Here is a 72089-nt window from a genome sequence, read left to right as displayed (position 1 = left end):
TGTCTTTTGGGGATTAGTAGTAAATTCCGGCTCTGATACCAACACTTGTCACACCCCAAACCACGACCTAGGTGTATGACACATATGTTGGTACCACATTTGTAAGTAAATCAGAGTTACATTTTAATAGCGGAAGTCTTTAAAACTTGTGGATTTAAAATGTAATATTTACATATACAAAAGACGGGAAAAGTTTCTTGTTGATGTTTAAGGATTACTTGTTTTACTTTACAAAACCACCATTTACATTATATTAAGTTTAAACAAAACGATCCGAGCCATCAGATATCTTGCACTTCGTCATTCTAAGTGCTAACCTTGATCACCTGCAAAATGTAAGAAAATAGGTCAGCAACGATTGCCGGTGAATATGCAGACGCAAAAAAATATTTTCTTTACTTAATCACCCCTAGAGACTACGTAGGTCTCGGCCCAACGTGGCTTATGAATAATCAAGTTAAAACAACACAATTCATAAACTCAAGTCTCTATAGTCGGTTCCCCCAGCAAACACCGCAGCGTTCGACTACTTGAGTGCCTATACGTATACACAAGGTCATACTCCCCGCAGGCGAGCGTAATTGTGACCAGGTGTGATGTGCTCACCACATATGTAAGGATCCAAACAAACGTACACGATAGCCTGAGGCCAGTATTTATACTTTTGTTTATAAATGTTTTAGAGACACTTAGTCTCATTTAAAGTTTTTCATGTAACACATTGACTCGTTTTCAAAACAAGTTTGTAAAAGTTGGGGCGTATTTACCTTTTGATTTGGATCGGCTTCAAACACCGTACGAGGGTCTTTCCCGTGCTATCTCGCACCTATAGTACGAGTATAACCAATTGTTAGTCGGATATACAATCCGGCTTAAGACCTTTAGTCTTACTTTATAAACTTTACCTCGATGAACCTTTAGTTCAAAATCTCTTTTACTTTAAAACCTTTAGTTTTAAAAGTAATTTATAAACCTTTAGTTTATTTATAAAACCCTATGTTTCTTCAACTCTAAGAAATGTGTTCTTTATTATTTAAGAATAGTTATTTATTCCTTAAATAAGATTTATAACAAATAATATATATATACTTACACACATATATACATATTTCTAAATGTTCATAATCCATCATTTATTCTTTCTTTGTTATATTTTCTTTTCTTTTATCGAGGTATCGAGTATAACCTCGACATATGGTTTAAGCCTTTTATAATATTTTATTATTATTTTCATCGGCGTTACGCCTACCTTTGTTGGCTTATGGAAACCCTAATTACTCAAGCAACACTCCAACGCTGCTTCACTTTCTTTTCCTTCTTGATCAACCCTTCCTTTCGTTGTTCTTTCCTTGGCACACCAAACGACAAACACCAATCCTTCACCACTTGTCGGCACGCCTTACGAGACTAACCATCATGATGTAGAGGAATAACAAACACCTTCTTGGTTGATACGACGGTGGGTAGTGGCACGAACTTCGAGGAAACGAACACGGAAAACAAGGAATCGGGGCACGCTTTTCGAGATGGATCGAGTATATGATAATAGGATTCTAGTGAGATGTTAGAGAGAGAGGGATGTACTGAATTTTGGTGTGAAAAATGAAGATCCCGGAATTGGTATTTATAGACAAAACCTGGAAGCCCATCGCCATACGCGATGGCCTCCTAGGCACCCGTCGCGTATCGCGACGTAGCGTTGAACCGTAACCATATAGGTCTGCCACGTGGCAGACGGAGTGCCACGTGTCGACACGTGGCGGACGACGTGCCACGTGTGGCCACGTGGCGAAAGATGTGCCACGTGGCAGGCCACGTGCCTCATTGTCAAACAACCCATCGCGATACGCGATGGGTCTATCTTCTGATCCATCGCGTATCGCGATGGGTCAGGAAAGCAGAATTTTCAATTTTAACCCTCAGGTTTGAATTTTGGCAAATTTGGTCCCTTTACTTTGGAATTTGATATTTTTAACTCGAAATTTTCATAATTTTGCAATTTATAAAAGTTAAACGATTATCAAGGTAAAGAATATGCGAATATACAAAAGGTCTAAAGCTATATCATTGATCTAGTATTTATAGAAGGTTATTCTCGTACTATAGGTCCGAGGTAACAAGAAGATTAAATCAGTGGGTTACGCAGATAACAAAGGTGAATATTTCCAACTCTTTACAACTTAATAAACGATTCATTAAAATGATTACATGGGATTACGCATCCCTAAAATGTTATAAACAAAGGTAATTGCCGGCTCTTAGGCTATTGTATACGGTTTTCTGGATCCTTTCATATGTAGTTAGACGGTAGGCACACCACAACACGCTTAACTATGCCTCCGCCACGTTGGGCCAGACCTACGATGCTCGAGTGAGGATAATTTTGTGCATATAGGTAGTGGCTACGATCTCGAACGCTGCGGTGTTCGCGGAGAGGTTTCGAGTTGAGCTGGAGTTTGTAATAGTTATTCAGACTTTTAGAACTTGATTGTTTCCTAAGACACGTTGGACCAAGGCCTACGATGTCTCGAGGGGATAATTAAGTATTAAAATATTTTGTGTCAACATATTCATCAGCATGCATTTCTGATGTATTTTATAACTGTTTTTCAGGTAACCGAGATTAGATGTTTGGAGATGATGATAGCCGTTAGACAATCTGATGGCTCAGTCGCAGTTTATTATTAAAATAATGTAAATTATGGTTTTTCATGTTCAAACACTTTGTAACAAACTAACGGGTGTTTAAATTCCTGTTTTTTTTTTTTGGAATATATTAAAAATATAAATTATAATTTCCGCTTTACAACCTATTTATAAAACAGGTAAACTATTGCTCACACGCATAGACCCTAAGTTGGGGTGTGACAATAACGTCTCATTTATTTATGAAACGCTTTCATCATCAAATCTTTATTATTAATTGCATTACAATATAATATTAAAATTCAAAAAAAATTATATAAATATAATAAACGAATAATGTAAAACAACCCCCATAACACGGGGGATAAAAACTAGAAATAATACTACATATAAATGACACATTTAAAAGTTTTATGGCTGCTTCAAACTTTTTTTCTCTTAAGCCACCATATTACTCTATTCGTAAATGAAGACTTCTCATGTATTTTGTCACACCCCGACCAAAGACGGCGGAACATGCCGAGGTGCAACGTGATTGGACAAATACACAAAGCACTATTTAAAGTGACAATATTTAAACAATTCATTTTATTTCATAAATTAATAAACAACACATCTCGTTCATACAAACAAATTGAATACAAGTAAACAAATATATTGTTCGTTTTACTAATATCCTAATAGTCTTGGAAACGTTTTACGTCAAGTCCTCGAGTCAACAAAAGTCAAATCTGTAACATTTCATAAAATAAAGTTTGTCAACACAAAGGTTGGTGAGCAATTCATAAGTTTGAGCATCTAAGTACATAGTGATAAAAAGCCACAAAACTTGTATACGAAACAATAAATAAAAGCAATAACTTGGATAAATAGATATCGCTAATAGAATTACGTTAGCGACACCTAGCTATAAGGGGATGCCAAATAGTGTAGGATTTTATAGTTATCGTTAATTGCATTACGTTAACGACACCTTGCTATAAGGGGATGCCAAATAGTCGAGGATTTTATAGTTTCACCAACCAAAAGCGATAAACACATAGGCATATAATCATAGAACACCATATCGAGCAATTATTTAAGTAAAGTATACAATAACGTTTGTGGGTTAAGATTCAAGTATAAATAATTTAGTTGAATAAGCATGAAATGTCACCCCAAAACGAAAGACGAAAAATGGGGTATGAAAGTACTCGCATTCAAGAAGTAAACTTTAAAGGTTGGTAATTTGAAGATTTGCCGGAACGACGGGTTTAACGTATGAAGCCTAAATAAAAGAAAGTCTTGGATTTAGAAAGGTTGTCTTGAAGATCTTAAAATAAAACATTTGTTGCGAAAAGTAAACAATTAAAGTTCAAGGTTTAAAATGTAACTATTTAAGAATTTATAATAATAATAATCCCTTTAAAATGTAAGTTTGCTCAAAACCAGGTTAAAGCATCTAACCTTAATATTTACTTAACCTATGTTAAGTAATAAGGTGGGAAAATGCAAAGGTGTAAGTTCCTTTGGGATAAATATACTACAACGGGTCTTTAACGAGTGTTTCGGGTTGTTGGTTCAGGTCTTGATAATTGGTCAAACTCAAAGTCAACTTTCCAAAATAATGAATGTTATAAGATAACTCAATAAAACTTTATAAGACTTAACCAAGTATGTAGATCGATTGTTTTAGAACTTACAACTTACGTTAATTGAGTGGTTTTGTCGGTCCAAACTATGTTATGAGATCAAGTTGGATCCAACATTTTCAAGTACTTAAGAAGATAATTAAAATCAGTTTGTAAACTATCTTTAAAGAAATATACAATTCTTGATAGCTAAAATCAAACTTGTATGTCTTAAGCGAGTGAAAATCAGATCGGTTCGGTTTCCATCTCGCAATACGTTCCTTGATGGTCTTCACATGCCCAAATAACCAAGAACTTGTATAAATGAATTTTAGAAACTTAAATCTAACATAAAGCATGTTTAAAACAATTATTTAACAAAACTAGTAACAAGTTCGGTTCACGGTTTGGACTATTTACGGTTTAACCGAGGTTATTCTCTACAAACCCCCATCATGGAACTTCATAAATATGACAAACAAACTAAAAAGAGCATAAGTTAAACAAGATTAATATGTGCAACAAGTTATGTGTGTGTATATATATCAAGAACTCGAAGTCTTCCATGAAGCATTGCCTTACGAGGTCTGAAACTTAACCAACCGGAGTCGGAGAAGTAACTACCAAAGGTAACAAGGGGTGTGTATTAATATAGTTGTACCACCGTAAACAAGTATTAATAAGGTTATATAAACAAATTAAAATAAAAGATTAAACTCAGTTTGAATTTTAGAAGTCAAACACTCAAGAACAACTAATGAACAACCTTTGAATATTTGATGTTTTGAGAGAGAAATGAGAGATGTAGCAGGGAATTATGGATGAGAATAGTGGTGTATATATAGGGGAATGAGTTGGGTCAAAGATGGGTGTTTATATCAAGTATATGCATGAAAAATGGATCAAAACAAGGCATAAACAAACAAAAATACGCAGCTGTGCAGACCTCTCTTAGCGCGGCGCTAAGGTCTCTTCCCTTGGACTTTAGCGCGGCGCTAAGGTCACCTGGTGGAAATACTGATCTTTCAAAATTGACAGTTTGCCCCCCGAAGTTGTTTTTAAGCGTTTTAAGGCCATTTTATGGACCGAAAAGGGTGTTTTCAAAACTCAACAAATGTAAAACAATATTGTAACATAAAATCCATCATTTTGATTATATCGAAGGTTTCGATTTACAAAACAGGTCAGTTTACATAATAAACAAATACAAATAGAACCCGAAATTGACGAATGTCACAGTATCCCCAACTATTTAGAAATTTCGTCCCGAAATTAAAATAAACTCAAAGAAAGATAATTACTAACGAATGTTGCTTTTAGTAAAAACAGTTGCATGAAAAAAAAATTTAGTAAAAGAATAACGTCAAATCTTTGCATGATTTGAAAAACGCTATAAATGAGTAACATAAAAAAAGCACTTATAAATAGGATGTACCAGCGGTATATCCACCGTGCCCTTATCATGATTCGCACTTTTATCGTTTTTCTGTCACCATTCTCGGGTCTGAGTTATCGCACACAACCACACTTACTATGGCTTCCATACGGGGATTTTGATAATTAAGTGTGCACCCAAAAGTATTTAGATCGTCGTATGGTCCACATGGTTCGTCCCATTGTGTGGTTTAAAAGACATATTTATTTTGAAATCTTAAACAGTAGAACCGTACATAAATCTGTTGAATTTTACACATATTGCTAAAACAATACCAGCGGTTGGGAATTTTTTTTTTTGGGGTTGACTATTTAAATAAGTAGGAAAATGGAATAAATAATTGAAAAAATTAAATCTTAAAATATAACCAAGGTGAAAATAACAATTTTGGTTTAAATAAATAAAGACGATCGAATAATATAAAATTTAGGGCAAACAATTACGAAAACGAGATTTGAAGTCAAATGTCACCATAAATAAATAATTTGAATCCATGGTTGAAAGTCGGGTCACTAAATTAGTATAAATCCGATGAGTAAAATTTTAATAATGAGACTCCGATAAAAGGAAGTGAGAAATCTAATAAATGAAAACAAGAATCTAAAGAGTGAAAATGAAAAAAATTTGATAGGTGTAGATGAGAAAACCCAATAAGTGAGTACATGAGGTCGGGGTAAACGACGTTACAATTAATAATAGCGTACGATGAGTTTCATACTTGAACAAACTTGAGGTTATAAGTAATTGAGAATACGATTGCGTAGAATGTAATAACATGAGAATGATGTGAGTTTCTTGGGATGACGCATACGTGTATCAACATAAACAAAATAACATTTGATTAACAACCAAAACAATGATGAAATGTGATAAAACGTGAATACGGCCACTATTGTGAAACTATTTATATAATCGTCATCATAATAACGGTTTCTAATAGTGCAAAAACATGCAGACAACCACACATAGGCCGCTTAATAGATTAGACGAAATGGTGTAGAATAATGCGTAAAATTGTGTCTTGCGTGAAAAACATAGATGCTCAATATGAATAACAAATTCATGAAAATATCGTTTAAAAGATAAACAAAATTTGTAGCGAAATTGTGGCTTTGAAAGTACTACACAAACTGATATTGAATAACTTGAATTCGATCATGAATAATCGAAACACAAAATGAAATCTCATGTACATAATATTACCGTCGAAACGTCTCATCAATTGAAAAGATATAAAAATAACAGTGAGACTAGTATAACGATGAAATATGTAAGTCACTAATTATATACTCTTTTGAAAATAATAGAATGAAATTGAAAATTAAGTCTTAAATAAAGCCGTTCAATAGTTTTCAAGAAAATGTATATAATAACAAGCATCGCGGTAACGCGTAGCTAGAGAAACATTTTGATTATTACCAAATGTGAATTTTGTAAGCCAAATTGTTAAAGGAATTTGTATACATAAAGCGGTTGTGATGAAAAATATTTATGAAATGATGTTTGCGATAATAAGAGGTAATAGTTCGCGCAAATCGTTTTTGAACAAAATTCATGACACAAAGTCTAGTATATAGGGTATTTATAAATGCGTCCCAAAAAGATTTATGAAGTCATGATCATTGCGTTTATGCAAAATAAGAAAAGTTGTAAATTATTACTAAATAAATCCCGCATTCAACATTCAAAATGAAACCTCGTATTTATAAAGTTATTAAGAGATTTATCACCTTAGGTGACAATATTCAAAATCTTGAAATCATACATCTAATCGTTTAATAACCCTTGAAAATAAAACCCCATAATAGAATTTCGTTGCCATGACAATATTTTATTTTTCAAAAATGATTTATAAATTGTGAGCATAATACGTAAATCATTATTCTAGAAAATGTTTATAATTTAAAAGTGATATTTGAACACATGAGGTTGTTATAAATACACTAGTTGTATATACATAAAAAAATTAAGGAAAAATGAAGCTTGTGTGTGTATGGAGGGGTTTTAGGCTTCGAATGGTGAATGGTTTGGAAATTTGGTGAAGAGTGAGTGTGTTTCGGTTGGCTTGCGTAGTTGGGTTTTCTTGAGTTGGATTGATAAGGTTTGTTGAGTTTAGGGCGTTTGAGTGGGTTAGGCTTAGATGATTTGTGTGGGTAGTGGTTGGGCTAATAGGTGAGGTTTTGCTTATTTGAGCTCGGGTTAAGTTGATGAGTTGAATAATTTGATCTTGACTAGTTTGGGTTGAGATTCGGTTTATACATGTATTTTGTAAGGAGTGTTTGGGTTGCTATTTTGATATCAAACTCTATGATTGGATCGGAACGGTGTGGCGACATGGTTTGTGATTTGACGTAGCATAGGTCGAAGGGTTTTGAGTCATAGTTGGGTAAACTTTGGTTTGTATATGTTCAAAGTATTCGTGAGTGTGTTTGTCGGTGTCTTTGAAGTATTAGGATTGTGAGTTTGATAGGTTTTCGTGGCGTAGGTGTGTCGGTAGTTAGGGTCTTTTGTTGGATTGAATTTTTTTGTATATCTTGGAATTACATGGGGTTTGGGTAGGTGAGGATATAACGTTGATGTGTTAGGTTTCATTCATATTGGGGAAAGATTTGAGTGCGCGGGAAACTTTTGAAGTGTAAGGATGGTTGGTTTAAGATAGTAGGTTGAGTTGGAATACGAGTGTTTGAAAACTTGGGGTTGTGCTTAAGGGAGTTTTGACTAATAATAAGTTTTAAATTGAAAATTCATAAATTATAAATAATGTTTGAAACATTCACGAAAATTTTAATGATAAAATCACAAACTAATATTTTTAGCGCGAAAACGGAACTTTCGTGAACCATCATGGATTGTTCGCGTTTAGCAAAATCATGTTTGCGAAAAGGTTGTTATAATAGTTAGAGAAAATCATTTAGGAGATTCCCACGATTGTTTGGAATGTAAAGTTTTATAAAAAAAATTAAGATTCAAGTTTATATAATAGAAAAAATATTGAAAAATTACTTAAATTTTCTTACACTAAAATGAGAGTTGTTACGATAAGTCGGGTCGGCCTAAGTTGTAAGATAATTTTTGAGAAAATATGAAATAAACCAATCCGCATAACGTAATTCGTTCTCGAAATGCTTAAAATCAAGTTGTGGGAGATATCATGAGAAACTATAATCATAAGGTTTGCTAAATATGAAGTTTATTGTAAAATAAAAGTAGATTGTCATGAGGAAGCAAAATAAATTTTTATAAAAATTAAAATAAAGTTTGCTTATGAGGAAATTTAAAATAAGTAAATTGAATGTCAAAAAATGTTATGAGGTATCAACAATGAATGATGAGTGTCGTTTTGGGAATATAAAGTTGCGAAATGAAAATATTACCAAGTTCGTTATTTAATATCGTGTAATGAAGAATACCATGGTAAGTCAAAATTATCATCATTGTAAATCGAGAAATCACAAGTAAACGATTTTTGTCTTTAAAATAGAATTTCTATGAAGTTTTGCATGAAAATTTCAAGAAAATTTCAAGCTATAAGTTTGTGAAGTTCTTGAAAAATCATGGCAAAACTATAATTAAAATTTTAAAACGTGGAAAATCGTATGATGCAATTTTTTTTATTTGTGAAAATTTATAATGAACCAAAGATTGCATAATGAGAGTTGTTACGAAAATAAATTTGGGTAACGAAAATTCTACCATGTGTAATATATAATATAGTGAAATTTAAAACGTCATGAAAATTTAAATAATCGATATTGTGAAATGATAGTTTCAAAATGAACGGGATCGTTATAAAAATAAAATGTTTATGAAATCTTGTATGAAAACTTTAAAGACAATTTAAGATTTATATAATGGGAATTTACTTGAAAATTTAAGGTAAGATTTATTATAAAACCTTTTTAATATGATGAAATTCATATGATAGAAATTGTGTTTATAAATATTCTTAATGAACAATGATTGACATAATAAAAATCATTATGAATAGTTCAAAATATATATAAATTTTTGACTTATATTGAATAGATGATAATAAACGAAATTTGTAATAAAATCGTGGTGTGAGATCAATATGAGAAAATTCGTGCAAAAACTTTACCATGTAAAATCAAAACATATTAGGATGAATCATAACGGTCAAGTAGAATTTTATAAATGAGAATTTTGTGATGAGAATTTATATGACAAAGTAAAAAGGAAAAATTGTTTAAATTTTTGAAATTTGTAAATAATGTCTTAATATTTAAAGGCGGAAAAATCGTGCATGAACCACCATGACTTCATATTTCGACACTAAAACCTTATTACAAAAATACCTTGTTGGAGTCTAAATATGTGCACGTACCATCGCGTCTTTTTATGTTTTCGACTCAAATAACGATTGTAACAAATATAATAAATTGGAATACAACGTCTGTCAAAACACTAGTCCACGAACCACCGTGGTTCTATTGTTTTAACACCGAAAATTAGGATGGCGACCGGAACGCTCGCATTCGACTACTTAAAGCGGTCATCTCATATAAGACCATCTTTAAGGAGATTTGAAACACCGGGGCCCAAGTTAAGCTCGTGATCCATAAAACAAAATAAAAACTAATGTTTTCACGGTAAGATAAGGATACCTTACATTATTATGAAAATGCATGTATGTGTATATATAAAATTAAGCAAAAGTAAGGTAAGGATACCTTATATTATTATGAAAATATATTTATGTGTATATATAAAATTTATCAAAGGAATGTAAGGATACCTTAGTATGTTTCGAGTATTTGTGTATATATACAATTTGATGAAATAAATAAGTATATTAATAAACAAGTGTTTTGAACAATCAAGTAGGGTAAACACGTATAAGCAACACGTATAAGGACCCTAAAGTAAAAACTATACTAGGTCGTTACGTCTAACCACCTATCTTATAGTCTTGTGGCTCTGATACCAATCCGTCACACCCCGACCAAAGGCGGCGAAACATGCCGGGGTGCAACGTGATTGGACAAATACACAAGGCACTATTTAAAGTGACAATATTTAAACAATTCATTTTATTTCATAAATCAATAAACAACACATCTCGTTCATACAAACAAATTGAATACAAGTAAACAAATATATTGTTCGTTTTACTAATATCCTAATAGTCTTGGTAACGTTTTACGTCAAGTCCTCGAGTCAACAAAAGTCAAACCTGTAACATTTCATAAAATAAAGTTTGTCAACACAAAGGTTGGTGAGCAATTCATAAGTTTGAGCATATAAGTACATAGTGATAAAAAGCCACAAAACTTATATACGAAACAATAAATAAAAGCAATAACTTGGATAAATAGATATCGTTAATAGAATTACGTTAGCGACACCTAGCTATAAAGGGATGCCAAATAGTCTAGGATTTTATAGTTATCGTTAATTGCATTACGTTAACGACACCTTGCTATAAGGGGATGCCAAATAGTCTAGGATTTTATAGTTTCATCAACCAAAAGCGATAAACACATAGGCATATAATCATAGAACACCATATCGAGCAATTATTTAAGTAAAGTATACAATAACGTTTGTGGGTTAAGATTCAAGTATAAAGCATTTAGTTGAATAAGTATGAAATGTCACCCCAAAACAAAAGATAGAAAACGGGGTATGAAAGTACTCACATTTTAGTAGTAAACTTTAAAGGTTGGTAATTTGAAGATTTGCCGGAACGACGGGTTTAACGTATGAAGCCTAAATAAAAGAAAGTCTTGGATTTAGAAAGGTTGTCTTGAAAATCTTAAAATAAAACAATTGTTGCGAAAAGTAAACAATTAAAGTTCAAGGTTTAAAATGTAACTATTTAAGAATTTATAATAATAATAATCCCTTTAAAATGTAAGTTTGCTCGAAACCAGGTTAAAGTATCTAACCTTAATATTTACTTAACCTATGTTAAGTAATAAGGTGGGAAAAATGCAAAGATGTAAGTTCCTTTGGGATAAAGATACTACAACGGGTCTTTAACGAGTGTTTCGGGTTGTTGGTTCGGGTCTTGATAATTGGTCAAACTCAAAGTCAACTTTTCAAAATAATGAATGTTATGAGATAACTCAATAAAACTTTATAAGACTTAACCAAGTATGTAGATCTATTGTTTTAGAACTAACAACGTACGTTAAGCGAGTGTTCGGTTTTGTCGGTCCAAACTATGTTATGAGATCAAGTTGGATCCAACATTTTCAAGTACTTTAGAAGATAATTAAAATCAGTTTATAAACTATTTTTAAAGAAATATACAATTCTTGATAGCTAAAATCACACGTGTATGTCTTAAGCGAGTGAAAATCAGATCGGTTCGGTTTCAATCTCGCAATACGTTCCTTGATGGTCTCCACATGCCCAAATAAACAAGAACTTGTATAAATGAATTTTAGAAGCTTAAATCTAACATAAAGCATGTTTAATACAATTATTAACAAAACTAGTAACAAGTTCGGTTCACGGTTTGGACTATTTACGGTTAAACCGAGGTTATTCTCTACAAACCCCCATCATGGAACTTCATAAATATGACAAACAAACTAAAAAGAGCATAAGTTAAACAAGATTAATATGTGCAACAAGTTATGTGTGTGTGTGTGTGTATATCAAGAACACGAAGTCCTCCATTAAGCATTGCCTTACGAGGTCCGAAACTTAACCAACCAGAGTCGGAGAAGTAACTACCAAAGGTAATAATGGGTATGTATTATATATATATTGTACCACCATAAACAAGTATTAATAAGGTTAGATAAACAAATTAAATAAAAGATTAAACTCAGTTTGACTTTTAGAAGTCAAACACTCAAGAACAACTAATGAACAACCTTTGAATCTTTGATGTTTTGAGAGAGAAATGAGAGATGTAGCAGGGAATTATGGATGAGAATAGTGGTGTATATATAGGGGAATAAGTTGGGTCAAAGATGGGTGTTTATATCAAGTATTTGCAAGAAAAATGGATCAAAACAAGGCACAAACAAACAAAAATACGCAGCTGTGCAGACCTCACTTAGCGCGGCGCTAAGGTCTCTGCCCCTGGACTTTAGCGCGGCGCTAAGGTCACCTGGTGGAAATTCTGAACTTTCAAATTTGGCAGTTTTAGCCCCCGGAGTTGTTTGTAAGCGTTTTAAGGCCATTTTATGGACCGAAAAAGGTGTTTTCAAGACCCAACAAATGTAAAACAATATTGTAACATAAAGTCCATCATTTTGATTATATCGAAGGTTTCGGTTTACAAAACGGGTTGGTTTACATAATAAACGAATACAAATAGAACCCAAAATTGACGAATGTCACATATTTGACCTAAACACGGGATGTGTCTCACCAAACCCTGATAGCCTTTAACGAGTTATAACATCTCATTAAATTAAAAACTAATCTCACCAAATATTTGATATGAAATTTCGATTAAATAGGGATATATTAAAAATATATATCCTATTTTTTTAAAAAAAAGTTATTTATAATTAATAACCAATTTTATAGTAAAAAAAATAAGCGAGCCATGGGTTTCACCAAACCTAGATAGTTGTTAAAACGAGTTATAACATCTTATTAATTTGTGAAACTCTTTCATCTTCAAATCCTAATTACATTATTAACTTTGTTACTATATATAAAATTAAAAGATCCAAAAAAATTTATAAATCCCGTAATATATATAAAAGATATCGAATTAAAATTACCGAATGAACAAAATCAATATGATAAATAAAAAAAAAAAACAAATTAGATTTTACTCGAATAAATCATATGTGTAACTAACTTTAAAACCCGTGTAATATGACCCAAAATAATAAAAATAAAGATTAATTTAAGCAATAGGTACATATTGTATTTGAAAAAAACACTTACGCTAAAATACAAAGTTAACAAAAAACGAGAAGTGTGAGAAGTAATCTAGTCCATTGATATTTGATTTGAATGGTTGTGATTATTTGAGAATAAAAAAATGATAGAAAGGGCATATATGGAATAGTCCATATTTGTTGATTTTTTCTCTCCACATGCTAGTTACATGTTAATTCTTCAATCATTTTAAAATGTCTAAAACTTTTTCATACGATAATTTTTTTTTATATTTACAATAATAACAAACTTTTTTTATCTTTAATATGTTAAGGGCATTATGTATTACCAATGTGTTTTATGTTTCAGATCATTATGTAATAAAATGTATTCATCATTGTGTTTTACATTTTATGTTATTGTGTAATATGCATTAATCAATGTGTTTTCTGTATTAAATATGTTTTTTTATTTAATCATTATATTTACATATTAAAATTACACAACGATGTTATTTCATTATTACAATTTTCAGATTTGATCACTTTTGAAAAATACACACAATGATAAGCATAAAGACACAATGATAAGCATAAATACACAATGATAAATAGAGAGACACAATGATGAACGTAAGACACAATGACATTTTTTATTTTTATAAAACAAAGTCATACTCATATTAAAGATTAAAAAATGTTTGCTATTATGACCTTTTTTTAACAAAATGTTAAACGAAAAAGTTATAAACGTTTTAGAATAATTGGGTAATTGATATTTGCCTTCCACGTGACCAGGCCCGGCTATAAGGGAGGGCCGAGTGGTCGACGGACCTCGGCCCGACATCCCGATAGGCCCGGATTTTTTTTTATAAAATAAATATTTATATATTTTTATGAAAAACAATATGTATATATAATATTTAAACTTAATTACACAACCACTAGATTGGTTTAGTGGCAAATACGTGTGACTTTTAACCAAGAGGTTGTGAGTTCTAACCTCACTTGAGACATTTTAATCTACTTTTATAAAAAAAAAGTTTTTGACACAACCAAATCATAAGGTTGAAAAAATTAAAGATTATTTAAAAAATAAATTGTTTAAACCCAACAATATACCTCTTTTTATTAAGGCCTAAAATTTTTTTTTGCCTTCGGCCCAAAAGTTTTTAGCCGTTCTCGGAGCTGGGCCTGCACGTGACTAAAGAAAATATGTATTTTTTCATTTATGTTCTTCCTCTTTTGGTTCACACTTGACATATGATATAATAAATTTTGGCTTCTTATCATTCTTATTTTCTGATATCATTTAAGGAATAACTCAACCTTTGAAAAAATGTATTATATTTATATTATCTAATAAAAAACTGCATTTACATCTCCTTTAGCGAATCACCATTTCGATTGGTATAAAATGTGAAGGGTAGAAATATATAAAAACCCTCAGTGCAGCCAAGCTCATGCAAGAAACCATCATTTCCATTAGGCTGAGGGGTGTGGGGCTTCAGCGGGGGCGCGAGAGCCCCTCCGCTCGCGCCCCCAGGCGCGAGCACCACACCACCGAGGCGCGAGAGGGGCGCGAGCGCGGAAAACTAGGCGGGCGCAAGGTGGGTCGCGGGAGAAAGGTGGCGTAAAAGAGCATTGGGAGACGTGACATAGCCGTTGGATCATTTAATTGAGCCGTTGGGCTCATAATTTAATAAAAAAAAAAAGTTTTTTCTTCCTATATATAACCAATTTCATATAAATCAATTACCACAACTTCAAAAAAAAAACCCAAAATCAACCCATCTTCCCAATTTTTTTTTTAAAAATAATGTCGTCGTACTCGTCTGATTCCGACTCCTCCGAAGAGGATGATTTGCTTCTTCATGTAGGAGGAGTTTTGACCGCAACCGTGGTCAATCTCTTGCAAAATTTGATCAACGACCTTATCGACGGGGTTGAACCACCTCAATCTTTTGTTGCAAATGGAGAACTCTTCAAGTACGGGTACTATCTGGTCGATGGTATTTACAACGAATGGGCTTTGTTAGTTCAAGCTTTTACAGATCCAATCGCCGACAAAAGGAAGTATTTTACGAAGAAGCAAGAGTCTGCTAGAAAAGATATTGAAAGAGCTTTTGGAGCTATAAAAAAACAATATTATGTTCTGGCGAACCCGATACGTTATTGGACTCGGGAGAGGATAACGGACGTCGTCTACACGTGTCTGATCCTACACAACATGACGTTAGAAGACGAGGGCAAAGCTATCTGCCAAAACTACCAAGGTGACATTCCGCCACAACCGTCCACAATCAGTGATCAACAAAAACTTCACAACATAGCAAATATCAAGAGCCGTGAGATACACGGGGAGCTTCGACATGAGTTGGTTGAACATTTGTGGGAGAGGCGACCCGATGATCTTGTATTAGATTAGTGTTATTATTAAGTATTATTGTTTGTTTAATTTTTAGTATGTTTTTTTTGTAATTTGAATTTAAAAAAAAATGTGTGTTTTTTTTAATAATTTATGAGTTTTTTTAATAATACGTTTTTTGAATATATTTATAAAAAAATAAAAAAAAAATCCACTGGAGCCCCTGCTCGCGCCCCTCCACACCAGGGCCAGGGGCTCCAGCGGGGGCTCCAACACCCATCTTATCCTGTTTCTCTCTCTGCCACACGTCACAATATTATTGGCTGGAGCCCCCACTCGCGCCCCCGTTAGAGCCCCCCACACCCCTCAGCCTTAGGCTGAGGGGTGTGGGGCTTCAGCGGGGGCGCGAGAGCCCCTCTGCTCGCGCCCCCAGGCGCGAGCACCACACCACCGAGGCGCGAGAGGGGCGCGAGCACGGGAACCAAGGCGGGCGCAAGGCCGGTCGCGGGAAGGCTGAGGCGTAAAGGGATGTGGGAATGCGTGAAAGAGCCGTTGGGATGAGAAATGAGCCGTTGGGCTTGGATATTTTTATTCACATAAAATCTGTTTTTCCTATATATAAACCTAAACATCGTCGATCTGGTTGAATCTGGTTGAATCCCTCAATAAATTGAGGGGGGAGCCGTAAACATCGTCGATCTGGTTGAATCCCTCAATAAATTCAACAAAACCATGGAGGTGGTCTCTAATGACAAAAAGGAAAAAAGTCGAATGAGAGATTTGGACTTCCTTACAAGAGACTTCAGTAACCTAAATCCGGTCGATCAAATGCTGATGGAAAAGCAAAAGGAACTTATCCGAAAGAGGTTGATCGAAGAAGACCAAGCCGAAGAATAAGAATAATGTTTTTTTAGTACTTTAATTTTTTTTTTAATTTTTAGATATTAATGTGTTTTTTTTAATGTGTGTTTTTTTAATAATTTATGAGTTTTTTTAATAATACGTTTTTTGAATATATTTATAAAAAAATAAAAAAAAATCCGCTGGAGCCCCTGCTGGAGCCCCTCCACACCAGGGCTAGGGGCTCCAGCGGGGGCTCCAACACCCATCTTATCCAGTTTCTCTCTCTGCCACACGTCACAATATTATTGGCTGGAGCCCCCACTCGCGCCCCCGTTAGAGCCCCCCACACCCCTCAGCCTTAGTATAAACAACTGCCAAAGGATCAGTCTATAAACAAAACACAGATGTGAGAAATTATCTACTTACCATTAAAAAAAAGTATTTATTGTCTAAATCCATTTGTTTCCAATTTCTTTTCATCACTAATTCTCAAAAATCAGAAACCTTTTATAATTCAGTTTTAGTTTAAACGTCTAATTGTACTATAATGATTATATACGAACCCAAAAATAAACAATTTTTGTGTGACGTCTTAGGTTGCTTATCAAAATTTATGATGAACACAGTTTCTTGAAGAACTACAAATAGCACATTACTTAAACCACATCAGGATGTTAGAGCCGTTTAAAAATGACAAAATATCAAAAGACGTTATTTATGTTTAAATGTTTTTTCTATTGACGTCATTTAGCAAAAGAAATGGCAAGAAACATACATCATGCTTCGAATCTTTTTCACGTTACGTCCTTTAACACTAATCTAATATTTTTTTTCGTTAAATATGGTCATGTGCAAGACACACGAGGGTAAATTCGTCTTTCTACTCCTTAAGTGACTATTTGTGTAGATTATTTTTCAAAAAAACAATAACTATTAATTTAATAAATCCCAGCCTCTCTTTAATCTCTTTCTCTCTCTAAAAAACCACCTTGTGACAACCACCACAAACTAGAGGTGCACAAATCGGTTTTTTTTAAAAAAACCGGTTCGGTTATTAACCGGACCGGTTTTTTTTGGCCCGGAAAAAAAACCGGTTCGGTTAATAACCGGACCGGTTATTAACCGGTTTTTGTATCTGAAAACCCTAACCGGTCTAACCGGTTAGGACCGGTTTAGAAACCGGTTAGAACCGGTTACTAAACCGGTTTTTTTATTAACCGGTTTTCTAATAACCGGTCTAACCGGTTAACCGGTTTTTTTTTTTTTTTTTTTTTTTTTTTTTGGTTTAGGGTTTAGGGTTTAGTTTGGAAGACCGAAGCCATTCTTTGCTTTCGTTGTTAGGGTTCTTTGCTTGGAAGATTAAAAACACATAACTTTCATTTATAGCTTTTACATAAAAAATACAAACATTAAATCGTTATCGCATATTCGTAACTCAAAAATACAAACATTAAATAATGTTTAGACACGATTACATTAACAACTTGCTGTTTCTTACTCATTATTTGCCTCCATGTTAGCTGTTTCTTTAACTAATTTTCTTCGCTACCCGATCCCGAGCTATTCCTTAGGTAATCGTCGTACGCGGCTTCTTCATCGGTCATTGGTTGAGTGTGTCCTTGATTGACCTCGTCTTCATACAAGGCCGCCTCATAGTCCATTTCCCCCTCGAGTGAGCGTTGATGTTGTGCCCTATCTAAAGAGTCCAAGTAATCCTTGTAGCAAATCGACATCTCTACAGCTGGTGGAGTGAGTCGAGTCCTCCTAATCGATATAACCCTGCCAGAAACAGAAAAAGCAGACTCCGAAGCTACCGTGGAAGCTTGGACCGTTAGTAAATCTTTGGCCATGGCGGCGAGGATCGGAAACTCATCCTCCTTACCTCTCCACCAAGCCAGCAAATCAAGACTTCTAAATTCATCCGGAGTCATGTGTTTCACAAAGTTGGTACCACCATACCTTCCAAGTTCACTGCTTGGGGTGTTTACCTTTTGACGTTTACCGGCGTCTTCCCAAATCATGTAGTACATCCCCATTTCAAGGTCGGTTTGGGATTGGGATTGGGCAACAGCTCTTAACGAGTCATGAATTTGGGAAGACGACCCGTATTTTGTAAGGTAAACATCATACATGTTTGACAAGGTGGTGTTGAAAGCATTCTTTAAAGTTTGGTTATAATAGGGGTTTTGATCGTCGTTTAACTCTAGCTCATCACAAATTTTTTCTATTAAAGCTTCAACACCACCAACATTGATGCAAGGGTTTAACGCAGCAGCACATGTCAAAACAGCAGGTAGTTGTTGAAAATATTTTCTAAATTTTTCTTTCATTTTTACACCCATATCAAAATAAGGTGCACCCCTACAATGAAGTTCACTCAACTTTGTGCACATGACAGCAATTTTTGGTAAAGCAATGGGGCTTGTTGGATAGTAAACCCCGGATAAACTAGTTGTGCAAGATTTAAAAATTTGAAGGACCTCCGTAACGATCTCAATCAATAACCAGTTTCTAGGATCGTACGGTGCACATTTACCCCTATTTGACAAAATTTGATGAAACGCAATTAATGATTCTTTTTGTTGGATGGCTTTCTCAAACATATCACAAGTCGAGTTCCATCTTGTTGGACAATCCCAATTTGGCCCCAACCGTTGACAATTAGCTTCTACACAAAATTTTTTGTATCTTGAAAATGTTGTATTGTTGCTAAAAACATCTCGTAACATTCTTTTAAAATTGTTTCTTTGCGTTTCGATCACGTTTAACCCATCTTGCACGGCCAAGTTGATAATATGTGCAATGCATCGGCTATGAAAAAACGCTCCATCACAAATAGGTTTATACTTTAATTTTAAATGGCCAACCGCGGCCGTATTGTTGGACGCGTTATCAAACGAAATTGAAAAGATTTTATGTTCAATCTTGTATTGTCGAATGACTTTATCCAAGAGTTTAAAAATATTTCTACCCGTGTGAGGGTAATCAAACAATTGAAACGCAACGGTTCGTTTCATCATTTGCCACGACTCGGGGTCAACCCAAATGAGCCGTCACACAAATGTATGAGTCGGGTGAACCATTAGGTACCGACCACACATCCGTTGTTAAGTTTACACCAGTTTGTAAGTTTGAAAAGTATGAAATTAGTTCGGTTTTAGCGTTTTTCCATGATTTAAGACAATCTCTTCTAAGGGTCGAACGACTTACGTGTTGGTAGCGTGGTTGAACATACTTTTGCATCATCTCCGTGAATTGAGGGTTGTCGAAGTGGTTGAAAGGAAGTGTTTGTTGAATCACAAAGTTTGAAAACTGTTGACGTACCGCTTCAAGGTCGTACGTAAACACCGTTCCTTGATTCGTCATCTCCGGCTGCGAACTACTTCCCGATTCGTCCTTCAAGGCCTTGCAAAAGGGCCTTTGTACATGCGCTTTTAAAGTGGAGTTTGCATCTTTGCCATAAAACTTCAAACAATGTTTGCATCGAGCTTTTTGGCTACCGTTAGACATTTCGCATAAGTCGAAATGTTGCCAAACATCTTGGTTTCGTTTCGTGGGGATGACCCGAACGACCGTTTCTCCCGTGTTCGAGGCACCCATGTTGACGGATGAAGCAGCACTTTGGGAGGCCATGATAATCGACTACGAAATAAGAGCGTATGGAGTGGTAATGTGGTATAATTGAGCGTGAGATAACAAAATAATCGCGTATGTAATAAACGTTTAGAGCGTTTGGAGTTGTATAATCGAGTGTGATCTAACCAATACCCAACCTAAGCTATATATAGATGTTTGTGGGGGTAAAATGGGAAAAAAAAAACGGTCAAAAATTAAAAAAAACGGCTATATATCCGTTACTCAACGGGAAAAAACCGGTTTTTAACCAGTTAACCGGTTTTTTTTATAACGGTCAAAAACCGGTTTATAAAAAAACCGGTTAACCGGTTTTTTTAATAACCGGTTATTAAAAAAAACCGGTTTTTTAATAACCGGTTATTAAAAAAAACCGGTTTTTTTTTATAACCGGTTATAAAACCGGTTTTGGCTCCAAATTGTGTAACCGATATACAAACCGCCGGTTTGTAAACCGGTCAAACCGGTTTACAAAAAACCGGTTTTCTTAAAAACCGGTTTCCGGTTTAAACCGGCAAACCGGTTCGAGGACCGGTTTTTTTGACCACCTCTACCACAAACTACCAATATGCAACTTCTAATCATCTTCTTCGATAGATGCCAACAAACGCAAACCGACGATGTTCCCTTTCTACATGAACCACCACAATCACATGTTGGAAAGGATCAACACCCGAGTTTGTCTGTTACGATCCAACTCCCGACCCAAACCGAATCTGGATCCGGATTTAGAAATAGTGCTGCAGGCAATACAACGATACGCTTCAGTAGCTTCTTTACGAAGCTTGGTTGAAACATTTTTTTGCCGCCACCTTTACCTATGGCAGCAGCCGTCACTAAACCCCCATTTTCGTCGTCTCCGCTGTCGTCCAAACCCTCAGTCGCAGGAATCTTTCACCGTTTCGAATATGCGTACCAAATAAAACCCTAATCACCCAAATTCGTACACGATTTTGCATTGATTGCTACTATCGACACGTCGCTCTTATATACAATGCTGATGATTTAACATCTCACTTACTTTATTTAATGCTCAAACCTGTCGAGCAAGTAGAATCCAACAGATCTGGGTTATAGGGTTTCTGAAAATTGCTAGTTTTGGAGGAAAACACGAAACATAGAAAATAAAAAGTGTTGGAGATGGATCCCAAAACCCTTACCTGCACAGACCTGGTGGTGGTATCCGACGGTGGTTTCTTGATGGTATAAAGACAAAGAGTAGAGAGAAAGAATTAGTTGATTTTGCGTTTTAAGGTTTTGATTTGGGGGGAATTTGAATTACTAGATGAATTGTGTCTTAGGGTTTTGATTTGGGGGATTTGCGTTTTTTGAAGATGATAATTTGTAGGTTATATATATATATATATATATATATATATATATAGAGAGGATGAGTGTCATTACTGAAGGGAACAATTGAAACCTAATGTTTTTTATAAAAATTTTTGTATGGTAATGTTATATGAGTGTAGTTCATCATTTTGTATATTTATATTTATAATTATAATTTTGAAAATTAGTTTTTATACATATCTATGTTTTGTTTTACACCTATGTAAATTTGGTAGTACATAAATTTTACACATATGTAAACTTGTAATTAATATATGTAATCAAAATTTTTTATATAAAATATGATAAAACTACTCTTAAACAATATTAGTATATATAAAAAATTAAAAAAATGTTTGATTGTTTAGGGTTCTTAAAAGTTCTTAACTTTTTTAGGGTTCTTAAATGATATCAGCCCTATATATGTATATATATATACTAGTTTTTAGCCCACGTGTTACGCGGGTTTATTTAAATTTTTTATATCATATTGAATATATAAATTTTGGTTATGATGTGTTTAGGTTTCAACTTACTATTGCTTTTTCTATTTCCACAATTTTCAATGTGAATAAACTACCATTTTCGACTAAACTCATTCTGATTATAAATCTTTTGACAAACCCTTTTATCCGAATATTAGTACTAAATTAATAAACGAAACAAACTATAAATGGTTCAAGTTTATGGCTTTATGCATCCTTTTAAGGTACAATTAACATCCTTGACATAGATTAAAGTTTGGAAGGTATACGTTTTAGCATTCTTGAAATTATATTAACATTATCATTATAATGGGGATGCAAGTTTGGATACACACAAGGTAGGCTCCATTTTAGGGGCATTTTCCTTGATTTCTTCACTTTGAACCAAAAATCGGCACTATAGGATCATTTGAAATTACCATTAACCAAATAAATACCAAAACTGAATAAAAATATGATCAGACTCGTTTAAAATGTGAATCTTTAACTACAATTTATATGTATAATTTTGAATAAAAAAAGTTGTTATTTTACTATAATTCGTTAACTTTATTTGCTTTTATTCTCAAGAATGTTTAGTAAGACCGAACCATTTTTTTAGTAAACTCAATCATACAAATGTTTTTTTTTGGGTAGTAAAACAAAACAAAGTACAAAGCATAAACCAACTAATATACCGAACCAAATTGATACTTATATAAAGTGATCCATTTTGACCCGAACTGCCAAACCAATTTATACCCTTATAAAGTGACCCATTTTGACAATAACCAAGTTAATATCTTTTAAAATGGCCCAAACTAAATTGATACTTTTTTTAAGATGATCCATTTTAGCCCGAACCAATTTTGATACCGATACTCTTTTAAATAAACCACTTGCGATCCAAAAGTGCAGATATGTTCAAAACAAAATGAATTTTCATTCAAATTTATAAATTTACCCATGTTTATGATGAAGTTCTATAATATATAAAGCGAAATGCCAAATTAAAATATAGAATCCCTCTTTTCCACACAAAAACACTACTATAATCTAGCAAACTAATCAAAAGACCTACGATTAAACATGAGCATATAAACTAACCAACCTTTTTAAATATGTATCATATTATGCTAAATAAACCAGGAAACTTTATGCTTCTAAAAGTTAATTAACTATGCTAAATAAACCATGCACCTTTATGCTTCTAAAACTTAACTAAACTTTATAGAACATTAGATAAAAGTGTGTAACCAATCTTCGATAATGTTGCATCGGTTTCGTGCTATTCATTTTCTGCAAATGTTTCATCTACCATTTCAGCTAGAGACCGCTGTGATTTCCACATGTAAAATAGAGTGGATCACCTGTCAAAGAAAGGTAAAAACCATTAATGTAAAAAAGCGGATCACCTGTTAAAGAAAGGTAAAAACCATTATTAATTCCATAAAGTACTTCTAAGTGGCTCTCTTGATAATTTTAATCATTTGATAACAAATTTATGAGCTAGGTAACATGTCTAAACTGCTTGAGTCTTATTGGAAGCTTAGCTAGGTAACATGTCAAACTTCTTCAAATTTTACATATATTTTATCTGGCCATTTAAAAGGGGTCATTTTAACGGTTTGTTTTAAAAAAATGGTGAATTAAAAAAGATTTAAGAGATTATAAACAAAAAAGTTAGGTGACTTTTGAACAACTTGTATATTGTTCTTCTTTTTAAACAACCAGTTTGTACCCAAATTCATTTTACTTGGATCCACAACCATACGAACATGTTCTGACCTGAGCCAACTTGAAATTTTTTAATCCCTCGTGTTGTACCAATCTCATTTTACTCAAAACACATATTGACCCGTTAATTTCGACAAACACATTAAAAATCTATCATACATTCAAAAATGTAACATATTTTCTAACCTAGGTATGCATTATTTTTCCATTTCCATTTTCTCAACAATTTAGTAAAAAAAAGGTTTCTCTTTAACGGGTTTAACCATTGATTGAGAAACAATATGCTTAACAACAGGAACAAAAGTACAAACATCTTTTCTAGTGTGTTGTGCATCAGATGCAAGTAGTAGCATATAGCTAACCTGAGCACAACTTGTTTGTAGCAACACAATATTACACAAAATCAAATTCATTACTTGATAAATTTTAGTATCAAGATTCAAGTTTTTACTTTTATAACAATGACATAAAAGAGTTAACAGAAAGAAAACAGACCTTTATTGAGACCAGGGCAAACATCTTCACCTTTAAACACAATTGACACATCAACCTTCATTTTTGTTCCTTCGTCAGCCCAAACAACCACCGAATTCAAAAGTAGTCCAGTCTCTAGGTCCCTATGCACCTGCACTCAAATTCCCATCCAATTTCAGTTGAAACTTATAATACATTTAGGCTATTTGATTATGATTTACTTGATCTCATCTCTCACACATGAAAAAATATATATTTCTTGACAATTTGAGTGATTGGCAATTTATCAAACACATAAAAGATGAAGAACCGGAGAACCATGTGTTTTACTTAATATAAACCAACATGAAGAAGAAATTATGAAATTAGGGATGAAACCCAATTTCCATGTAACCTGCCACAATCTTCTTTCTTTGGTCATCTAAAACCCTGGGGGATGAAACTAAAATTTCATTGAATCCAAATAACAAAGGCCAACTTACCATCATATTTCTTCTATCGCCTGATACCATCTCCTCGTTGATCGCCATTGATGCGACCACAACTAAAACCTGTCATAGATGTGGAAATCTTCTACTTAATTAATATATCGGTGGCTAAAATTGTTCATGTACACAATCACACACGTTACACACAAACTTTGACTCTAAATCAATATTCAATGTTGAACATGGAGAAACTTTCATATTCTGTTTTATGAATTTGGATTTTAGAGTTTTTTAATTTGGGGAAATTTTGTTGTACAATATTGAAGTAATCTTGTGAAACGTAGATTCAAAATTTCTACACCCTATTCATTATTAGTCATAAGTTACCAAATAACATACAAAAATCATATTCAACAAAAGCAAAAACTGACATGACGATTCTATCACACTATTTTCTATGAAGAATTAGGGCTCAATAAATTGTGCAAGTAATCACAGCTTTCACGTTCCAATTCGACGAACAAATAGCAATTTAGACTACAAATTTAAGCAAGATTAGGGTTACCTGATTGCGAAAACCTCTTGAAAAACCCGTCTCATGATTTCTGCCAATTGGAAATCCTTGTGCTAAAGCCAGTCGATTAATACCCATATGCAAAAAAAGATTTTCGGGTGAAATTGAAGAACGCCTTCATATGTCTGGAAAATATAATCGAAACCTTAAAAGAACGGCGATTAAGGAAAATTGGGTAGAGAGGAATTGGAACCTGCAGAGGAAGACATGAAGGTTTGTGAAGATGAGTAGAGACGTGGCTAGGGTTTTGGGACATGATTCAACAAATACCTGTAAAGAGGCTATAACCCGTTTATAGAAAACGGGTTGAGACGAAAACGGGCTAAATCAATGAGAGTCCTTTATTCCGAAATAAAGCAATATTGTGGCTTTAAAGAATGGGGGGAGCAATGTGAGAGCGACACGTAAGATTTTATGATAGACAATTATATAGATAGTTAGATATATATATATATATATAGAGAGAGAGAGAGGAGAATTTTATATATTTTTATTATTTTAGTTTTAATTATTAAATAAATTATAAAATTACAAAACTACCATCATGTGTTTTGAAATTATCAGATTTAACGAGAAAAATTTACAAGGTTAGTGTTAACGGAAGTAACGTGAAAAGAATTTGAAACAAGAAGTATGATTTATGCTACTTCTTTTGCTAAAGGACGTCAATTGAAAAAAACGTTCAAACATAAAAAACGTCTTCTGCTGTTATGTCTTTAAAAACAATAATATTTGTTTTATACTTAAGTTTGTATCTTGAAGTATTTCAAGCATCCCTCCAACCCAAATGCAAACTTGTTACATTAATATCTTAATCTTAAATATATATAAACGAAACATACATATATATTCTTTCAGGCCTTCAGATTGCTTTATTTGTAAATGGAGACTTTTCATAGATTTGACCCTGATTCACGGGTATGGGTCTCACCAAACCCAGATAGTCCTTAAATGGGTTATAACATCTAATTATATTAAAAATTAATCTCATCAAATATTAGATATGAAAATTCTATAAAAAATAGAGATATACTAATAATTATTATCCATTTAAAAAAATATTATTTATAATTAAGAAACAATTTTATAGTAAAAAAAAGCGGGTCATTTGTCCCACCGAACCCATATAGCTTTTAAACCGGGCTATAATATCTTATTTATTTTTGAAACACTTTTATAATCAAAACCTAAGTATATTATTAACTTCCTTACAATACATAAAATTAAAATCCTAAAAAAATATATAAATAATAGAAACGAACAATGTAAAACAACCTCGTAATACGAGGGATAAAAACTAGTTACTTATATTGTTTAATTATCTAAAGAAACTAACTATCTAATATATATAAATAACAAGTTTGGTGCCGCTAAGCCGCCATTGGGCCACTTGGCGACACCTTACTTGTCCATAGCATTTTTTTTCGATTCGGTATCGTAACGAACATAACGGAAGCTGACCGAATGACTATTTTTTATGGTTTTTAATCCTGACAAGTGACAACGTAACGGACGTGACAGAAACCAACCGAATTCACATAAACTTATTGTCTCAATGCCCAGCACTGACAACGCTTGTGTTTTACCAACGCCACCCCTTTGGTCCACTCAATTTTTATATTTATCCCTTTTGTAGTTCAATTATCGTAACGAACGTAACCAAACGAACTTGTGTCTAGTTGCTGTCTCAATGCTCGAAAATGACAATGCTTGAATTTTACCACCGCCGGAGTTACCGACCAAACAAACGTCGTTTTAAGTAATTTATTGTTTTATATGCTAATTTGACAAATATATTTTTTGAGTTTAACGCTAAGGTTTTACCAATGATGTCTATACCATAACAAACATAAACGACATTGACTGAATTTGCGTTGACTCACCGATATAACGTTCGGAGCTTTACCGACGCTCAAGTTTTACCAACACCCGGCTTGAACATCCACTATCCTAGTAATAATAAAGAAAGTAGAAATTGAGTGGATTATTTATTATATTATCCATGAAAAATATGTACTCAATCCTTGTGAAGAGGGTTCTACATTCTAAATTTAAAAATTAACAAACAGGCTGTTGGCTGAGGGAGGGGTTTAGTTTAGGGTTCTAAATTCTTTCTTTGTGTCTGTGTGACAAATCATGAGGCGTATGCTGGTAAGATCGTATATAGTTTTCTTTCATTTGCTTTCATATTTAGACTTACACATTTGATTTGGTTGCAGAGATATCGTTCCGACGATTCCTTGATCCGATTCGTAGCCTTGGCATCAGGAGTCGCCTATGGACTCACTAATCATTCTTCTTCTGGTCTATTGTTTTGATTCTTATACTGATTGATTTATTATTATTATTACACTGAATGTTTTGTCATGAACTTACGAGTTGTTCTTTTAACTGTTTTTTTTTTGTAGATTGGTCCTCAAGAATTTCCATTCGAGCACCGCCTCATTACGCATTTTCTCCCATAATTCCTCCTTCAGAATACGGTCCGTAATTTCATTTCATTTTCTCAACTAGTAATAATATGTTTTGATGGATTTCTTTCTTGCAGGAAACCCTCCTTTATCTTTCTCCTCATCATTTGCAGCTGCAGCTGATGTAACCCCAAAACCCTGCTGTGGATGCTTGGGCCGGGATACGATTGCCATTGCAGCTGCTAAAGTTGGTCCTGCTGTTGTCAATCTTTCTGTTCCCAAAGGTTTCTTTTTCTAAACTGCATTCATTCATCTTTCATTATTTGGTGAATTAAATGAATGATAGATACTTCTTTCAAGGTTATCAAGGAAGGGCCGTGGGAAGGAGAATCGGCTCTGGAACCATAATAGACGGTGATGGTACCATATTGACTTGTGCCCATGTCGTAGTTGACTTTCACGGCTTCACCTCTTTATCCAAAGGAAAGGTTGCTCAAAAACATGCTTGACTCCAAACATTTTTTTTTTTTTACCAAAGTTTGACTTTTACTGAATGACGTGCTGCAGGTTTATGTGACATTACAAGATGGCCGGAGTTTTGAGGGTACAGTGGTAAATGCAGATTTGCATTCTGATATAGCTATTGTTAAAATCAATTCTAAAACTCCTCTCCCCACTGCAAAGCTCGGGTCTTCGGCCTCACTGCGTCCTGGTGATTGGGTTGTAGCCGTTGGATGTCCTCTTTCTCTTCAAAACACGGTTACAGCTGGTATTGTAAGGTAAGCAAGCATATAGGTAATAGTCTATATGACTTTATGCTTACAACTAGAGTTGTAAACAGATTGAACCGAACTGCATCGAACGAGTCTTGTTCGTGTTCGCTTGTTATGCTTTTATCGGACAAGAGGATGGTTCACAAACACATAACCGAATGAAATTTCGTCTTCATGTTCGTTTGTTTAGGAAATGAGTTGTTCGTGTTTGCGTGTGTACTTTCTAAACGAACTTTAATGAATGTGCATATACAAACATGTTACCAAACATTCACGGACATAAATGAACGAACACGATGTTCATGTTCGTTGCTCTAATTAATCGAAATGGAATTTCTTGTTCATGTCCGTTCGCTTGTCAAACGAACAAGCGTAAACGAATGGTTCAGTGATCATTTGGTTCGTTTACAGCCCTACTTACAACTTCTTTTGTCGTTTTGTTCTAACATTAGATTGTTATTGTAATGATTTCTTTTGTAATCACATTTAACGCTATTTATAGAGAACGTTCATATTGAGCAAAATGTATACACAGGTGCATATGATATATAACTAAACTGACACTTTTGTGCAAAATTTTTTTTAAGTTGCGTTGATCGCAAGAGTAGTGATTTGGGTCTTGGAGGAATGAGGAGAGAGTATTTGCAGACTGATTGTGCTATCAATGCGGTACTTAAAGTTCTGATTATTATATAATCTGTGTGCATTTGTATTGTTTTCTATATGGTGATTAACATTTAACAGTTTAGTAATTTTCTTTTTTTGTGTTGTTGGTATAGGGTAATTCTGGTGGACCGCTTGTTAACATTGATGGAGAAGTTATAGGTGTTAATACCATGAAAATGTTAGCGGCTCAAGGATTGAGTTTTTCTGTACCAATCGACTCAGTTTCTAAAATTATTGAGCATTTTAAAACAAAGGGGTAAACATTGTTACTGAAAGTAGATAACTTTCTTTGCTCAGCTGATTTTAATTTTAATTTGTTTGGTGGATATATAATTATTTATGCAGGAGAGTTGTGAGACCTTGGCTCGGTTTGAAAATGCTTGATTTGAATGATATGATTATTGCCCAGTTAAAGGAAAAAGATGTTATGTTCCCGGATGTTACCAAAGGTGTTCTTGTGCCTATGGTATGCTTTCTTTTTATCAATAATAATATTATTATGCTTTCTTGGTTTAACTGCTACTTATATTTTCTGAACTTAGGTAAGCCCGGGATCGCCTGCTGAACGAGCAGGGTTTCATCCAGGAGACGTGGTTGTTGAATTTGAGGGGAAGCCTGTTGGAAGCATAAAGGAGGTATGCTTCTAACTTGATGCATTAAATATCATTAAAAAACTGTATAATTTTAATAGTATAACATCTTTCAGTTCAAATGCTTTTAAGACCACACACATTAGCTGTTTTAACCGTTTGACTAGTTTCGTTTTAGCTAGCATTTCTAATAACATATATTCGTTAAAAACCTTATGTCAATAAAATATAATTGGTTCCCATTTAAATGAGTTGAAATGACCACTTCTAGTATTTATTGCTAACTGAACTTTGGTTAATAATGACAGGTGATTGAGATTATGGGGGATAAGATTGGAAAACCGATAGTTGTTGTAGTGAAAAGAGCCAAAAATGCTTGTGTGACATTGACCGTGATACCAGAGGAAGCAAATCCAGATATGTAATTCAAAATTTTAGTTAAAAAATTAGGAATTAATGGCCCTAAGTTTGCAGTTTTAGAGCCACATTGATTCATATAAAGTAACCTTTTCTTGTCTTGTTATGTATATGATGAACCTCATATAACTCTTCAAAGGTCTGCTTGCCAAATCTATAACCTATAAGCTTAATTACAAGTTTTTTTTTTTTTTTTTTTAACTTTAATGCTTGTGTTGCTTGGCTTTCATAATTAGTTGTCTTATAAGTTTTCAGAATTTAATTAGAAAATAATATTACAATCATTCGGTATTAAATTTCAAGAATAACAAGGTATTTAACTTTTTACTTTTTTTTTCTTTATAAAAGTTTAACGACTATCGATTTTCTGGTGGGATGTGATCGCAAGTTCACAACTGCGTAACACCTGCTCGTGGGTTATCCAAAGGATGCGCATAGCTGCATCCCCTCCCTCTCCCCCTCTAGATAGACTTCATCCGTGAGTACTAATTTCTTTCTTCTTTCATTTCACTCTCTTCAACGCTGCCGTCTCAGTGCAACATCTCTCACGGATGGCAAAAACACGTCACCGTTGGGAATGCAACGTCTCTTACTTGACATAACAAACAGAGCATTTGGATTTGGATAGTTTGTTCACACACTTAGTTCTATAAAACACCCCTATTATTGGTCATTTCCATGAGTTTTTGGTTCAAAAACATAAACTAGAAAACAGATATATATATATATATATATATTTCTTTTGACTAAACACAACTTGAAAGTTTATGAGGAATAATCTATAGTCAGGAACATCGCTGATGCACGGACTGTGTAGTGTCTTTCAAAAATTTGAAAATATTCACTTAGGTTTAAATTAAGTAACCAAATCTCTAGGAGCACTAAACTATTGCATAATGGAACTCTAAACTTCTAAGCCGTATTTGATTGATCTCTTGGTATTTAAACACTTTTCCCCTAGGAGATAGATGATGAATTAATTAAAAGAATAAGACGATAAGAGGTGATCGCTCCATAGTTGTTGAAACATTGATCTATACCGACATTTTCAAAGAAGACAAAATCTAGGTTCAAGACGTAGAATTTGATGCCAAATGCATTTTTAGCATCCACCATAACACGGTTGTCATACTTGGAATGGATGGGAGGTAACATACGTAACACATGCTAGGTTATAAACTCATATATTACATAAGTTAAATAAATCCAACTTCTTGTAAATCAACCGTATTTATGAAGATTTGTATGTTGAATGTCATCAGCCATTGCATAATAAGAAATAATGAAGATTTAAGAATTGCTTGTATAAAAGTATATTTTAAGATAAGATATAATTGAAATTTTCTTATGATTTAGCAAGTTATTATAAACTATTACAATAGATTATCAATATTCAATTATTTGAAGTCATTATTATCTAACATGAAAGATATACAGGAAACAAAAACTAGACTTCATCAAAAGTCGACATGTGACAACCCAAGTTACTTATTTGTTATAATAAGATTATCTAGCCGTATGCAATTTTAAACGTGAATTACGTCTTTGACAATCTTGGAACTGTGTTTTGTAGCTTCAACTAGTCAGTTTGACCCGGTAGCTGGTGGTGAGAAGATGACTGTGATGGAGTGTCACAATTTCCCGAAAACATTTTCGTGACGAAAGATGAGGCAGTCACCAAACTTTTAGGCCGTTACGTTTCTAGTACAAGTGAGGTTAGTTTTTGTGTGAATTTTGTAAATATGTATATTTTACTAATAATGGTGATTTCCATAGTATATTTTCTTCAAACACAACCATGGTTATTGGTTAAGGTTACCAAGGATACCTGACCTGGGACTGTACCGATTAGACATATTTGGTTACCTTAATTTTGAGGTGAATGCGGGTTCAATTGATTTGGGTAATAACCGAAGTATAAATATCTTAACATAAAAGATCCATATTTGGTCTAGGCCTAAACTAAGACCAACCCAACTTCTAAAAGACCGAGACTGGTCCACCCTCCGTCTTCGGTTTTGATTATCCGACACTTCGGGTTGGGTTTCAACCCGAAACACCCGGGGTGATCATTACTTCCATAATCAATGGATGATATGGGATTCACAGAAGGTCCAATTTTGTGTTTATAATTGGGATAGTCGTTTATGCTGTTCTTGGCTGAAATTATTTTTTAAATCTTTGTTTGTTTTAACATTTTTTTATCAATTAATCATGCGGTGGTTGAAAATTTATTATTGGTATACCTTTTCTTTTGGACAATAAATATATTATTTACAAACCATTCCTCCCTAGTGGCCTAGTGAGTAGGGGTGTCCAAAATACCCGAACCCGAATAAGCTAATTAGGGTCGGGTTAAATAGGGTCAAAAAGTATTAATCAGGTTATTCGGGTTGACCCGAATAACCCGAATTGCTAATATGGTCGGGTTTCGGGTTTATTTTTAGAAAATAATCGGGTTTCAGGTTAACCCGAATAACCCGATTGGTGATGATATTTTACTTCAAATACATCAATAAAAGTGTAAAATAAGCACTAAAAAGTCAATAATGAAAGTTTATAGATGAGCTAATTATTCTTCTACTTGTTCATGAACCGTTAGACTGGAAGTTCTTTTAAAATAAACGAACGAACATGAACAAATGTTTCACTCGTTCATCTATGTTCTGACACTCGTTTATGATCATTCATTTACGTTTGTTTACATTCTTTCATGTTCGTCCACATATCAATAGAAAACTATTAAATATTATTTGCATTTAGAAATTATATCACCATAATATGTTTATATTTTTGTTCATTTAAATGCGTTCATTTATGTTCGTTTATGTATGTTTGCGTTCGTTAATGTATGCACATGTTCCTTCAAGTTCGTTTATCTTTGTTTAATTGTGTTCATTTATGTTCGTGAACTGTTCGTTTAGATTTTAAATGAACGATCATAAAAAAACACGAACATGTTCATTTTTTAACGAACGAACATGAACACAAATATTTGTTTGATTAAGTGTTCGTGATCGTATTCGTTTAAAGTTAAACGAACAAACACGGGCATGCCATTGTCATATCCGTTCGGTTCGTTTACAAGCCTATATGTGATTATAAGATAATTACTTGTGAAATAAATTGAAAATTGAGTGGAATGAGAAATTTTGCAACCCACGAGTTACAAACATAAAAATCAATTTCAAATTATAAAGTAACATGGTCAACCCGACTAACCCGAAACCCGACTAACCCGAACCCGACTAACCCGAACCTAATAGGGTCGGGTTTCGGGTTAGATATTTTTTAAGAAAAACCCGACTAACCCGACCCGATGAACACCCCTACTAGTGAGGATTTGAAAGTAAACCACATTTGCTACCACATCAAATTGTGTGTGTGTGTGTGGTGAGTGGGGGGTTATAGGTTACATAAATAACAAAAATTAAATTTGTAAAAAAAACCTTTGTACCTAGAAATAGGTATATATTTCATAGAAACAAAAGTGTATAAATAAACAGCTTCTATCTATTTATATTACAGTTTTTTCAGTACCTAGGTGCTAAAAACAAACAAGGGCAAATCAACATTTGTTAAAAGAGTGCCTGTGGAAGTATATGCTAAAAACTTAAAACGCACAATTTCCACATTTGATAATATATATATTTATTAGTTTTTTCAGAACCTTTTGTTTTGTAATATTTGTAACTTTGAGAGGGAGGGAGTAAAAGGAGGATCTTTGTAACCATTGTATGTTCCACCTTATCTGTCTCATATTCACAACCTTGTCCTATTTATCTCAACAAATTAGTCCAACTAAAAAATCTAAATGGTTGTCTTAGAGGTAGACACCATGGCTCATGAACCCCCTAATAATGATAAAGTGGCTCAGCCACCCCCACAAAACGCTTACCCGCCATCCGGACCATATCCGAACCAACCGCCACCACCCGGCTCGTACCCTGTGAACCAACCATATCCACAAGGGCAGCCGCCTTACGGCAATGAGTACCAAGTGCCACATGATGGAAAGGAGAAAAAGAAGGATAAGGAACATAAGGACAAGGAACATAAAGATAAAGACAAGGACAAAGAAAAGAAGAAGAAGAAAAAGAAAAAGAAAAAGGAAAAGGAAAAACGCGAAGGAATAGTTGGAGCTTTGCTTGACATTGGAGCTGGAGTCGGGGCCGCTTTACTTGGAGTAGCACTAGGAGAAGAAGTTGGTGGAGGTAGCTCGAATTCGGACTAGGGTAGGGTGGTGTCAAAAATGCATTGTGACTAACTAATACCCGCTACTAACACTATAGTTTTATACTTTGTACATGTACACAACGAGATTGAAAAGAGTTGCAATATGTCTCTGTCCATATTATTTGTACAAAACCTACGAATTCATAGTGCTTTCTTAAATTGATTTAAAGTACAATCACTATATATATTGATTACGTTTCCAAAAATATCGTAACATTTAAAAATAAGAAAAAAAAGTTGTATTAGGTATCATATTTGAGGAAACAAAAGACATGTCTGTCTAATGATTCGGGTTAAAAGTTGTTATAAAATAACTATTTAGACATTGTTTTTGAGAAAAAAAAAGTCACATGTATAAACTGTTAAACTTTTAGCAGGTGAATCAAAAACACGAACATGAGATTTGATCAACACACGATCGACTCTTTTATTAAGAAAACGACTAATGAGAAAAACTTAATAATTTAACTAACATAATGAACCTAGGGTATATATAAGCCCACGGTTCCAATCCTACACTAACTCAAATACATAATTTGAATCCAAAACAAATAGGAATAATAAAATAAAACTAACTTATCTAATAATAATAAACTAATTATTATATTAAACATTCTTCGAGATTCTAGGAGCCTCCAATCTTATTTGGAGTTGGACATGTTTAACACTCCCTCTCAACACCAACCTTCATCTAACCGTGACACACACGAAGCACTTCGACTCTAAACAACCCGCGACTCAACACAACAGGTCACGTCTTCCGACATCAGCTCAAATGTTGAGTTTCAACACTCCCTCTAGATTCATACTTGTTCCTTTCAGGTCTTTCACAGCCCGCACGCTCGTATCTTTTTGGACTTGATTCTTGGACTCATCACACGCCTTCACATGAAGTTGCGTCTCGTTCGGTTACTCCTTAATCCACACAAGATCTAGGACATATTCAACTTAACTCCAAACAGCCTTATTGCATGTCGTGACCATCTTCGGTGGTCTCCTACGAACCCACTGTTTGTACAAACTGAAACCGAAACCGAAACCATCGAACTCGCTGTCTTCTATTTTGACGGCCCCAAAACCATAATTATGTGGCCATTTTTTAGCCACCGGTTCTAGCTCCGTAACTCATCCCTCGTTAACTGTTGTTGCCATGCACGTTACAATTTGGTTCCGAAACCGGACCTCGAACATCTGATGTTGTTGTCTCGTTTAGACAGCCCGAAAACGCTACCACTCGGACTGTTGGGTCATCGATCCAACCCATTAAACTATCCCGACAAACGGAGATTTTATCATCCCGACACACAGAGATTTTATCATCCCGACACACGGAGATATAACCATACCGACACACGATCATGGCACAACATCATTGCTCGACACACGGAGATTTAACCATCCCGACACACGGTGACAACACGTCATGACTGGAACCCTTTTAACTCGACGAGCACCAAAACAAAGTTGACACACAACCTCGTTGCACTCCGTTATACCGGTGGACCCGAAGCACCTTGTAACCTATATGACAGCCCGTTTCCGTTGTTGCTCGAAACCTTTTTTTTATTGTTAAGGCAGCCCCGTAACAACCTCTGATCCGCTGTCAACTACTACTGGAACCTGGATACGTTTCGAAACCTAGACACACCCTCGATTGGATTCTCTATTTTAAATGAACTAAAACAGTCAGTCATCACTTCCTTCGACTTTGAGCGGTTCAATCACTAAACCCGACAAACAGGTCGCTGCTCATTCATGATCGGAACCCCGAACACACCTTAAATCAGAAACTTACTCACCTCGATCAGAACCGGGGGAACACCTTTGTTCGATCGGGAACTTGCCGCATTCAAAACTCGGACACACCTTAAAAAAAACTATCGCGATCGAAACACGATCGGAAACTCACGACAATCGGAACCTGAAGAGCTTGACCAGGATCTTTTCTTGTGGTCTGGTTCGATAGGATCACAACAAAAATTTAACTTTGCGGGGTTGACTTTTTGATAACCAATAAAGTATATGAATGATGGATAATATGTGGTTGCAATTATCCCACGAAACACAGAATTGGAAAACATGTGGAGTTTTGAATTTTGTTCACACTTAATACATGGAGGTGGCAACAACACAATTCAGTATGTATGCAATATGCATGCATGTATGTTTGTTCGCTTGGGTGCTTGCTTTTGTATTCTTCTCCGGCACCTTCAATTGGTTTCTTCGTGCAACCATAAACTGGATACCTCTTGTTCTTGATCACTGCCCCAACGAACTGGTGCAGCAGCCTAGAGGCTGCTGCCTTCTTTACTCCACGTTACGACTCTCAAAACGGCTCTCTTTCACCAAGCTTTGATACCACTTGCTAAACTTTTAGCGGGTGAATAAAAAACACGAACACGAGATTTGATCAACACACGATCGACTCTTTTATTAAGAAAACGACTAACGAGAAAAACTTGATAATAACATAATGAACCTAGGGTATATATAAGCCCACGGTTCCAATTCTACACTAACTCAAATACATAATTTGAATCCAAAACAAATAGGAATAATAAAATAAGACTAACTTATCTAATAATAATAAACTAATTATTATATTAAATATTATCCGAGATTCTAGGAGCCTCCAATCTTATTTGGTGTTGGACATGTTTAACATAAACCACATTTAAAAAGAGGTATCACATCTAAAGTAACACATGTATTACCTTTGTTCATATAACCTAATTGCTAATTTCTTGTACATAATAATTGTCAATATTAACAAAATCTTCTATAGGTCCTTCAGATGAACGCCCAAAATATCTTGTAAAGTTACCACCGTGATGTGATATAATATAGATGAGCTAAACCAACTACATTTGAAAACAAATTAATAAAAATTGCATCGGAACTTAAAATGTTCAAAATTACTTCAAAATCGATATACGAAAATGGCAACTTATTGGTAGAACACTTCAATCTCTTCTTGATAAAATAGGGGAAAATTACCTTCATGGCCTCACGCTCAAAGCGTTTGTGACGACTTAACGGACAAAGTGAAAGAGCGTTAGACTAAAGGACAAGAATAAATTTTTCAAATAAAAGACAATGAGTGTGAAAATTAAAATAAATAATCCATTTTCCAATTTTATAAAATAAAATAAAACGATTAAATGTTATGGTTATTGTTTTTCGTTCATGTCTTAATTTTTTTTAGAAAAATGAACAATTTAATTTATCATTGTTCATTTATGTATATACCCTACACATGTGTATGAAACTAAACATGGATGTACAATTTAGATGATATTTTTATTTACATAACTTATGGATCCCCATGAAGAAGCACAAATTTAAAAGAAAAAAATAATGGACCACTGATAACAAATATTTAAAGGGATTAGTTTTCTTTGTTGTATTCTCGCGATTATTTTAAAAGGATCAAAATGCAAAAAAGCAAGAGATGCAACCATGAAGAGTCATGAATACCAACGGTTGAACGTTAAAGGAATCCATAAATGTTTTAACGTAAAAATATAGGCTACAAATTAAAAAAAAAATATATTAACTCGCTATATAGATAAGTGCATTATATTTCGGGTGGTTGCGAAAGTTGGAGCCTTGGAGGCATCATTGCAAGGCACTCAGTTCAGCATTTATTAATTTTTCTAAAAAAATTATAGCAATAATATGCACGAATGGAGATTTAAAAAAAAACTTGATTATGTAGTATAACATTTTGAAAAAATATTAAAATAATAACGTATATAAAAGTTCTTTGCATTTTATAAATGATAAAAGTACAAAATTTTATCAGCGATGATTTTTACTCATTTTGTCTCCCTCAGCCACACAAATCATTCACCTAGCGACTGGACGTATTGTATGCGCCAATTGCCATTTAGCTAATAAACCGGTGAATATTGAGGTTTCGCAAGCGGTACTTCCCGATATTTTATTTGAAGCAGTTGTTCGAATTCCTTATGATACGCAACTGAAACAAGTTCTTGCTAATGGTAAAAAGGGGCTTTGAATGCATGGGATGTTCTTATTTTACCAGAGGGTTTTGAATTATCCCCTCCCGATCGTATTTCCCCCGAGTTAAAAGAAAAGATTTCAGAGCAATCGCCCTAATCAAAAAAATATTTTTGTCATAGGCTCTGTTCTTGGTCAGAAATATAGTGAATTACCTTTCCTATTCTTTCCCCAGACCCCGCTACTAAGAAAGAGGTTCACTTATTAAAATATCCTATCTACGTAGGTGGAAACGGGGAAGGAGCCAAATTTATCCTGACGGGAGCAAAAGTAACAATACAGCTTCTAATGATACATCATCAGGTATAGTAAGCAAAATCCTACGAAAAGAAAAGGGAAGGGGGGGATACGAAATAACCATAGCGGATGCATCAGATGGAGTCAAGTGGTTGATATTATCCCACCGAGGCCATAACTTCTTGTTTCAGAAGGGGAATCTATCAAATTGGATCAACCATTGACAAGTAATCCTAACGTGGGCGGATCTGGTCTGGAAGATGCAGAAATAGTACTGCAAGATCCATTACATGTACAAAGCCTTTTGTTCTTCTTCGCATATGTATTTTAGCACAAATATTTTTGGCTCTTAAAAAGAAGCAGTTCGAGAAGGTTCAGTTGTTCGAAATGAATTTCTAAACTCGCGCATTTATCGACATCAAGTTTTTAAAAAGAACCAAATTCTTTTTAGTAATTATGATATAAAAAAGAAATTAGAAAAGCTTTTTCTTATACTATTTTTCTACGAGATGCCGGTAATTCCTTGTACCATATTCCTAGCCATAGTATCTAGATTGTAGAGTTCACACACACTAACCCACAACTTAAGAAAATTTAATTGTTTTTGTTTTTGTTTTTAAAAAATAGAGATTGTTTGGATCTTTACATCTTAAATGACTCAAAAACAGTTTTGTTTATTCGAACCTAACAAGTTTGAAATGTGGTCCGTCTTTAATACATATAATGGAGTCCTCTTGGCACCAAACCATGAGTCAAAAGTTCCTAATCTATATTACATTATAATACATATAGACAACCTTTCACCTCTTACTTTCTCTCTCATGAGACGCTTGTATATTTAATGTTGGACTGAATGCTACCTTCAATTCCATTAATTGCTTTGTCATTACCAGTTGCTTGAGTCATTGAATCTTTCATTCTAATACATTAAATCTATATTATAATTCATTTTCTTTCATTTGAATGCAACACATGAATACTTTACCCTTTCTATCTACCCGCTATTGAATCCCAGATCCATTTCAATTGAAGCCTACTTTAAGACCTCATCTTCAATTCCCAAATCACATCTACGGATTCTAGGGTTTGCTTCCATTAGTTCACTTTCTTATATAAAAGGTTTTCCTTTGATGTATAAACGCATCGACCGAATTTCTATTGTATCACGCCGCAACGCGCGGGCTCTCCCACTATTATCTATATTACATTATAATGCATATAGGCAACCTTTCACCTCTCACTTTCTCTCTCATGAGACGCTTGTATATTTAATGTTGGATTGAATGCTACGTTTAATTCCATTCATTGCTTTATCATTACCACAAACATTAAGGAGATGTGCATGATTTGCTACATCTTGACTTAAATAAAGCAATTAAAGTCATACGATAAACTTGACGGGTACTATAACACAATAAATTCCTATAAGTAACAGTATTATGGTCATATTTCACAACCGCAGCAAAGCGCGGGCTCTCCCATTACTGATATTTAATACATATAATGGAGTCTTCTGGCTGCCCTTCCCAAGTTGACAAGTCTAGTGTTAAAATTTTGTTCAATTATTTCGGACTTCCCAAGTCTTTCTTTGTTTTATATTTTTGAACAAGCTCGATTTGAATTTGAAGCAACTCGATCATCCCTCAAGGTCGGGTTGAAACCACCATCGTCTCAGACAAGTTACAAATGGTTAGGTTTTCAAAATTGATGTTAATAACTCAAAACTAGCTAACCAAACCAAAGTTATAACGTTCACCATTCACAATTTGCACGTAATAAACTAAAAAGAAAGAGAGAAGGAAACACAGAGTCATAGCTTATTAGCTAGCAAGCTTCAAAAGGTACACAAATCACATTACACCATCATCCAAAAACAACAATACCATAAGAAAAAAAAGGCCACAACATGAGGCACCAAAACATAATAAAAAACATATCTAACGGTCTCATCGATTTTTCTTTCCCTCATTTGGTTAGTGGGTCTAATATTCACTCCATTCCCTTGTATTTATTTCAATCAAAAACTCGATGATTCTTTTTTCTTTTCTTTTCTTTTTTTCTTCTTGTTTTAAAGAGGACGGTAAGGCACGTAGCCAAACATGTTTGTCACATTTGTAACCACTTCATTGCACTTTGTCAAAAGGCTTAACATTTGATGTGATATATCCACCTTAGGTACCACCACCGGAGGTGGTGGTGGTGTTTTTGTAGCCATTATTTCACCGCCCCCATAACTTAAAGAAGGCGGTGGCGGCAATCGTGGCGGTGGTGCTAGCTGTAGTGTAGCATAATGCTTAGGTTGTTGTGGCGGAGGCGGTAGTGGTGGTCTAGTGGATTGAGTGGTTGAACTAATAATAATAGGACTAGTAGTAGGAAGAGGAAGAAGAGGAGGCAATGGATTAGAAGATTGAAGAACAGCCTTCTGAAAATTCTTACTATTAACATCCATTGTTGAATGAGAAGAAGAAGAAGATTTAGAAGACAAAGAAGATGCACCATTCTTGTTCTTCATTTCATTCTCTTCCCCACTTAACATAAACTTTACCCGCCCCCTGCCTCCACTACCCGCTGCCTCTTCCCCACCAGATTTCTTCAAAATCGAATTCAGCTGAACATTTTGTTGGGTTTCTATGGATAATATATACTTAGTTAACCATTTAACTAGTCACAATTAAGGCGGAAGCGAGATATTTACAAACTAAACATATCTATCCAAATGTATATATATATATATATATATATATATATATATATTACAAGTTTATATGATATGTGTTCATGAACAACCTAGTTTATTCATGTCATAAGATTACCAATAATCTATATGTTAGAAACCCGAGGCAAGGATCAAGTAATACGGAAAAACTAAACTATCAAAGCTTGTAAAACTTACATTCTTAAACCTTTAAGAGATGTAGTTGATGGTTGAAGAAGATGATGATGTTGATGCTAGACTTTCAAAGGAAAATCCTCAAACGGAATATACCCCGAGCCTCCAACACACACCGAGCTATGTTAGGGAGCTTGAACACCAAAAACCGAGACCCGAGCCTCTTCCTTTTTGTTTGGCCGATAACAAGAAGAAAGAAAAGAAAGAGTGGTGTGGTTTTTTTGTTTACTTGAAAGTTACTTATGATCTTGATCTTTTTCTTTTTATCATTACTCCATCAAATCCAAACATGATGTTAGGTATTTTGGTCACTTAACCCATACCAAATGCATGACAAGATATTGACCAAAATCATGGGGTGTGGGGCCCACCCAAAACCGGCCCCAAATATATTTATATATATATATTTTTTTTATTTATTTATTTTATACTTTATAAAATATATAAACACCCCATCTTTTATAAACCATTTTATAAAAGAACACATAGTTAAATAATCATTCCAATAATAATTATTTGAATAAATAAATTAACCAATTAATTTATTTAACACTTTCAAGTAAGTATTCAGAAACCCGATTTTCTGAATGTATCGTGTTCTGTATTTGTCTCATAGATCTTATCTTAACAAATACATAATTGGTGTGTGTCTAACTCGTTATTGGGTATGACCCGACTTGGATCAAACACAACTAGCCACATTAACCTAATTATGTGTCTCGGGCATATGGTTTTCCAACAATCTCCCACTTGCACGTGACTCATAAGAAGTTAATGCTAATGGTGAATACCGCCTAACAACAGGTCACCACCCCTAGTGTGTTTGATTAAGTGCCATTCAATAACATCATCCCCTTTAAGTCCATACTTGATATGATATAGGTAAGTCTTATCATTATATCCCTTTGTTACTAGATGTCCTGTCAAATCGAAGAGACACAGAGTGATCATTCTCTCAATGATTTAACTTAACAGGCCTTAGACATCTAAACTCTCAACACATAAGAGGAACAAATTCCATCTTGACTGCATACATCCTCGTTGACATCTCATATGATATCTGAGCTCTTTCTTACACGTCATCGTGTTACTGAAATAACAAAGAAGAGAGTCAAGATATCAGACTTGATGAAAAATCAGATCCGATATGCATCTCAGGTCAAAGGACACAATGATACTCGCCTTTACTCAAGGATTACTTATGATCAGTTGCACTAACTCCATGCAGTGACCCTTGAGAGCGGATCATGTCCAATATTTGTATCCCACAAATATCTATGAACCTTGGTGGCAAACCTATGCCCTATATTCATTACATGAATATCAACCAATCCGGGTTCATAATAGTCTTAACTTCATACTTGTTCCCACAAGTATGATCGACTACGGACGTTTAGAACAACATAAGTCATTCATGGATTAAACATGCAAATATAGAACATAACTCATTGAATAATTAAAACATAATTAATTTTCATGAGATACCCATTACATTCGTTCTTATACAAACACTAAATACAGATTAAATCCACTCACTAGAATACCGAAGTCCTAATGCACAAACATGACCCTCATGCTTTGGCCTATCGAGGAGCTTCGTGAGTGGGTCCGCAATATTTTGATCGGTATGAACTTTATGAATACATATCTTTCTCTTTTCAACTTCATCCCTTATGTAGTTGAATCTGCGCTCAATGTGCCTCGTTTTCTGATGAGCACGAGGCTCCTTGATCTGTGCAATAGCACCTTCATTGTCACAGAATATCTCTAGGGGCTCCTGAATGGTAGAGATAATCCCTAGATCCATGATGAACTTTTTCATCCATGCAGCCTCTTGGGCTGCCATTGAAGCGGCGATGTACTCAGATTCTGTAGTGGATAACGCGACAACATCCTGCTTCGAACTCTTCCAAGAAACAGCGCCTCCATTCAAAATGAAGACATATCCCGACTGTGACCGAGAATCATCTCGGTCAGTTTGGAAACTCGCATCCACGTAACCCTTTACGACGAGTTCCTCTTCACCAGACCCATATATTAAAAACATATCCTTAGTCCTTCTAAGGTATTTTAATATATTCTTGACAGCCATCCAATGACTGTCACCTGGGTTGTGCTGGTATCTACTCGTTATGCTTAAAGCATACGAGACGCCCGGTCTAGTGCACATCATTGCATACATAATAGATCCTATTGCAGAAGCATAAGGAACATGCTTCATCCTATCCTGCTCTTCCTTAGAGCTAGGACTTTGGGATGAGCTTAACACGGTTCCTCTAGGAATAGGTACCAAACCTTTCTTAGAGTTTTCCATCCTGAACCTTTTCAGGATTTTATCAATGTATGCACTTTGATTGAGTCCGATCAATTTCCTTTGTCTATCCCTGTAGACCTTTATTCCCAAGATATATGTCGCTTCTCCAAGATCCTTAATTGAGAAACGACTACTTAACCACGCTTTAACGCTTTCCATACTTGGTATATCATTTCCAAATAAAAGTATATCATCGACATACAAAATAAGGAACATGACTATACTCCCACTAGCCCATTTATACACACACGCCTCATCACCGTTTTGGACGAAACCAAACGCTTTGATTTCTTCATTGAAACGATGATTCCACATCCGTGATGCTTGTTTCAACCCGTAGATTGATTTCCTTAACTTACATACTTTGTCAGGATTAGATGGATCGACAAAACCTTCAGGCTGAACCATATGGACATCTTCCTCAAGATATCCATTAAGAAAAGCGGTCTTGACATCCATCTGCCATATCTCATAATCAAAATGAGCTGCAATGGCAAATAATATCCTGATCGACTTAAGCATCGCGACCGGCGAGAAAGTTTCATCATAATCAATCCCTTGAGTTTGCGTGAAACCTTTTGCTACAAGTCGTGCTTTGTAAGTATCTAAATTTCCATGCATATCGGTCTTCTTCTTGAAGACCCACTTACATCCAACCAGTTTGGAGTTAAGTGGACGATCAACCAATTCCCAAACTTGGTTATCGTGCATAGATTGCATCTCGGCGCTCATGGCTTCAAGCCACTTGTCACAATCAGGTTGTGACATAGCATCTTTGTAGGAGATCGGTTCATCCGAATCGACCAAGTAGCAATCATCCACGAGAAATCCATATCTCTCGGGAGGTTGACTAATCCTACTAGATCTGCGAGCAACGTGTGTATGATCAACCATTTGATCACTTTCAACATCCTCGTGTTGAAAACTAGTATCGACCAATTGTGTATCATCCAGTGATTCTTGAACCTCTTCAAGTTCCACTCTCTTTTCACTAGGTCCTTCCATAAGGAACTTAGTTTCTAAGAAGTATCCTTTGCGTGAAACAAACACCTTTTGTTCACTGGGATCATAGAATATATATCCTATATCATCCTTTGGGTATCCTATGAAGATACACCTGATGGATCGAGCCTCAAGCTTATTTGGGGTGTCACGTTTAACATAAACTATGCATCCCCATACCCTTAAATATGAAAAGGATGGAACCTTTCCATGCCACACTTCATAGGGTATTCGATCCACCTTTTTGGTCGGGGCCATATTCAAAATACGAGCCGCTGTAAGTAGCGCATATCCCCAAAATGATGGTGGTAGTGAGCTTCGTGCCATCATTGATCGAACCATGTCCAACAGTGTTCGATTCCTCATCTCGGATACTCCGTTATGTTGAGGAGTACCAGGAGGAGTGAGCTGTGAAATAATTCCACAATCTCTAAGATGACTTTGAAAAGCATCACTTAGGTATTCGCCTCCTCTATCGGAGCGGAGTACCTTGATTGTTCGGTCGAGCTGATTTTGTACTTCATTTTGAAATTCCTTGAACATTTCAAAGGCTTCATGTTTGTGTTTCATTAGATACACATACCCATATCGACTAAAATCGTCGGTAAAGGTAATGAAGTACCTTTCACTATTCCTACTAGTGGGCTTGAGAGGTCCGCATACATCCGTATGTATGATACCTAACAAGTCCTTAGCCCTTTCATTTGTACCTTTAAAAGGTTCTTTGGTCATTTTGCCTTGAATACAAGATTCACACTCATCAAACGAACCTAACTCATTTGTTTTCAAAAGACCATTCTTTTGGAGAGTATTTACACGATTCTTGTTTATGTGTCCAAGACGACAATGCCAAATGTAGGAATCACTCAAATCCTTTTTGAGTCTTTTAGTGGAAGTTTGATATAATGAGCTATTTGAGGTATTGTCATGAACCAATTCATAAATACCGTTGTTTGGTACAGCTTTAAAATAAAAGATACCATTAGATGATACATGCATTTCTGATTTTACAAATTTAAAGTCAAAGTTACATTGTCTAAGAAGGTGCACAGAAATAATGTTCCTAGTCAAACTAGGAGCATACAAAACATTTCTCAAAACAACTTCCAAACCACTTGGAAGCGATAAAGTAAAGTCTCCTCTAGCGACCACGTGCACCCTTGCACCGTTGCCCATGAAAAGACTCACTTCGCCCTTCTTTAAGTCTTCATTCCTTTTGAACCCCTGCAACCAATTGCAAATATGAGTTCCACATCCGGTATCCAATACCCATGTGTTAGAAGAAATAAGATTTAGCTCAATATTAATCATAAAGACATTACCCGAGGCATGCCCCGCATTCCTCTTGTCTCTTAGCTCTTTTAGGTAGACCGGGCAATTGCGTTTCCAATGTCCGGTCTCCCCACAACCAAAACAAGGATCATCCTTATGACCCCTCGGTTCCACAACCTTTTGTTTCTTTGCCATAACCGGTGATTTGCCCTTACCCTTAAGATGCATAGGAGGACCCTTTCTTTTTGCTACCTTAGCCTTAGGATTGGGTTGAGATCGATTCTTGGATCTACCTTCATTGATCGCAAACACGGGTAAAACCCTTTTACCCATGCTCGCCTCGGCTGTTTTAAGCATTGAGTGAAGTTCTCCAATGTTTTTGTCCCACCCATTCATGTTATAATTTAACACGAAAGTGTCGAACCTTTTCGACAAAGAGTTAAGGATCAAATCCGTTGCTAACTCTTTTGAGATGGGACAATTGAGCTTGGCGAGGCGATCAATGTAACTTTTCATCTTAAGTACATAAGTTGAAACTGGTTGATTATCATCCATTCTACATGCATGCAAGGCTCGAACCGTTTCGAACCTTTCAACCCTCGATTGCTTAAGGAACATTTCCTTAAGTTGAGTAATCATGTCGTACGCATTATGGTTTTCGAAATCCTTTTGGATTTCGGGAACCATAGTCGCCAACATGAGGCATGACACTTGAATGGAATCTTCCGTGTGTTGGACCCAATTCATATATTCGACCTCACTTCCCTCTTCCGGTTCATTGGGGATAGGTGTTTCCAAAACATGATATAATTTTTCTTGTTTTAGAACAATCCTTAAATTTCGGAACCAATCCGAAAAGTTATTGTGGTTAAGACGGTCTTTAGCGAGAATAGATCGGAGAGATACGTTTTGGACGTTAGGGATTATGTTGTCGTCGACGTGTGCGGCCATCTGCAGAATTTTAATTAAGTTCATTTTAGTGTTTTACATATTTTAATTATTAATACCCTTTTATATATATACCAAATATAATTAATAATTAAAATCTAGAATCCAACGATAAACCCGACTCCGGTTAGGTGACCTTTTTCCCATTGTCGGTTTATCAAGGTAGTTATTCATAACAATTGCAAACCCTTTTGCAACTTCTAGAGTTTATGGGACCGGTTCGAAATCATATTTCGTGTCGGCATGTTTATCCCATCAACACCTATTAGACCCCATGCTTGGGTGACCCTCTTCACATGGTTCTAATTTAAGTCGTCCTACTTGTATCAACTTGTAATGTTAACATACAAACGGTTAGGTGACCTTTTTCCCATTTATATGCCAATATTACCTCAACATATTAATTTACTCTACGCGGTTAGGTGACCTTTTTCCCACTAAGAGCTTACTAATATGTTAAGCGTTAATACAAAAGGATGGTGTTTAACTTGTTATCCTTAATTTCAAAAGGGATTTTTTTTTTTTTTTGGTTTTAATAAATCTAGTTATAAAACTTTAAATCATGTTCTAACATGCATTTAATAACATGATTATTTTGAAACCTTTTTCAAAATTCTAATTTATAATAAAACCATTTTATCATGGGCGTGAGACGGCTAGTTAATAAATCCATTTTATTAAACTACGTGTCACGTAATTACCAATAATTATTAGAACCCGTTTTATGCTTTGTTAATTAATTCTATGTGACGAAGTTGATATCCTAATATCTAACAACCACATAATCAAACAATCAATTAACAAGCATACACAATTATACTAGACACGAGCCACTAAGTTAGACCACACTTGTTAGCCGAAACAAGTGTGTGTCTTAGGTCCAATCCTAAGGGACACATGACACATGGATGTTGTAGCTCCCACTCGATCCCGCATCCAAATGCTTCGAGCATCTTCTTCAACCCCGTTGTGATCCATTGGGCTTGAACTTGGGCCTTAGCTTCCATAAGCTTCCATTTGGGCTTAATTGGTGGGCTTAGGTCCTTTTGGGCTTGAATCCCCTTAATGGGCTTGTGAGACCCATTATCACCATACCCGGCCCAATAAGGCCCAAACTTCCAATTTTGCAATCTTCTTTAAATTTACATAACAAATGTCCTAATACATTTTTTTCTATAAAATAAAGATATTACAAATAAACTATTTATTACATACCCATATGAATAAATAATTACAAAATTGCCCCTAATTAATTATTACAAACCGAAACTTTGAATAATTAATAACAATCACAACAAACATCCATTTGGTCTACGGCTCGGTCTAGTTTTAACAAACATAACCCGTTATGTCTTAGGAACCCGTTCCAAAACCCCTTGACCTTATCGGGCCTAGCCCAACCCATTTGGGCTTGACCCAATAACTTGATTATGGGCTTCGGCCCACATGTGCAAAACACATGGGCTTCGGCCCAATGAAAAGTCTAATGGGCTTCGGCCCATTTAACCAAAATGGGCTTCGGCCCATTTAACTTTCTTCCCTCCTTTATTTTTCTTCTCGGTTAACCCATTAACCTAAAGAAGTGGGCTTCGGCCCAATCACATCCGAATTGGGCTTCGGCCCATGAACTCGGTTTTATATATATATATATATATTTTTTTTTTGAACAAAGCCAAAAATAATAACAAGATTAAATACAAAAAAAATCATGCATGTTTATTTTTGTATAAAATCTTTCAAGGGGAAAAATATAAAACCGAAAACCCGAAGCTTAGTTTCCCGTATCCCGGCTCTTGATGCCATTTGTTGGGTTTCTATGGATAATATATACTTAGTTAACCATTTAACTAGTCACAATTAAGGCGGAAGCGAGATATTTACAAACTAAACATATCTATCCAAATGTATATATATATATATATATATTACAAGTTTATATGATATGTGTTCATGAACAACCTAGTTTATTCATGTCATAAGATTACCAATAATCTATATGTTAGAAACCCGAGGCAAGGATCAAGTAATACGGAAAAACTAAACTATCAAAGCTTGTAAAACTTACATTCTTAAACCTTTAAGAGATGTAGTTGATGGTTGAAGAAGATGATGATGTTGATGCTAGACTTTCAAAGGAAAATCCTCAAACGGAATATACCCCGAGCCTCCAACACACACCGAGCTATGTTAGGGAGCTTGAACACCAAAAACCGAGACCCGAGCCTCTTCCTTTTTGTTTGGCCGATAACAAGAAGAAAGAAAAGAAAGAGTGGTGTGGTTTTTTTGTTTACTTGAAAGTTACTTATGATCTTGATCTTTTTCTTTTTATCATTACTCCATCAAATCCAAACATGATGTTAGGTATTTTGGTCACTTAACCCATACCAAATGCATGACAAGATATTGACCAAAATCATGGGGTGTGGGGCCCACCCAAAACCGGCCCCAAATATATTTATATATATATATTTTTTTTTTTTATTTTATACTTTATAAAATATATAAACACCCCATCTTTTATAAACCATTTTATAAAAGAACACATAGTTAAATAATCATTCCAATAATAATTATTTGAATAAATAAATTAACCAATTAATTTATTTAACACTTTCAAGTAAGTATTCAGAAACCCGATTTTCTGAATGTATCGTGTTCTGTATTTGTCTCATAGATCTTATCTTAACAAATACATAATTGGTGTGTGTCTAACTCGTTATTGGGTATGACCCGACTTGGATCAAACACAACTAGCCACATTAACCTAATTATGTGTCTCGGGCATATGGTTTTCCAACACATTTGACACCGCTCCAACCAAAGACGCTGGCGCTCGCTCCTCCGGGTGCTCGTCTTTCACGGCTTTGACCGGTTCAGCATCAGACCCAACCTCCTTTAGTGAGCACTTTACACCCGTGTTCCCAAACAGACTGCTACTTCCTACCACGAATTTATACGCCGCTAGCGCGTGAGCCTTGTGTCGGTAAACCACCCGACACGCAAACGTGTTCCAGTATATCCGTGTACCCGAATGGTCCATCGGTCCGAACCGCGCGAACCGAGCTTTGAGTTCGTTGGTGGACGGTAAAGATCCGCCTTGTGGGAACTTTATCATTAACGAGGTTGGTTCCAGTGGGGCCCGCTGTTCGGTTCTCTTTAACATCTCAGGTCCCGGTTTCTTTAACGTCTTAACGACCGGCTGCTTGACAGTTGGTTCATCGATTTTCTTAACTACCTTTTTGTCCTTGGTTAATGTTCTGATTTCACCTACCTTTTTCTTCTTTCATGCAGCCATTTCTTCTTGGCGGTCAGACGGCCCCCGTTTTCGCCCACCTAAAGTCGGGTCATCAGGTCTAACTGTAGAAACAGGTTGTGATTTGACAGGCATCACTCCGGTTGCATTCTCAGAAGGTTTATTAGACCGGTTATCGTTTCCGTTACTGTCATCATCATCGGGTGTTTGGGACGAGGTTAAGCTTTTCTGAAACACGAGTGACCGGAACTTTATAAAAACCTGTCGGGTTTTAACAAGTCTTCCTCGGTTCATAGTATGGAACGGGTTGAGTGCAAGTAAAAGCAAATCACTGAGCACAAGTGGAAGCTCGGGCTCATTATTGGAAGTATGTGAAGTAATGGGCTTATTATCATCGGGCCCCTGTGGGCCTGGGCCCACCAAAGGAGCCTTGTTTGTACCATCTGATATCAACTGTTCTTTCTTTATCTTCTTTTTCTTCTTCTCACTAGAGCCCGGTTCAACAGGTCGTTTGGCGATCTTCTTCACCTTTTTTGGCCCGTTATCTGCGTTTTCAGCCTGTTTGTCAGTTGCTGACCTGTCAACTACCAGATCCGAGCCTGTTTTTTTGTCCTCCATTTGTGAATCAATCGTTTTGCCATCATTGTTACTAGTTTTCAAACCGGTGTCTTCAGATTCAACAATAACAGTCGTGTCTTCCATATTTGCATCTGAATCTTTTGAAACCGATTCATCATGTGTTGTTGAGGGTCTCTTTTGAAGAACATAGTCACCAGCAGGAACTGCCACGCCATCCTCGATATGCTCAAGCTGGGACGAGGGTGTTACTTTTTTTTGTCCTTTTTTGGGTGCGGTTTTACCTCTTTAGGCTCGTCTCTTCGTTTGAACAGATACTTATCTTTCTTTGATTGGTCTTTGGGTTTATTGGGCTTTGCATAACTCTTTCCTTTGCCTGATGTGTCAGCAAATACCTGACGACCACTTAATGGGGCTGTTGAAATAATAACAGATGTGAATTAGAGACATATTGAAACTCTAAATTTTATAGATACCAGCAAGTGTATTGCAATAATAATAAACCAAGTAGGGACGTTTAAGCTGCATATAACTATACAAGGAATATAATCTGTTGGAGATAATGATTTACTTTTCTTGTGTGCCTAGTATCTTTTTTATGGTCTTGTACTGTAAATTTTGGTAAGATATAACGTAATAAGATATTTAAGCCATAACTCCATCTGTATTCAGTACAAGTAATGTGTTAAAGATAGGCCTTGGTTTTAAAGATAGAGAGGCGCTTAGAATCCTACAAACCGAAACACAAGATAACAATTTCTACTTGCTTAAACCTTAAACACCCACGAGAAATAATCAACAAATTAAATTTACACTCCTTATCTCTCACTACAATACTACATGCGACAAAAAAGCTACTTACAACTAAAATGCATAAGAAAACAAATTGTGCAGTCTAACTACCAAAACTCACAAAATGTTAACTTCTATATTTTTCAACCTCTCTCTCTCTCTCAACCCTAACAAAGTTCCTAGACACAAAGGCCTGATCTGGCGCCTAAGGTAAAAAGCGACCGCCTCAAGCCGCTTCACGAGACCAAAGACACCTCATGTCCTCTGAAAAGATTTCCAGATCGCCTCCAACAGAACCATACTTTATATAACGCCTGAACGATTTTTGTTAATACTAATCCCTCATAATGCAAATAAGAGACTATTAGACTATACACTTGTCGTATTAATTTCACCAAGCCCAAGAATTTGTACATAACATGGACACATTAATTGTAAAAGACTGAACTAACGTTGTATTAATTTTTTTTTTGTTTTTGTTTTAGTTATAGAAGAGAGTAAGGCATGAATTTGTGTTAAAAATGCATCAATTCCCAAAATTAACCAACATCTGTTATCTTGTATAGATTACCACCAAAAGATAAACTATACCACGAAAATTTCTTTGTTGTAAGATATAGCCACTTTTACATACACAAAAACATGATATAATACATAAGAATCTAGTAAACAAACAACAAATAGAACCAATCAATTTAATCATGCTCTTGGTTTTAAATTGCGTGATGCGCTCCAATGCGTTTGGTCCCAAAATCTGAAAAATTACTAAAATTCCAAAACAGGCGTAAATGTTTTCACATTCTTGTTGTCTCAACAAACTAAATTCAAAACAAAGGCATACTAATATGACAGGAAGCTAAAATTCACACTTTACCCCTTCTAGATCATGTTGCTTGCATCATAGTGCATTATGTATGCATCATGAAAATACAACAAAACAAGTGAGCCAAAGCGCTCTCGTCAACAAAACACGCATTATGCGCATAAAAAGCGCATTTTAAAACCAAGATCAATAATCATGTCATTCATTGCTTTTAAGATCCCAATAAACAAGTTGTTTGTTAAGAGCGAAAAGGGATCAGCCATTTGCAATAAACAAAGAAAAAAGAATGTACATGAAAAGGAAAAACACAAACCCACAGCTTATAGTCTCATATAGTATATGCATTAATACCTTTAGATGGCGTTTTCCTATGATCCTGTTCTTGAACTGATCCAGATGACGGACGAGCAGAATCATATCCAAACGCCTGCGCATACGTCTCGTCAAACTCCTCATAAACCGCCCGTCTGTAAGAAACAACCTTAGCCTTATTCTTTACAAAATCAATACCACCATTCACAAAATCAATACCACCATTCACACCACCCATCGGTTCCAAAGCCAACCTCCTCACAAAATCAACAGCCAAACTGGGCTGAAAACTTTCCCTTGCTTTCCCAATCGCATCAATCGAGTACACAGCTCCCGGCTCATAATCAGCCACATCAACAGCATAATACCCTTGAACATCAGTCTCCCTAAAATTCTGCTTACTTCTACACATACAAGACAACCAAGCGCGCTCCTTCTACTCACCTCATCCATCGCCTCCTCAACAGCCTTGACAAAAGGTTTGGAGTTGGTTTGTTTCGACTTCTCCGCATAATTTGCATCAAACGGGATAAGCTCCGACGGATGAAACCACCCATAACTACTATCACCAAAGAACGCAACCAACAAAAGGCCATCTCGCTTCAATCTCCTTACCGACGGTGTTGCAAATTTCTCACAAATAATATGACCCGGCCACCAAGGATGCGACTTCACTTTTCCCCAAACCATATCCCCAACTTCAAATCCATGAGCAGGCGACATTTCCAGCAACGACCTATCCTCATTCACCACGCTACCACCACCGTTGGCCGCAAACTCATCAAACTCTGAAATCATAGAATCATAGACGGTGGATTTCAATTTCAAATCTTTCTTCTTCTTCTTTTGGACTCTCTTCTTCTCAGTTTTCAGACGCTTTACTACACTCGACACCTCGCTGTTCCTATTATCTACATCGCTAACGTTTCCTCCAGCGGAGACTGACACACTATCCATACTGGCATCCGCAGGTGTGGAGCTAGGGTTTGTAGTGTCTAAATCTCCTAGTGTAGGTTCTGATTCTACGCTAGGGTTCGTAGTGTCGTCCATCATCACAACACTAGCCCTAGAAATTAAAATTGAAATTGAAAGGTGATTGAATTCATGTATGTGTGTACCTTGCTTAGAAGAATCGATAATGATTGAAGATCGACCAAAAATGATGGTGTGTGTGTGTGTGTGTGGTTATTGAAACCCTAATTACGAGAGAGAGAGAGAGGATTTCACGCTCTGGAAGAAGACACTAATTAATGTATATCTCATTCAACAAATTACATTTTTGATACCTCAACTATTGTAATTATCATTACGTAACTTCATTTTTTTCTAGTGTAAGTAGGATGACATTCTTTTCCCCGAATACCTACATCCATACTTATTCACTGCATATACATGTACTCGTTCCTGCCTATTCTGTACGGATATCGGTACCAAGATTTTAAGGTTTTGGTATTCATTACTTACAAGTATAGATACGAGCATTTCAGTACTCGGTACCTATTTTGATTATGGTTTTTATTGGGATATTTAACACTCAACTTGTGAGTATCACCTTCAAGTGGTACCCGTCGCGTACCAGTTCAAGGCTTCAAGCCGTTACCGTTTGGGTATTATATTTTATTGAATACCGGTACCTAGACCAATTTAGTATGTGTTACCCCGTACCGGTATTGACAAAGTTTAGTGGAGATTTAAAAAACAAAATGATACCAAAACGAGTAAAGAAAATCGTGTATAAAAGTTTGTTTTTTTGATTATGGATTATCTTTTATTATGGAATCATATAGTTTTGGGTTATTTTGAAATGCAATTGTATTTATATGAAATTACATTGTAAACTATTTGACCCGATTGAACTCCTGGTACAACCCAGTTCAACCGGTTATACCATTTTTTACCCTAATATAGTACGAGTTAAAAACTATTTTTTAAAATATTGATCGACACCATTATCCATAACTAATTTGATCATCAAGAAGTGGACCTGGTAGATGAGTTGGGTATGGAAACGGGTTCGGGTATGACCGAGTATTAAAAGTCAGGTATTGGCAATACCCAGGTTGGGTATTGAACATGGTATTCTAAAACCTGGTATTTAAGCACCTATTTTCGGGTATTGAATTCCCCCCCCCCTGTTTTCGGGTTTTTTTTCAGGGTGTTTTTCGGGTCTATATTTAGTTTTTTAAGGGGCTGCACCTTTTTGGGGTATTTTTTTCGATATTTTTCGGGTATATATCAGGTATTTGGAAAACCCGGTTTTGGGTATTGGGAAAACCCGGTTCCGGGTATGGAACCGATATAGATTTTTTGGTACTAACAGGTAGTGGTGAGCAAATTAACCGTCATAGTCGTTAACTGAACCATAACTGAACCAATATTAACCGATAACAAACATAACCAGTGGGTAGGTTTAATGAATTTTTGAAAATCGCCAAATATAGGTCGGTTTTGGTTAAACATAATTTCAAACCCGTCATTACCAAACCACCCTATTTACATAACTGTTAATTGAGAAATAGAGGTTTGGAATTTGAATTAATGCATTAGCGGGATATTTTTAACTCTTTGGCTTCAATAAACACGTCGTAGTACGTAACCTATATCTTTACATGCCATTCAAAAAAATATCTCTACCTAGGGATGAGCTTTTTTTCCCAAATACCCATACTGTACCCGTACACGTACCTGTACCCGTACCGATTTAGCCTATTCGGTACAGGTACTCATTTTTGTTGAATTTTGGTACATGTACAATCGGGTACAGGTACGGGTACGGTATGCGTAAATTTGGTATTTTGTACCTGTTTGGTGTATATAAGGTTTAATTGGGATTCTTCATATTTAATATATCAAATAAATTCTCCAACCATGTTTTTATTGAACAAGTACCAAACGTTTCTACAAAATTAAATAATATAACATCCAAGACTCGAACCAGCAAACAAATCACTTAAAGTTGGCGACCGAATTAGGGTTTTTCAATACTATCTTATCATTAAATTGATAGCCAATTTGGTACATGACTAATTTGGTACTCATCACGTACCGATACCCGGACTAAAGTTGTTTGTTACTTGTATCGGTACCGGTTTCAAGATCGTCGAATATTTGGAAATAAAAAGGCAAAGTGGTACAAAAACGGGTACTCTACCAAAATACCTGTACCAATACCCGTACCCGTACCCGCACCATACCGAAAAATTTGGTACGTGTTTTTATGGATTTTTGGTACGAGTATAATCGGGTACAGGTACGGGTACAAATACATGTACTGTCCCACACTCATCCCTATCTCTACCTGTTAGGATTGATTTAGGTTAATAATATTGGTGGTCGTTACCATATTATTTCCAATCTTTCAAAATTGTCATTTCAAAATGCTCTTTTTAGTTATTGAATAATATCAATTGGATATGTATAGTCCATAAATGTAGTTAAAAAAATAAAGCCATTCTTATTCCACAATTCAGTTTAACGATTATTCATATTCACAATCATCTGGAAAGGGTCGGCTACCTCTTCACAATCAATGACCATTTTGTTCAGTGACCACTTAAAGACGATATGTTCACTACTTCACTTGATGTTACCACTGATTACGTTGATCTTTGTTCACTTGCTAATTCTTGTTCTTTGTTGTTCATATTCCTTGCTAATTCTTATATAATTTGTTGTGTTATGTCATGCCATGTCTTTTTTTTTTGTTTCAAATATTTGGAATCAAAGTTCTAGGTCAGATTCTATTTGATTTGGTCACGGTTAACCGAACCATAACTGACTCATTATAACCTTCAAAGATTAATTGAAACCGTCTTAATGGGTCGGCTCTATTAACCGACATATCGGTTATGGTTATGGGTTTGGCAAAAAAAACTGCCCTAAACCGACACACGCACACCCCTACTACCATGAACAAAGATCAATCTTATGAGGTTACCGGCTGCTCTTGCGGCCTCGTCTGTTTTTATACCGCGCTTAGGGACACTTTGAAGCGCCTGGTCATTTGGAACCCGAGTATTAGACGGGTGATTGAGGTTAATGTGCCTGCTGGCTGTAGCAGTTATGACACCGTTTTAGGTTTCGAGGTTTGCCGTCTCACCAATGACCCCAATATTGTCAGGATCAGTTACGTTGAACATTTACATGACTACGAAGTTGAGTTGTTTACGTTGAGCTCGAGGGCATGGAGAAGGCTGAGTGATAACCTCCCTCGTGCGTTGGTTCAGTTTGAGACTGGAACTGGTTATTCTGTAGCTGCTGATGGGTTCGTTTACTGGATTGGTTCGGATGTCAACGGTTGGCTGATTGTTTCTTTTGATATCGTACGTGAAGAGTTTGGGGAAGTAAGCCTCCCGAGTAGGTTGGTCCAGTCTCAACATGCCTCTTACATGTATAAGATGAAGGAGTCTGTTGTTGTGGTTGAGAGGTGGAAGAGGTGTACAATGTGTGGATGATGGAGGCTGGTACTGGCCTATTTACACAGCTATATACGTTTAATGTGAACACACCCAAACAAGCGTTAGTAATGGGATTTAGACAGACGGGTGATGCTATAATTAATATGACAAGCAGATTTCATGGAGAACTTGTTGTGTACGAGAGGCTTTCAAAGCAGATCAATGATCTTGGACTAGATGGGTACGGGAGCTCGTTTTTGTGCATCCGTACATGGAAACACTGTTTCTTCTCGATCATCCGGAAGCTGTTCAAGGTAATTTGGTTTGATCAGCTGTTCTGCTACTATGGTGGATTATTAAATAATATTAGGCTGGATTTACTAATTGATATATAGTTTTGTTTATGTGCTGCTGGTGAAAGTGTTGGGTTTCAACGGTGGTTCGGAACGAAAACGGTCAAGTATTTTAAACCCGTTTTAGTTATAATTTCGTTTCATTTCATAAATAATATTAATCAATATTTATATTCAAATATATATAAACGAACTATTAAGATACGCAACGGATAAACGATTTAAACGAACCAAAACCGAAACCCAAGACCCGGATCCGATTACAACTTTATACGAGTACGATTTAAAAAATAATAAACAACCATAGATTAGTTTGTCGATATACCTCTGTTATCGAAACCGGGAAGACACCGAAGGCTAACGAAAAAGGCTAGAAATGACACAATCAAACGACCCGCGAAAGATCCGGCGGCGGCGGAAGCTCCGGCAGGTGGTGTGGCGGCGGCTAATGGCGTCGGACAGCAGCGGACATCAACCAATCAGAACAGCAGCGCTTCAATCAACAGTAGAATCAACCAGGAACTGATTCGCCGGAAAACCGAGCTCGCCGGAGAAGAAACAGTTCACCGGAAAACCGTGGGTTAAGGATTCAACAGCACCGGGACTTGTATTGAGCTATGGTGGTGTTTGTGTTGGCTGAAGAAGAACTGTTGGTGATTGTGGTGGGTATACGCCGACCGGAATAGGCTCGCCGGAAAAGCGAGCGGCCGGAATTCGGCGCCGGAACAGCAGTGTGTATTAGCGTTTGTTGTTTTTAAGATCTTCACATAATTAGAATAATATTTATCTATTTATAGGAATGATATTAGGGTTTAACAATTAAACCCCATTGGGCTTTAAGCCCAAATGTTAAAACAAAGCCTAATCCACCAACTTACCATATTTATGTGATTGTGTCGGGCCCAGTTAACGTTAACCTTTAGGTGGGTTTGTATTTCGTTACCCTCGGTGTAACTCATACCGGGTCACATTCGGGTCGGCCCGCGTTGACTTGACCCGAACCGACCATTAAATCCAACAGTCTCCCACTTGGACGGATTTGGGTCAAGTATCACAACGCTAACAGCCAGAGGCGTTCTAGCTACACATAGCTGTCCCCAACCAAATATGACATTATTAAATCCTTAACCAAAGTATCTTAGAATACCTTATTGCAAGATAATGAATTTATAGTAATCGTTGTCATCTATCCTTTCTGTATAAGACATTGATGCGTGTGTGCGTGTGGTATAAAATATAAAAGGATGGAATGGGTTGCTTTAGCACAAGATCGTGTTTTAAATTTATAAAAGTGATTTCTACAAAGACTAAACACACACAAAATAGGCAAGTGTATCTATCGCATATGTAGAATAGTATTGGTAAGAACCAAGTATCGATCTGTGGACACAAATGTTTCTAATAATAAATCATTGTTTTACTTTAATCGGAGGTTTTAATCATTTTGGGGTTAATTTTTGAACTTTTTATAAAATGTAAATACTTATATATAATATATAGGTGACCAAGGCAAGAAATTCTAAACGAGTTGTTCAATTATGCGAATGTTACCATCTAAGATCAAGAATCCACTCCATTTTAGCATTGATAATTGATATGTAGACATGTGATAAACTTACCGTAGCAATATATGATAGATAGCTCTTTAAACCTTAAGTGAGCATCTTTGGCACTAAGGAGATGATATGCGCATTTTAAAGTCCACCCTTTCCTAATGTCATACCATCTCAATGATGTCAATTTAAGTTGGCAAGTAGTTTCGTAAAGTAGAAAGATTAGGATTGACTTCAATTTCTCGAATACCAATTCTAACAACTTTGGGTGGTTTTAGTTCATCACACAACCTCCCCTTGGTTGATTTAAGTAGGTTATAATTACACATTCCGTTAACATATGGTTTCTTCAACTAATTTGATATCCTAAGCAAAGCCATTTTCGGATTACCAAGGTTTAGAAAAATACACCATAACTTATATCTCATAATTTCTAAGTACAATATAAGGATCCATGTTTCGATAATGTATCAAAGTATTTCTATCTTTCAAGAACATGAATCGATCATGAACGATTGCCAATGAAATTGACAACCACCAACTTTGAATTAGTGATTTGAGATGGTGAAACATTTCTCATCAAAAGATAATTGTAATATAACCATGTACTTTACTAGACTACATCACATGTCTTGATTAATTATCAAGTAAAACAAAGTTTCTTCATAGATTTTAGATGGTAAAAGGAGTTTAGCTCATAATGAGCATGATGATAAACATTAAGATGATTGATAATAACAAATACATGATTAAAGTTGGAACAATTTAACCAAATGTAGATGAATCTTTCTTCTTAATGATGGTAATGATGGTTGATGATGATGATTAGTGGTGATGACCTCCAAACCTTCAAACTCTTCACTAGATCTTCAAAGTGAGTGTTAGTGTGTGTTTTTATAAGTGAAAACCGGAGAGAATTCTTTTCAAGGCACACTTGATGAATGCAACATGAGCCACTATTTATAGGCAATCTGGCTGGTGAGGCACGACCCCGTGCATGATGAGCACGACCCCGTGTATTTTTATGACATGTTCCAGATTTGTTTTGTCTGTTGTGTGAGGTGGCAACGGCCCCGTGGTTTTTAGTGACATGTGCTCAATTCTTTTTTGTCTTTTCTGTATTCTTGTCCACGGCCCCGTGCGTGATAAGCACGGCCCCGTGCTTTTGCTTCCAGATTTTGTCTTTTCTTGTGTTAGAAGCATGGGGGTGTGTTTCTTTCGTTTTCTTGTGTTTTCTTCTGTTTTTCTTCGTCTTTTCGCTTGTTTCTTTGTTTGGGGATTGGTTTCACCTGAAATTATGTTTTATTATGATAAATAGTCTTTTATGCTATGTTATTAGATAGAAATTGCAGTTTTTAGAGATTATTTGATGCCGAAAAGATGTATATTTATATGTACATCAAACATCCCCACACTTGAACATTGCTTGCCTTATAAATATCCTCTAAAAACAGCAAATTTAGATTATAGCTATTCCTTAAGTGAGCTCCAAGAAGATGAAACAAAATAACCAATCTTTATGTTAGTGATAAATAAGAGAGAACTTTTGTTTTTATGAGCTTCTGTTTATGCAAAACGTCACGTTCTCACAATGTTCACTCACACTCGGTTTTATATCTGATCATACCTGTGATGTATATATGTGAACACTCTTAGTCAAAATGCAACATGTAATAAATAAGCTTGTAACAAGTTCAAATCTCCACCTTTTGAAGGGTTGCATAGATCAGAAGGTAAAAAGGAGTTTCGGTTTAGTGTGAGTAGGGATTGGTATTTTGTGGCGGTTTAATGTTTAATGGTAAATACAACTTCCACTGTTTGTCGGGAGTTTTGAGATGCCTTCAATGATTAGCTCCTTTTCTTCGAGAGTTTTTTTTTTTTTTTTTTTTTTTTTCAAGTAAAACATTATATACCTAATGACTCTTTTAAGGTCAGATCGTCAAGACCATTTTTATCAAGGATGTGGATCAATTCTTCCTCAATCCTGTTCTGAATATAACTTCCAACTCTAATGGATCGTTCGGCTTTGAGCCTAATAGCCCCCACCCTCATTAGTTCGGTATATTCATGCTGAGACCGAGTTTGACTTTTTCTACATCTTCCTTCGTGGGACCAGTTTCCGCAACCTAAGCATCGTTCATATCTTTTTGCTCTTCTCTTCATTGCATTTTTGGAGATTCCACAGAATGGTGGCCTTTGTTAGTTTTGGCGCCACTTTTTCCTCACCTCATTGCTAAAGAGAAAGATTCTCTCCCTAAGTTATGGAGGCAACCTAGGTTTTGTGAAGTGTATGCAGCAAAGGAAATTGAAATCGAAAGAATGCATTTCCAGTTCTTTAGGGTCTGCCGGTAAAAGACCAATGTTGTATTTTACCGGTGAAAATGGATAAAGTGATCGGGTTTTTGGGTTTTGTGGTTTTGGTAATGGGTTTGTGTAAATATTACCTTCTTCTTTATACAACACTTCGTGCGGTCTTGAAATGAATAATTGCGACAAGTTCTAATCACATGAGACATATGATTCACTCAAAGCTTCCGAAAAAAAATATTTATATGGCATGAGGTTTATCTCACAGTAACGGAGGGATTGGGTATTAACGCTATATTTTGCATAAATTTATTCTCAATATTACAAAACTTCTTCTTACTTTTTCACTTTTATGTAATGATTGGTTATTTGCAAAAACTTTTCTTGGTTTCTTAAGGTATTGGATAATCTTTGTTTGCAAAAATATTTGTAGAGAATTTTTATAATTAGTTGGACTACAATTGGTCAAGTAATTCCCCTCCCCACACTTGAATCTCACATTGTCCTCAATGTGATAAGATTCATGAAAATATAAAGATTCTAATTGAGTATTATGGGTAAAAAATGGAGAGTTACTTCCCTACGGGTTAACGAAATTTTGACAGAGCGTCCCCGGTTTTTCGTCCGTTTTCCTGTTTTTGTACCTGTATAATAAAAAACTGCAAACATCCACAAACAACCAAGCATAAACTGCTGAAAATTGGGTATGGAATCATCCATCCCTTGCCCACGTGATAAGCTTTGTAAAGCTTGTAAATCCATGCACCGCCGAAGAGTGGGGTACTTGGACATTCAACGGTTGCATTTGTCTTGAAGAGTTGACAGAAGAGGTGAGTGATGTTGCAAGCAACTTCATTCCTTATACAGTAAAGTGCCCACAGATCCCGTAAATTCACCACTCCTTTATTTTTCTTGCGTGCTATTATCGTCTTGCTTAGCAGCTGGTGAATATATTTCATCAGTGGATCTCGTAAGGCTGTGCTGCTCGAAACATTGACGTGGTTTGTTTCATCCTTGAAACCTAACAATTCCCATGCTCGTGCTTGTGTATCCCCAATCTCATTACTGTCTTCTTTTTCAAATGCTATCTTTGCATGGGCCAGATCTCTCGTTCTGTTTCTTCTTTCGTGTAAATTCCATATCAATCCCAAGTTGGGTAAGAGATGTTGTGCGCCATATACCTCCACATCGGAACTCAATAGCATCTTCGTCCCACATACCCAAATTCTTATTCTTTATGTTAAAGGATGCAAAGAATTCCCTTGTTCGTTCTGTTACCGCCTCCCCTGTTTGCTTAAAGACCTTCTTCCACGGCTTGGTCACAAATGTGTTGTATCTGTTCCATTGATTAACCGTGTGTAGAGTTTCTTGGCAAGCATAGAAATTTGGTTCAGGAATTCTTTTGTATAAGTGGCGTAGCGTTGCATTTGCTTGTCGGTCTCTTGTATCAGATCCTGTAAAGACTAAAAATGCATGAATGTCTTCCCCATACTCGGCCATCTGCAATTTAAACTTAAATTAGTCAAAACTCATGAAAAATTTTCAATTTGCTGAAACAGAGAGAAAAGCACGGCGGCGTGCTTTCAGAAGCACGGCCCCGTGCTGTTGCTTCTGGTTCAGTTCCTTTGATGTTTGACTTTTGGTTGACCACGACTCGTGTTGTTTTGGGCACGGATCGTGTTTTTAATATCAATATCTAACTTACTCAGACTCAAACCCTCGTTTGTGACCGATTATATCAATTGGGTTTAATGGTGGGTCGTGTATTTATGCCAAACCCAAGACCCGAATTGTTTCTTTCAATTAAACCCTAACCATTCAATATTCAACAATGTATTCATCATAATTAAGCATAAAAACCCATACCCTTTTCGGGTTTTGACCCGATTTGGTCGATTGGAACAATTTTAGGGTTAATCTAAACCTATAATGACGAATTTGGACAATGCAATTGTTAAATTAACATACCTTAGGTTTAGAATTGATGAATTGATGAAGAAATTAGCAAAACAATTGACGGTCGGCGGTTTTCGTTTCAGAATGCAGTGAAAAATAGGGTTGGTTGTGTAAGAAAGTTATTTTATCAAGTTAAAACTCGTAACTGCCCTGACACCAAAAACATGGCCCCGTGCTGCTTAGTGCAGACAATACTGTTTTGTTTATTTGTCGAGCTGGTTTGTTTTTAACTTATTTTCTGGTTATTTTAAACTCACTAAAAACATAAAACTAAAAACATAATTAAAGATAGATGAAATGAAAAGTACAACAACAATTCTCGGGTCCTAACACATAGTACTAACGGAAACAACTTAAACATGAAACAAAGTCAGAACTTCAACGGCCACCACTCCCGAACAAGTCCTGGATGTGTGGTGGTGCTCGCTTGGCTTCCAAAAGTTCGTCAAGCTTTTTGTTGAGCGTGACGATTTCTCGGTTGAGAAAGTTAAGTTTGGAAGCACATCCTTGTGGTGGCCATCCACAACATGAAGTTCTTGAACCTAAGCAGGTCGACTTTGTTAAGTAAGTAACTCGACTACTCGAGCTTCGGTTTGCATGTTGCTCTCAACTTAATCCCTTATGATGCATTGGAGTCTCATGACTTGTTCCTCGAGGAAGGAAGATTCATGTTATTTCCCCTTTTTCACTGGCTTCCATTCAACCCGTTTTCCTTCCATTTAGGTAGTTTTTGTTTGGTGCGAATGGAATAGTGAATTTATGCGTGCATTATATAGAGACTGGAAAGTTGAACACGGCACCGTGTTTATGGAAGCACGGCCCCGTGCTGCTAGAGGAATAAATGTTTCTGAGTCGGAGAATTGTACCGAGTCAGCGCGTATCATGCTGAAGATTCTGGGGTGACCACGGCCTCGTGCTTAGGAAAGCACGGCCCGTGCATTTTGTCACAGTGATTTTTCTTTTAAATTTTCAACACGATTCAAGATCCGAAATTTTTAGAATGACGTTTATTGTGATAATTTAGAAGTTTGGTCATCTAAAAATTACTTTTCATTAAATAAAGATCTTAGAACAATTTCGGGATAAGCCCGGGTTTCCTAAGAAAAAAATAATCGGGTTAAGCCCGAAGTCCTAACACATTGTGCTTAATGCACTTGTTTACACATAAAAGCATAAAATTAAGTTTCCTAGAGTTCCCCGAAAGGCTCTCCTCCTCCGAATGGTCCTGGCGTTGGAAAATACATGAAACCGAGAACTTGAAACTGGAGTTGCTCGTTGATGTCTCGGAGTTCCATTTTCATGTTTTCCACCAATTCGGTGAGTTGCACGAGACGCATCTCCGCGAGGAGATTAATTTCGGTGAGTTCTTTCACGAGTTCTTGAAGTTTCAAGAGAAGCTCGGTTTTGGAAACATGGCGGGCATCGTTTCTCGGATGTCGGGAAACTGGAATTGCTTCATTCATCTTAGTTGGCATGCTGAATTTTCAAAGGTTTTTGGTTTTGGTTTGTGCAAGAAATACAATGACACAAGTTGCCTTTTTATAACCAAACAGGAACCCAAGCACGACACCGTGCTTTTGGAAGCATGGCCCCGTGTTTTTCTTCTGACAATTTTGTTACAAGCCAGTCTGACTGAGATTTTTGCAGCGTAGATGCCGACCCGCATTTTTAGGCACGGGACCGTGCTTTTGAGAGCACGCCCCCGTGATTTTTCAAATATATATATATTTTTAAACAAAACGAATATTTACAGGGCCTAGTTTTGTGAAGGTCTTGGCCAGACCTTGTTTCCTTAATTTCCTAATTAAAAAGTTTGGAGGGTTAATACCTACATCACTTCTTTAAGTAGACCGTCGATATATGGTTTTAATCGATGTCCATTTACCTTGAACTTCTGGCCGTTTGAGTTTGAAATTTCGATGGTTCCATAGTCAAAAACTGTTTCAACTACGTATGGACCTATCCATCGGGATTTCAGTTTTCCTGGGAAAAGAGGTAAACGAGAATTGTATGATAGTACACGATCGCCAGTTTGAAATTTTTTATTTCCTTTTAAATGAGCGTCGTGTATGCGTTTAGTCTTCTCCTTGTAGGACCAGGAATTTTCATAGGCCATTATTCTCAGTTCCTCGAGCTCACGAATTTGATCTTCCCGGTTTACTCTGGCGGACGTTAGATCAAAATTCACTGCTCTAAGGGCCCGGTAGGCTTTGTGTTTTAATTCTACTGGTAGATGACATGCCTTCCCGTAAACGAGCTTGAAGGGTGTCATTCCTATGGGGGGTTTTGTAGGCCGTCCTGAGGGCCCACAATGTGTCATCTAATTTTTCTGCCCAATTTTTGCGATTCATCCCCACACTTCTTTCCAAAATTCTCTTGATTCCTCGATTCGAGACCTCTACCTGCCCATTGGTCTGAGGGTGATATGGGGTTGCTAGTCGATGATGTACCCCATATCGTGCTAAGACTTTGTTCATCAGAGTGTTACAGAAGTGAGTACCTCTGTCGCTGATGAGGGCTTTTGGAGTACCGAATCTTGAGAATAACTTTTTCAGACATCTTACAACAACTCGAGCATTGTTGGTGGAAAGAGCTTGTGCTTCTACCCATTTAGACACGTAATTGACTGCTACAAGGATATATTTATTTCCGAATGAGTTAGGAAATGGCCCCATGAAATCTATTCCCCATACATCAAAGATTTCACAAATTTGAATGCCCTTTTGAACCATCTCATTTTTTGATGAGATGTTCCCGGCTCTTTGACAAGCATCGCATGCTTGGATCAAAGTATGTGTATCTTTGTATATAGTGGGCCAGAAAAATTCTGCATCAAACACTTTCCTGACCGTGGTGGCGGTACCGTGGTGTTCGCCTGTTGGTCCTTCATGGCAGTGTTTGAGAATGTCTAAGGCCTCCTTGCCTGCTACGCACCTGCGAATGACTTGATCCGCACCTATCCTAAACATGTATGGATCTTCCCAGAAGTAAAACTTAAGATCGGAGAAGAATTTCTTCCGCTGTTGGTGGGTAAGTCCTTTTCTGAGGATCCTACAAGCTAAGTAATTTGCGAATTCGGCATACCAAGGACTTTCGTCTTTTTCCTCTATCACTTTTTGAATGTGCATGAGGACTTCATGTGGGAAGTTATCATCGATAATTTCTTTGTGAAGTTCTTCTGAAGCTGGGCATTCTAAGCGCGAAAGATGGTCTGCGGCTACATTCTCTGCTCCCTTTTTGTCTTTGACTTATATGTCGAATTCTTGGAGTAGTAGAATCCATCTGATAAGTCTGGGTTTGGCATTCTGCTTGTTGAAGAGGTATCATATGGCGGCATGGTCGGTGTATACTATGGTTTTGGAAAAAACTAGGTAGGATCAAAATTTTTCAAAGGCGAAAACTACTGCTAATAACTCTTTTTCTGTTGTGGTGTAGTTTTCTTGTGCATCATTAAGAGTTTTACTGGCATAGTGAATTGGGTGAAAGTGTTTTTCTTTGCGTTGTCCGAGTACGGCTCCAACTGCAAAGTCACTTGCATCGCACATGATCTCGAATGGAAGGGTCCAATTGGGTGTGGTCATGATTGGTGCGTTGACAAGTTTGTCTTTTAATGTATTGAATGATTCAACACACTCCTCGGAGAAGACAAATGGTGCGACTTTCTCCAGAAGTTTGGTCATAGGTCTTGAGATTTTTGAGAAGTCTTTTATGAAGCGGCGGTAGAAACCTGCGTGACCTAGAAAACTTCTAATGGCTTTGACTGAAGTTGGAGGCGGAAGTTTGGATATGGTTTATATTTTGGCTCTATCAACTTCTAGTCCTTCTCGAGAAATCTTGTGACCGAGAACAATGCCTTCCTTTACCATAAAGTGGCATTTTTCCCAGTTGAGCACTAGATTTACTTCTTCACACCTAGCTAACATTTTGTCTAGGTTTTTTAGGCAATGATCGAAGGAATCTCCAAAGACTGAGAAGTCGTCCATGAAAACTTCCATAGATTTTTCGATCATTTCATGAAAGATGGCCACCATGCAGCGTTGGAAGGTGGCTGGAGCATTACATAGTCCAAATGGCATTCTTCGGTAGGCGAAGGTTCCATACGGGCATGTAAAGGTGGTTTTCTCCTGATCTTCAGGAGCAATGGGAATTTGAAAGTATCCGGAAAATCCATCAAGAAAACAGTAGAACATTTTTCCAGATAATCGTTCGAGCATTTGGTCTATTAAAGGAAGTGGAAAATGATCTTTTCTTGTGGCATCATTAAGCTTCCGGTAATCAATGCAGACTCGCCAGCCTGTAATGGTTCTCATTGGTATTAGTTCGTCCTTCTCGTTCATTACGACCGTCATTCCTCCCTTCTTGGGTACTACCTGAACAGGACTAACCCAAGGTGAATCCGAGATCGGGTAGATTAATCCGGCATCAAGTAGTTTGATTACTTCCTTCTTCACCACATCTTGCTTGTTTGGATTGAGACGTCTTTGATGTTGGACCACGGGTTTGTATTCTTCCATGAGAATTTTGTGAGTACAAAAGGAAGGACTGATGCCCTTGATATCCATGATCTTCCATGTGATAGCTTTCTTATGGTTTTTCAGAACCTTAAGAAGTTTGTCTTTCTCTTTTTTGGAAAGGTGAGATGAAATAATTACTGGGAGTTGAGAATCTTTCTCTAGAAAGGCGTATTCGAGATGCTTTGGTAGTTCTTTTAACTCTAAGGCTGGTGGTTCTTCGATTGATGGTTTTGATTTTTCATTGTTTTCAGCGATTTCGTATATCATTTCTGATTCTTCTTGGTAGTTATTGTTGAGATTTTCATTTTCTAAAATGGGTTTGTTGAGTGTTTTGTCTAAGACTTGTGTTTCTAAGGGAGTATTGATGGAGGAATCTCGCATATAGCAACTTACGATGGAGTCTATGATGTCAACACAATATAAAGTGTCATCGTGCTGTTGCGGATATTGCATGGATTTTCCTATGTCAAAAGTGATTGCCTAGTCATTGACCCTGAGAGTGAGTTTACCGGTGCAAAAATCAATGATAGCCTTTGCGGTGGCTAAAAGGGTCTTCCTAAAATCAGAGGTACACTTTTGTCTTCCTCCATGTCTAGAATCACAAAATCTACTGGGAAAACAAACTTGTCAATTTTGACAAGCATGTTTTCAACAATGCCCCGAGGATATTTAACGGATCGGTCAGCTAACTGAATGCTCATGCGGGTGGGCTTTGGTTCTCCTATCCCTAGTTTTGCAAAAACCGCATAAGACATTAAATTAATACTAGCTCCTAGGTCAGCCAGGGCATTGCTAACAGATAAATTTCCTATTAGATAAGGGATAGTAAAGCTCCCTGGATCGGTCATCTTTGTCGGTAGCTTGCTTTGAAGGACAGCTGAACATTCTTCACTTAGGGTGACATGCGAGAGCTCCTCCAGCTTCCTTTTGTTTGTTAGCACTTCTTTGAGAAACTTGGCATATTTTGGCATCTGAGCAATAACTTTGACAAAAGGGATGTTGATATGGAGTTGTTTAAAGAGTTCTAGAAACTTCCCATACTGGGCTTCCAATCGCTCCTGCTTCAGTCTTCCATGGTATGGAATAGGTGGAATATAGGTTCGGACTGGTTCCTTAGGCTGGACTATGCTTGTTGGGGTAAGCTTTTCCTGTGTTTAATCAGAAGACTTTTTCTCCATAAATGATTCTGAAGTTGGTGAGACAACAGTGGTCGTACCGCTTTTGAGTGTAACGGCATTAGCTGTTGCATTCGGGTTGGTGATTGTGTTGCTTGGAAGAGCGCCAGGTGGTCTTTCGGATAATTGTCGGGCAATTTGTCCGATTTGGGTTTCTAGGTTCTGAAGTGATGCCTGTTGACTTTTGAGATCGGCTTCATGTTTTAATAATACCCCGCTAATATCAACAGCTCTTGAGTCAGCTTTCTTTTCTGCTTCATTTGTTTTGGTCATTAGTTGGATTAACATTTCTTCGATCTTCGAGTAGCTTGGGTTTTGATGGCTACTAGAACTTTGATCTTGGTATTGAGGTTTAGGCTGGAAGGGTTGATTCATTGGTCTTTTTCCGAATCCGGGTAGAGGTTGAGTATTATCTCCGTCTTTCCAGCTGAAATTCGGGTGGTTTCTCCATCCTGGATTGTAGTTGTTGCTGAAAGCGTTGTTCTGTCGAGCGATGAAATCGACTTCTTCCATGGCCATAATGACTTGTTTACAATCATTTGTCTTATGATTTCCTCCACACGTGTAACAGATGAGTCTGGTTTTTGATAGCTCGGCTTGAAGTTGTTCGAATTTTTTAGAAAGGGCTTCAAGCTGTGCTGTGACAAGAGTGTTGGAATCAACGTGGTGTATTCCTTTATGGGTAGGTGTAGATCTTGGTGGGTTGTAAGCGAAACTCTTCTTTGCGGCCTTCTCCATGACTTCAAATGCCTCGTTAGGTGATTTGAATCCCAGGTCTCCACCAGAGATCTGGTCGATGGCCTGTTTGTTTTGACTGGATTGTGCGTCAAAGAAAGTTTGAACTTGTAACCATATGCTCAGTCCATGATGTGGGCATCTTCTTAGAAGACTTTTGTATCTTTCCCATGCTGCGTGTAACGATTCATCAACATCGGTCCGGAATCCGGTAATGATGGCTCGGTATTTGGCAGTTTTATCGGGCGGAAAATATTTGAGTAGAAAATGTTCAACCATCTGGTCCCAAGTGGTAATGAAACCAGAGGAAAGAGATTCTATCCATTCTAGGGCTTGTCCCCTTAGAGAGAAAGGAAAGAGTTTAAGCTTGATTTGATCTTCAGAACAGTTTTGGATTTTAACGGTTCCGCAGATTCGTAAGAATCTAGATATGTGAGAAAGAGGGTCTTCGTCGAGGAGACCATGAAATTGAACTAAATTTTCCACCATATGAATGGTGCTAGATTTGATTTCGAAATTTTCGGTAATTTCGGGTGGAGCCACTCCATTGCCATAGCCTTCGAGGGATGGCTTGGCATACTGGCTCATGTTCGGCTCATTATTCTGGGCCGCCATCATTTATTCGGTTTGATTTTCTCCTGATGTGGTGGCGTCTACTGATTCGTCTTTGATTGTTTCGGCGGTTTCTGTGGTCCGTTTACGAGTTCGTCGACGGAAGAGTCGTTCCGGTTCAGAAATTGGAGAAACAAGCTCAGGCTCAGAAGTAAAGGACATACATGGGACTAAATCAAAAGTAAACTAAAGTAAAAGTTAGCTAAAGTTAGTCTAAAAGGTTAGGCTAATATTAAGCTACAAGTTAAGTTAAGCTACTTTAAACTAAACTAAACTAAGGTCTAAATTAATTAAAGTAAGGCAAGGTAAATAAAGGTAAAAATTAGGCTAGCTGTAAAATTATATATTTTAATATTTAGTAAAAATATAAAAAAAGATAAGATAAAATAAAATAGAAGTTAAAAAATTTGTACAATTATGAACAATGATTAAATTAAAACTTGGATCGTTCTTAGAAACGTACCGTGTCCCCGGCAGCGCCGCCAAAAACTTGATGCGTGCGTGCGTGTGGTATAAAATATAAAAGGATGGAATGAGTTGCTTTAGCACAAGATCGTGTTTTAAATTTATAAAAGTGATTTCTACAAAGATTAAACACACACAAAATAGGCAAGTGTACCTATTGCATATGTAGAATAGTATTGGTAAGAACCAAGTATCGATTCGTGGAAACAAATGTTTCTAATAATAAATCGTTGTTTTACTTTAATCGGGGGTTTTAATCATTTTGGGTTTAATTTTTGAACTTTTTATAAAATGTAAATACTTATATATAATATATAGGTGACCAAGACAAGAAATTCTAAACGAGTTGTTCAATTATGCGAAGGTTACCATCTAAGATCAAGAATTCACTCCATTTTAGCATTGATAATTAATATGTAGACATGTGATAAACTTACCGTAGCAATATATGATAGATAGCTCCTTAAACCTTAAGTGAGCATCTTTGGCACTAAGGAGATGATATGCTCATTTTAAAGTCCACCATTTCCTAATGTCATACCATCTCAATGATGTCAATTTAAGTTGGCAAGTAGTTTCGTAAAGTAGAAAGATTAGGATTGACTTCAATTTCTCGAATACCAATTCTAACAACTTCGGGTGGTTGTAGTTCATCACACAACCTCCCCTTGGTTGATTTAAGTAGGTTATAATTACACATTCCGTTAACATTTGGTTTCTTCAACTAATTTAATATCCTAAGCAAAGCCATTTTCGGATTACCAAGGTTTAGAAAAATACACCATAACTTATATCTCATAATTTCTAAGTACAATATAAGGATCCATGTTTCGATAATGTATCAAAGTAGTTCTATCTTTCAAGAACATGAATCGATCATGAACGATTGTCAATGAGATTGACAACCACCAACTTTGAATTAGTGATTTGAGATGGTGAAACATTTCTCATCAAAAGATAATTGTAATATAACCATGTACTTTACTAGACTACATCACATGTCTTGATTAATTATCAAGTAAAACAAAGCTTCTTCATAGATTTTAGATGGTAAAAGGAGTTTAGCTCATAATGAGCATGATGATAAACATTAAGATGATTGATAATAACAAATACATGATTAAAGTTG

At 36.0% G+C, this 72089-nt stretch overlaps 1 protein-coding gene and 1 pseudogene across 2 annotated transcripts; one reads left to right on the top strand and one right to left on the bottom strand.

Moving 5' to 3' along the window:
- The first annotated feature begins 27494 nt into the window (after positions 1-27494).
- Positions 27495-30411, top strand: LOC143587018 (putative protease Do-like 14). Its single transcript, XM_077068422.1, has 11 exons — positions 27495-27509; positions 27578-27662; positions 27767-27841; positions 27907-28053; positions 28130-28257; positions 28337-28548; positions 29130-29211; positions 29322-29464; positions 29554-29674; positions 29751-29843; positions 30107-30411. The coding sequence occupies exons 1-11, from the start codon at positions 27495-27497 to the stop codon at positions 30221-30223; spliced, it is 1218 nt and encodes a 405-aa protein (XP_076924537.1). The 3' UTR covers positions 30224-30411.
- Positions 30412-40484: 10073 nt separating this feature from the next.
- LOC143587017 (PWWP domain-containing protein 1-like) lies at positions 40485-54100 on the bottom strand (annotated as a pseudogene). The gene is made up of 3 exons (XR_013144804.1): positions 52933-54100; positions 49938-51381; positions 40485-41319 (listed from the first exon to the last, which is right to left on the bottom strand). The product of XR_013144804.1 is annotated as a PWWP domain-containing protein 1-like (transcript).
- Positions 54101-72089: the final 17989 nt, after the last annotated feature.

This window comes from Bidens hawaiensis, unplaced genomic scaffold (assembly GCF_021521415.1).
Source record: "Bidens hawaiensis isolate Kalapana, Puna unplaced genomic scaffold, B.hawaiensis_p1.1 tig00035079_1, whole genome shotgun sequence".
In the NCBI taxonomy this organism is placed as follows: Eukaryota; Viridiplantae; Streptophyta; class Magnoliopsida; order Asterales; family Asteraceae; genus Bidens; species Bidens hawaiensis.
Note: the sequence above shows the minus strand (reverse complement) of the source record. Positions and strands in the feature narration are given on the sequence as shown.

Coding starts and splice junctions, on each gene's coding strand:
- LOC143587018 (XM_077068422.1), top strand. Junction 28,549..29,129: donor GTTACAGCTGGTATTGTAAG/GTAAGCAAGCAT, acceptor ATTTTTTTTAAG/TTGCGTTGATCGCAAGAGTA. Junction 29,844..30,106: donor CTGTTGGAAGCATAAAGGAG/GTATGCTTCTAA, acceptor TAATAATGACAG/GTGATTGAGATTATGGGGGA.